Source organism: Argiope bruennichi, chromosome 8 (assembly GCF_947563725.1).
Source record: "Argiope bruennichi chromosome 8, qqArgBrue1.1, whole genome shotgun sequence".
NCBI classification, from domain to species: Eukaryota; Metazoa; Arthropoda; class Arachnida; order Araneae; family Araneidae; genus Argiope; species Argiope bruennichi.
Genome location: NC_079158.1, coordinates 3,949,214 through 4,021,302, shown reverse-complemented (window position 1 = coordinate 4,021,302; position 72,089 = coordinate 3,949,214). Strand labels below are relative to the sequence as shown.

Here is a 72,089-nt window from a genome sequence, read left to right as displayed (position 1 = left end):
TGCCTGTACGGTACCGGACCGTTATCCTATACCCCATATCCAGGATTTTTCTAATGCACTCCACGGGAAAAATATTTTTTCAAAACTTGATATAGTCCGTGCTTATTTTCACATACCAGTCCATCCGGATCATATACAAAAAACCGCAGTTTGTACACCATTTGGACTGTTTGAATTCCCATTCTTAAATTTTGGACTATGTGGGGCAGCACAAACTTTTCAGCGATTCATGAATGAAATCCTGGGAGATATTAAATTTTGCTATGTTTATTTGGATGATATTTTAATATTTAGTTCCAGCCAAGAAGAGCATAAAGCTCATTTACGAATCGTACTAGAGAGATTAAATACATATGGACTAACCATAAATGCTTCAAAATGCATATTTGGCGTCTCAGAAATTCCTTTCTTAGGTCATTTAATTACTAGTTCGGGAACTAAACCTTTACCCCATAAAGTTGAACCGATTCTCAAATATCCACAACCAAAAACAGTTAAAGATCTTCAAAGATTTTTAGGCTTTTTAAATTTCTTCCGTAGATTTTTACCGAACATAGCAAAACATCAGGTATATTTAACTTCATATTTAAAAGGCGCGAAAAAGAATGATAAAACGAAATTGGACTGGTCAGATAAAGCGGAAGAAGAATTCCAAAATTGTAAACAATTAATTGCAAATGCTGTTTTATTGGCACATCCAAAACCAGATGCCACATTAATTTTACAAGTCGACGCTTCAGACTTTGCAATCGGTGGGTCATTGTCTCAATTAGTTGATGAAGAATTGCAACCACTCGCATTCTTTTCTCGGAAACTCTCCCCAGCAGAAAGAAACTATAGCGCTTACGACAGAGAGTTATTAGCAGCTTATGCTGCCATCAAACACTTTAGGCATATGCTTGAAGCTAGAAATTTCTCTTTGTTTACTGATCATAAGCCGTTAACTTACGCTTTCCAACAACGCTTGGACAAATGCTCTCCGAGACAGGCTAGACAATTAGATTTTATATCTCAGTTTACCACCGATATTCACCACATAAAAGGCTCTGAGAATATATTAGCAGATGCACTTTCGAGGATAAACGCAATAAACATGCCAAATCCCATAGATTATAACGAAATTGCACAAGCGCAACAAATTGATTCTGAATTAAAAAATCTAATCGATAATTCTGAAACATTACAATTTAAAAGAATTGCTTTACCAAATTGCGAAACTCCCATTTATTGTGATGTATCAACAGGTACAGCTCGACCTTATATTCCTGAATCATTTCGTCAACAAATTTTTGCATCACTGCATAATTTATCTCATCCTAGCATTCGCAGCACTTCAAAATTAATTCGATCGTGTTTTATTTGGCCTTCCATTCGAAAAGACTGCAACAATTGGGCTAAACATTGCATCCCGTGTCAAAAATCGAAGGTAATTCGCCATACTAAAACCCCAGTAGGAAAATTTGTAGACCAATCACAGAGGTTCGAACATGTGCACCTGGACCTTGTTGGCCCTCTACCTCCTTCTCAAGGAAACTATTACTGCTTAACAATGATAGATAGGTTCACGAGATGGCCAGAAGCCGTACCAATTCCAGACATGACAGCACAGACAGTAGCACAAAATTTTTTTAAGCACTGGATATCCAGATTTGGTTGTCCTGTAAGAATCACTACTGACCAAGGCAGACAGTTTGAGAGTGATTTGTTCCGTGCTCTCTCTCAGCTACTAGGAATTAAAAGGATCAGATCTTCTCCTTATCATCCTCAGGCCAATGGCCTGATCGAAGAGTTCCACCGCCCATTAAAGGCAGCTTTGAAAGCCTACAACACAGATCAGTGGTCTGAAGCACTGCCCACCTTGTTACTAGGATTCCGGTCTGTCTTCAAAGAGGATCTACAAGCAACGACAGCTGAGCTGGTATATGGCAAGTCTCTGCGACTACCAGGAGAATTTTTCGATCCAACACCTGGAGAAGCATCACCCAAGCAACTCGTGGAGGACTTAAAACGTCATTTTGCAACGATGAGACCAGTTCCAACGTCCTGTCATGGCCAAAGAACAATCTTTGTGCATCCTCACCTCAACGTGTGTTCACATGTATTTGTGAGACATGACGGTGTACGCAAACCCCTACAAGCACCATATGATGGACCGTACAAAGTTCTAGTCAGGCGACAGAAAACTTTCGATCTCGAGATCAAGGGAGCTTCCCATACCATCTCTATAGACCGTCTGAAACCTGCTTTTATAATTCCTCCTGAGTGTTCCAGTGTACCACCAGCCAAGCAAGAAGCAAGTTCTACTACTGAGTGTACCAAGACACTTCCAGCTAAGGCATCCATCGTCGTTCCAGCAAGACAAACAACTCGCACAGGGCGACAAGTTCGACTCCCACGTCGTTATGTCCATTTCCAATGAGACTGCGGAGGGAGTGTGCAGCGGCCAAACAGGCGATAAATGACTGTTTGTTTCGCCAGTTGGCGATAAGCGTCAATGATACCTTTGGAGATGAACTTTGCTCTCCAACGGATACGGAGTGACTCACTTCCTGCCTTCACCAGATGGCTTAGAACTGCTGCCTCGTGCTGGTAGATGGAATTACGGCTAATGTAGCATAATATATATTTGTTAATTTAATTTCTAATTAAAATTTATTTTTGTTATTTAAATGGCTGGCAGTTTTTATTAAGTAAAAATGTTTAAAACTTTAATTTAAAGTAAATTTGGCAATGCGTGTTAAACCACGCACCAAAGGCTCTAGCCATGTCATACATGGAATACCTGCTTAGTTATGCACCGACTCCTCTTAAAATCCAAAATTAATATTTATTGGCTGATTCTCTATTTAGCATTTATGTTCAGCTGCCGGGTATGCTCCTATATTGTTATATTAATGTTGAATGTGTAGCATGGACCTTTAATTGTTCTATAAATTTCTACATATATTTTCTAATCAACTACTATTCTTTGAATAATCTACATTTATTCTCTGAAAATGTAATGAACTTGTTTGTAGATTATTTGATGAAAATAAGCTGGAATGTATAAACCCCTTCAAACCCATAATGGGGTTTATGATATTTGATTTTATCAAGTAAATTCTTCCAATCAGATTTCAAATCTTAAGAAATAAAAAATTCAATTAAATTTGCATCAAAAACTATTGTTATGACTTTTTCAAATGCTATCAATAGAAGGATATTGGAAAACCTATCAGGAAAAATGATAGAAAAAAAACCATGAAGGAGCCCGAAGTGGAGCAGTTCTCTTAGTTTTCGGAAAGGGGATAGATATCCTACAATGGCAAATTTTCAGGCACTGTTTTTTAATTTTGTTCAATTAAATCCTATTACTTCTTCCAATGATTAATACATTAATCTTATCCGGTATCAATGACATCATGTAATTGATTTTGACCACTTGTTATCTGCTAGGAGAGAACAGATTAAGGAAAAAAATGTCTTTGACGGCAGATCAAAAAGATCCTTATATTTTCTATAGACTCTACTTATATTCTCTTCTCAAATTTATCACAGAAATTATATAAAAAATTAATAGTAAGCTGATTCGAACCTTTAATTCGAAATATCGTAGTATAATAATATTTTAGGTTTCATTTTAATCTATCTTTATATTATTCTTTTCCCTTAATTACAACAGCAATAAAGTAAATAAAAATGGTGTTTAATATCGACAATATCAAACACATTCTTGAGTATAAGACCAAGAATTAAGCAGGATCGGTCTTTAGTCGATTGATTCTAACTGGGCGACGTTCATAAGGTCTCTTTCTTATTTCCTGCATACAGGGTTAATTTTTCTTCCGCCTTGCCGTGGACCTTAACAAACATAAAAGAATTCTAGTAGTCTTTTTACGAAGGGTATTGTATGTTCGTAACATAAAATTTACAGCTACTTTGTCTATTTAGTAGGGAAAAAAAGGGGGGCACGAGAAGGGTATTGGGACCAGACATTTCCGTACGAGTTAAACGTCCAATAAATCATTCTTAGCTCATTAAAAAAAGGGGCTAGGGAATGGTTAGTATTTGCTAAAAACACATAAGCCTGCTGGCAAGAATGTTTGGTGAGAAAATGTATTGGTATTTTAACTAAATTTTGATACTTAAACATAAGGAAAAAGCTTCTGACTGTTTGTACATGTGCTGACTTTACAAACCAGTCTTTTTGACATGTATCAATCAAATTTGGCAAATATTTAGTTTGGTGGGTAAAAATGTGCTTTTCAGAGTGATTAAAAATTTTTTTAGTTAATTAAAAATTAAGCGAAATATTGGTTTTTATTCGGGATAACTTTTTAAAAGTTTACAGTAGAAAAATAATTTTTATAGCATTATAAAATTAAAATATATATATATATCCTTTTAATGATACCAAATTTGTTTATCATACAATTTTTCTTACAATATTTAATAAATTTTTTGAAATATATTTTAAACGTATATAATATATATACGTAACAGTGAAATATATATTGTTATACGTTTAAACGTATAACAATATATATTTCACTGTTGAAAAAAAAAAAAAGCTCAAAGCCGTTTTCAATGTTACTACTAATTTTGTATCAGTTTTTTTTTTTTTTTTTTTTTCTCTCTCTCTCTGTTTCCATCATTGTTACCAGTTTTTTTGTCTATCATTGTTTCTATCTTTTTTTAGAATTTACAATTTAGAAGAATTCGGAAAGTTAAAACTCTTCAGCAACGGAAATTATTAACTTCTTGTCCACTTAACATGCTATTTACTAATGGATCCGTGGCGAAGCTTTTGATAAGCAGAAAATAAAAATTTCAAGGCATTTCTTCTTTAAAAAATAATTAGCATTTTATGCATTGGATTCTGGTTCATTATAAAAGTGGTGTTTTCTATAAAATTTGAATAAAGTAATTTTTAAATAAAAGCCTTTTAACTAGGAAATGTGAATTTATGAAATTATTATTCTGCACTGAATTTAATCAAAAAAAAGATATTTGTTCTTAATTCGAATTCTCCTGTAATCCTGAAGGGTTATTTTTAAGAATTTTATTTTAACTTTTGTGAGCTCAAATGCTCACAAAAATAAGTATTTTTTTTTAATTTTTAAAACTTTTTTCCATTATGGTAGATATGGATATTCTATCCACATTTTTCTTTATTAATCACCATTTTAACAAGACGCATTTATCCATATGTCATTAATGGGAACATTTGGAATAATATAGTTTTTTTTCGTGAAATAATTTGCAGAAGGGGAAAAAAATCCCATTCCGATTTCTTTTTTGAATGAAAATATGATAATTGAATGCTTTGTGAGGAAATTGAAGAATGCCTTTGGAAATAAAATAAAATTAAAAATAAAAAAAAAAAAACCATGAAAATTTTGAATTTCTGGCTTGTGATAACAGATAAGACGCATTTCAAATTTATATATTCATCTACGAATTCTCTTGACAATTTCAGTTTCTTTAGCATTTGTAGAAAGAAAGTTTTCCAACTAAAAATTAATTACGATCATTAAATCATTAATTATATAACATACTTACGATCATTAAATCATTAATTATAAAACAAACTTACGATCATTAATTCAGCCAGGACGCTTAAATTGTTGGGCAGTTATAACGATTGGATCTGAAATCAGCTGGATTTCGGATTTATATAAAAAGTTCGCAAAAGGAAATAAAAACAAGAAAAATTGCTCCCTAATAATAAACGACAATAATGATCTATGAATTTTCAATTATTTTTTATGTAAGTCCTAAAAATTATTTATTTCTGACAATGTTCTTGCATTTCATTTTTTTTTTGTACCAAATAAAGAATTTTTATAAATCTTTGTTAAGTCACTGAAATAAATAGTATAGTGACCTATTTACTTATTACAAATAGTATACAAATTTTTGTTCATTTGTTGGCTAGCTTATGTGCATTCATAAATTAAAAAATTAAAGCATATGTTTTATAGTATATATAAATTTACGAGTATGTTTGGTTTATTAATCAGTGTAAAAAACACGTTTTAATCATGTTTTATTTAGCGTTAATTTCTATTTGTGATTTCCATTCTATTGCTGAGTTATATCTATAGCAACATTTTATTTAATACTAGTCACCGACCAACTGGCTAGCCAAAGTTAATGGCCGCTAAAATTTTCAATTAAATACTTTACGTAACTGGGTCTTAATAGCTTCTTAAGCAAATTATTTATAAGCTTCAAATTTTGATAGATAGTCTATAATAAATATAATATTAGAAGACATCTATGATTCTATTCATTTTACTATGCATTTCCCTTATTTTCTGCCAACGCCACTAACCATCGTGGATGCACTTTGATATTTAGTCTTTTAACAATACAATCTAATTTCTAACCTAAAGCAAAACAAAAATTGGCATTTTTCTTCATATTAAAAATATTTTAAATGTAAATTTTTCAGATTTTTTTTTTTTTTTTTTTTGCAGAATTAGATAATTATATTGCTTATTTTCCTGAAATCAGCTTTGCCAGTCATAATTTTTGTAAAGGACAGAATAATAATTCGCACAGTAAAATGAAAACTGAACATTTTTTTTTGCAAATTTAATAACTTTGGTGTTCATCAAGAATTCTTATGCTTTTGTATAATTAATCTTGAGAAGCTTAATATTTGCTCAGAATTCTTAAGATTTTTGCTGGAAAATGTGCCTAAAATATTTTTAGAAAATTGATTAAATATGAAAAAAATATTTATACAGCAAAAATATTTATATTGACAAAAAAATTTCTCAATATATAAAAATAACATTTATACTGTAATATTTTCGAAAGTTATCGAGAGAAAAAACATCAAGAACTTGCTTAATTTTGAATTAATTAAAATTCTAAATGAAATTTTTAAAACATTGCTCCGAAGTGCACATTTTATCCGTCCAACATAGTTGCGTACTTGGTAGCTATAGGTCTTACGGTTTGATTAATAGAGCGTCAACACCCAGATATACAGACGCACAAACACATACTCATCTTTATTATTAGTAAATATCGCTCCGGGTGATCAGCTGGTAAGACAAAAATATTGATTATATTTAATTCCAAATAAGTTATTTAGATATAAACTATATACCCGTGATACAGCGAAATTTCCAGACATCAAAGATGTGTTACTTTTATTGTCTTACGCAAATACTCACATACGCACGAAGACACATACATTCATCTTTATAATTAGCATAGATAATGCATTTCCTGTTTGTAAAAATGAAGTTTTGTAATGGAATTTTTATTCACTCTCTCGGGAGACAGAGTTTCAAAATTGCACGGCACGTTTGTATTCTCTATGACTATACATAATTTTACTGAAAATTAACTTGTCAATTTACTTAATTTTTAATTTCACATGAGTAGTGCCATCCGGTACTGAAAATGAAAAAAAAAAAAAAAAAAAACAATTTATTTTTAAATTACATAATGCATATAATCTACACTAATTATAAAGATAAATTTGTGTGTGTTTGTATTGGTACTGTACAGGGCAAATCGTTTGATCTATAACAACCAGATTTTGCACATATATGCAGTGCGGAAATTTGAAATTTCGGTGCGATTTTTTGAATTTTCAGTTTATTAAAATTTGTAAAATTTTGGCGTTTTTGCAATAATTTCTGAAAATATAGCAGAAAAACAATTTGTACAGCATCTTAAAATTCAAAACATTATCTTTTTAATGATGCCAAAATTTTTGCCATATAATTTTTTATTTTTTTAAAGTTTTTAAGTTTATTTTACAACACTGTATTTAATTATTGAAGAGAAACTGAAACCATTTACATTGTTGCTCCTAATACCTCATCTTGGCCTTCTCCCACTGATATGACCAAGATATGAAGGTTCGGATTATTTTCCCATGTTGAGTTGGCTTAAATATGAAGCATGCTTTTAATAATTTTTCTACATATATTTTTCTGCTTTAAATAAAAAAAGTTCGCCCTTTTGTGACCAAAACTGAGTGAGTTATGACAATTTGAATGTCACTGTTTTATAAAAATGCGGAATTCCATTGACCATCTCGAAGATATTCAATCAATGCCCTGAGTTTCTCCAAGATTGATCGACCTAAAATAATTACAGTTTTGATTGTCCTAAAATAAGGATATTCAAGGACTTATAACACAAAAGATGGAAACGATAGATGATCAAGATTATTTTATTCAATAGGATTCGTAGGCCTGAAGGACAAAATAAAATTTAGACTTCATAATCGTTAACAGAAGTACTTTTTTTTATTGAAATAAAATAAAATATTACGACATTTAAATCCTTCAGAAAGCAAAATTGAAAATAAAATTTTATGATGATACCAAAGAAAATATTATTGAATAATGTTTTTATATAATTCATAAATTATTAAAATATTCTGTAATACAAATTAGAATTCAATTCTGAACTCATATTTTTTTTAAAAGACGGGTTTGGTTTTTAAAAAATGTATTTATTGAAGTTTTATCAATTCCAGCTTAAATTTCAAGTTCACATTTTACGGGAACTGATAGAAAATTAGAGAAAGGCATCGAAGAACGAAGGGAATAAGGTAAAGCTTTTATAATAGTATCGGTGATACGTTTACAAAAATTTGAAGCTTAAAAACATTTTGCTTGAGAATCTATTAAGGAGCAAGTTACATAAAAAATTTAATTGAAAAGCAAATGTTTATTCTGGCAAACCAGCTAGTTGCCAAAGGGAAATAGTAACAATGATTTAAAAATTTAAAAAAAATCAATTAAAATTTTTAAAAATCTACTTTTAATTCCCTAATTAAACTATCTTTTAAAAACTTTTTTTTTACAAAAGTTATTTTATATTACTGGTAAAAATTGTCTAGAAATAAGTATTATAGAAAATAGTTTCAAATTGGGACTCGCGTCTTCTAAGACCGCCCCTGTAACAAAGGCACTAGAAAGTATTATTATAAAATATTCTTTCAAATATTTTTAAATATTTATTTAAAATATGAAAAGAAATTGCACAGAAATAAAATTAATATCACTGAATAATTAATATTTTGAATTTTAAAATGGTGTAAGAATGCCTTCTATGCAACAATACTCTCGGAAGTTATTGAGACAAATGGTTAAAACACCAATAAATTTTTAAAGAAAAAACTTATTTACAATTTTGAAATTCTTTCTTGTTGAACATCTACTATTCAAATCAAGAACTAACTTTCGGTCGAACGGTCTAGCTTTCAGAAATCTCGAATATGTTTTTGCATTATAAATGTTCTCCTAACTTAATTCGGAGACAACATCTAGTCCATAAATTTAATCATGTTAAAATTTTTGTAAATAATGTGACATTCTTTTCAGAAAAATGAGACATATCAACCGAATGAAAAATTGAGCCCAATATAAAAAAATATAATTAAAAACTAAAAGAATAAATAAAAATCGGTATTTTAGCTTGAATTTATTTTTGGAAACAGCTGCCTTTATTTGAGAAGCTACTTTTAAGCAAGAAGCTACTTTCTTTGATGAATACAATACCAAACAAGAAAGGGGAAAATATAAAACTCATGTTATTAAAATTTATTTGATTAAAAATCTTCATCACTAAGCAGATGAATAAAAATTTTGATATATGCTGCATTCCAAATAGCTAATATCGGTCTTTTTTAAGGAGTATTAAATCAAAAGAATAACGTTAGAGTAAAATGCTGCATTTACTCTAACTAAAGTTACTGAAGTTCGTGATTTCAGTCTTACTGAAAAATAATATAATTGTTAATGTGTTTATCTATACGTTAACATGAGTTGCAAGACAAAAGCCCCCAAATTTAGCAAACGTGATTTAGAGGTTAAAAATGTGTACTTTTAGGCAATTTATCAAAATTTACAACTATAATTTTAATTAATCTCTCTCTCTCTCTCTATATATATATATACTATATATTAAAATAAAACTCATTCGACATGGTTGTATAAAAAATGGTTTTGTCGATTCTTGCTATCAAAACATTAACTATATTAAAATGCAACTCAAAACTGACTAATAATCGATAAAAAAGTATTAAATAAGAAATAAATCGTAATAATAATTCCAATATTCTTTTTCAAGTATTTGTAATATTTATATGCTACAAGGGAAAAATAGATTCAGTTTAATCAACTTTACTTAAAAAACATCCGTTCAAAATGGATATTCACAGACCAATGCGAATGTCAAATACTTTGTTATATAATTTGTGTAAACAAATAACTGTCTCTTTAATTTTTCCTTAATTTGTCTTTTTTTTTAATTTTATAGAAAATTATTCATTTGCCTTTATAAAATGAAGGCATTTATTTGAAGGAAATTAGACCATGAGTTCATTGAATTTTCCCATCCCCAGGCATGGGTTAAAGTGTAATTATCAAGTTTCGCATGGGAAAAATGTTGATTATCCCATAAAAAAGAATCTTTATCCATCAATCACTCTCATTACAAGAATGAGAAATATGCATTCCCTACAGCTTCTCTAACTGTTTACCAAGTATTCTCTAAAAGGTAATTAAATTCCATTTATCCTACAACTTTAGCACATATGATACTAGTTAAGAGCGCATCTGCCATACAACCGCCCGCTGGTTTTGTTGCCGTAGGCAAATTGGGGTAGCTTTTCAAAAGCAGCAGAGATAGGTAAGTAGATGGAAGTGGAGGAATCAATTACAGAACTGTCATACGTATCTATTTTTCTTCATTGATGCTCATAAAAGCATCAGTTACTGCCATATCTAAGAAATACTTCTCTCCAAATAAGCTTTCTTTGAGAAACTACATTTAAGCAATTTTATTTTGATAATTAAAATGCTAAAGAAAAAAGAGAAAAATATCAAAATAATGTTAATTAAAATTAATTGATAAAAAAAACCCTTCACTTTTAAATAGAATAGTAGATGAATAAAAATTTTACAAGATGCTGCATTCCGGTGGATATCAAATCAAAGAATAACATTAGGTCAATATTCAGATATGCAATTGTAATTTCAATTTTACTGAAGAAATATATAGTTGTTCATATATTTATCTATACTTTAACATGAGTTATAAAACAGACTGCCAACTCCAGAAACTGAAAATCTGTCAAACATGCTTTAAAAGATGAAAGCGTGTGCTTTGATGCAATGCATCAAAATTTCCAGTTATAATTTTAACTAAACAAAATGTTGATGTTTTCCTCTTATAATTCCCAAATATATTATTGCACAAAAATGATACTAACACCATTTTTCAAACTTAATATCAAAATCCTTTTATCGATATCAATTTCATTATCATACAATTGTCTTTTTAATATAAATAAACTAAAAAAAATATTTTAGAATGTATTTCTACAATAATTTTTATTATTGTAATAAAATTCATTTCATTCCCAAGACTATCAAAATTTAACTAATCAAGTAAAGATGAATTTATTCTTTTGTCATTAATTTAAACTTGTTTTTTCTGTCACTCAACATTACACGTTTATTTGTATGCAATATAGTGATTACAAAATAAAAAAAAAGTATGACAGCAATAATATTATTTGATAACAATAATCTTTGAAAAAAAAATGGAATATTATGTTTGCAGTAGTAGGTGAAAAATCCACAAACGCGGATAACAATTCCTTGACATCTTGACACAACACAATTTCTCGTACCCTTCAAGATATTTTATTTGTTCAATAAAAATGCTTAGGTAAATTAACACAGCCATATTCAAAATGTTGTTAAAATACCATTTTATCATTCAGATTTAGTATTTAAAACTTCAAAAAATACATTTGGAAATTATGAAATTTTCTTCTGAAGCATTAACCAAGGTTTCTTTCATTCGTAAAATAATTATTTTTCTTCAAAAGTAAAATTTTCTTTTAAAAAAATGCTGTAAAGAAATTTAAGTACGAGTTGATTAGTGATGGCATTCAGGTATCTAATTCTAAGGATAAATATACACAATGGTTATTTATTTTTCAATTAATTGTATTCATATAAAAAAAACTGTATGATATTATATGCTAATGTTATAAAGAGGCAGAAAAAGTATAAAGATAAAAGAGAGAAAGGGAGGGAAGCATATCATTTTTTTTATTTCATAAAATTTTTAAAAAATTAATAAAAAAACAAAGAATAACACATCATACATTTAACATACTTGATTTAAATTCTTTTTAGGTACAATGAACAATAATGAGGTAGACCATTTTTTAAAAAGTAATTTTAATCAAATAAAAAAGAAAGATTTTTTTTTCTTTTACTTAAAATGATATTGGAAACAAAAGTGAAAGATACTGTTTACAGCTTTTTTTCCTTCCAATTTTCAGACTGTGGTTTAAGCATTAATAAGAATCATGTTTTAGAGGTAGAATTTGAATTTTGAGAGGAGTTGCATAGATTATCAACTTTGATACATCTTGAGAATATATTATATTATATATTCCACTTGTAAATGATTGTGCTTTCTCTTTGTTCATTAAGTTTATTATTTTTTTTTTTTTTCCTGTCAAGTTCTCTTTATCTCTTTAGAAGTTCCCAATTACATGATACATATCCTTCAACTGCTATTTCATATGCTAAAAGATTTCTTTTTTCTTCTTTTGTGAATACAATAGCCTAGGAAGTTCTTTCAGATGCATTTAAAATGCACAAAACTACTTTGATTTTTACAATACTGGTTTCATACAAACTCCTTCATCAAAACAATGATCAGAACATATTTTGTGATCCTTCTGATATTATTCATTCTCTGTCCATCCTTTTTTCTGTAATGAATAAAATCTGTCTTCAGTTGATTGCCATCTATTTTCTTTTATTGATCCAATTGATATATGTAAGTTAAACCACTCAAACAGTTTTAACCTACTTGCAGGGGTGTTTGTGGGACCCCAAAAAATCCCCTGAAACTTTTACGGACTTACTACCGACATTTTGGAGTTTCGAGAGGGGGGGGGGAGAAATGAAAAATTACGATTATGAAGTATTGAATGACCTAATTATAAAAGTTCAATGAATTGCTTTTTTTTGCAAAATTAATAACCATTAATTTTGCAAAATTAAGACCTTTGAACTCAGGTCACGTGATCGTACATCTGGTCGAACGAAGTCTCTCCCTTTTTTTTCTGCCGCGCCTACTTGCCGAAAAGAATCCAGAAGAGAATGTCCGAGAACCGGGGGAATGAGTCATAACTCGCAATAAGGAAAGAACAAAAAAGAAGTTTTTTTCACGCATTATCACTGCCTTTGGAGAAAGAAAGGAAAAGTTTTCACCACACACACTGACCTTGCGTTTTCTGCTTTCAAAGCAAACAAAATTACCCAGATCAAAATAAATAATTCATTATTATTCCTACTTCCTTTCGAACGACGATCCCCGGAATTTCCGGGTATCGAAGTTCAAAATCCCCGGAATTCCGGGGTTTCCCCGGAGCACAAACACCCCTGTACTTGTGTCAGTAGTTAAAAATTTTTACTGAAGGTGAATTGAATCAATACTAAATTATTTTTGGAAATTAGTCTTTCTTCACGTTTTTGTAATGGGGACAATGGAAGTTGATTTAAAGTCTCCAAGTGACTAAAGTCATATTCTCCAAGTTATTAAATTCCTATTGAACAAATGAATTTGCAGATAATTTGATTCAGAGATTATGATCATTTTTATTATTGATTCTAAATTGTAAATATTTTTTTTTCAATTTAACATAAACAGTGTTATAATTCATTATTCTATTGTAATAAAAATTATTTTCCCATTTTATTTTTCTAAAACATTTTTTTTTTCTATATCCTCATTGAAATTGTCTTTTTTAATAATTTAGTTAAAACCTTAATTTTAAAAGATAAAGTAGGTATATAAACTATATAAGTTTCCTAGGTTTTAAGGATTTTCATCATCCTTTATAATTTTATTTACACAATATCTCAGAACTATTCATCACTCGGTATTTATCCACTCATTTGAATCAGTTAAAACAATATTAGTATAGCATTTTTTAAGGTGGAGTAAATGTTTCTTATTTTGTTAATGGTTTGGTTAACTAATATACATTTGTATATTACAATAATGAATGCTTGTGAAGCAAATTATTTTTATTTCATGAATTATTATTGAAAATCAAAATGAGAAGAAATTAAGCTTCAAAAAACTAAGAAAAAGAAAAATTTCTTGAGAAAATGTAAGTGTTGAATAAAATATGACTTAAATATTATGCAAAAATTAACAAATGATATTTTACAATTTAATTGAAAATTCTATTGACTAACTTAGAATATACTAATATTTTAAAATTAAATTAAAAAATAATTTTTATTTTTTGAAATTAAAAATTACATTCTAAATTTTTTTTTAAAAAGTTTTAACTTTTGTGCATTATTATAAAAGTAGAAAATTCAACATTTAGAACAAATTTATCCAAGATCAGGGGTGTTTGTGGGACCCCAAAAAATCCCCGGAAACTTTTACGGACTTACTACCGACATTTTGGAGTTTCGAGAAGGGGGGGGGGGAGAAATGAAAAATTACGATTATGAAGTATTGAATGACCTAATTATAAAAGTTCAATGAATTACTTTTTTTGCAAAATTAATAACCATTAATTTTGCAAAATTAAGACCTTTGAACCCAGGTCACGTGATCGCACATCTGGTCGAACGAAGTCTCTCCCTTTTTTTTCTGCCGCGCCTACTTGCCGAAAAGAATCCAGAAGAGAATGTCCGAGAACCGGGGGAATGAGTCATAACTCGCAATAAGGAAAGAACAAAAAAGAAGTTTTTTCTCCCTTTTCACGCATTATCACTGCCTTTGGAGAAAGAAAGGAAAAGTTTTCACCACACACACTGACCTTGCGTTTTCTGCTTTCAAAGCAAACAAAATTACCCAGATCAAAATAAATAATTCATTATTATTCCTACTTCCTTTTGAACGACGATCCCCGGAATTTCCGGGTATCGAAGTTCAAAATCCCCGGAATTCCGGGGTTTCCCCGGAGCACAAACACCCCTGCAAGATATTAGAATTTTTAATGCAATTTTTCTTTAAAAATATTATTACACCAATCGTATAATTAGAAATAATTGATTCTATTACCTTTTCAAATTTAGTTTGGCTACTTTCAATCAAAATTCTGATTTTTAGCATTAAAAGAAGAATTAAATTGCTGTATGCATAAATAAATGTATTAAGCATTTATGAAAAAAAATTAATAAATTAGAATAAGAAATATATGTATTGAAAAAGTACTTTTTAAAATCATGTAATAGTAATCAGCTAATGCATATAATTTTTAATTCAATATAAATCTTATTTTAACAAAAAAAATTATTAAATAGAAAATATTGAATATTTTCTATTTGAAAATATTCAAAAGTTTCAATAGTTTTTATTAAATAGAAAATATTGAATATTTTGATGATTCCTTTGAGGATTTTTGGTTATCATACTTTCGTAACAGAGAATAAGCCATATTTTATCAAAAACTTAGCCAAAATTATATATATATATCTTTACAATGCATATTTTTACAAGTATGAATTATTCAATTAGAAAACAAATCTTAAAGAGTTCATCATGCACATTATCAACATTAAAAAAAAAAGAATGGACAAAACTGCAAGAAAGAGATTACAGATTTTTATTATTGCAATTTTTAGACCACAAAATATAAATGCTTTATTGCTACTATAAATACTAGCAAATAACAAAATCAAAGCATGCCTGCAGTTATAAAAAATGTTTTAAATGTTCTATAACACTAATTTATTACTTAATTAGGTAAATATATATATATAATTTTTTAAAAGCATTTAAAAAATTTTTTAGCTAATTTTTAAAAAAACATTTAGCTTTGTACAACAACAAACAAACAAAAAAAGAGTATTAAAATTAATAGTTTAAAAAAACTAAAATACTTTCCAATGAATACAGCCAAACTGCAAGAAATAAAATTAAAACTACATCGAATTTGTATTCCGAATAAAGCCTCATTTTTAGCTTCCATTAAGAATTTAAATGAAACTTGTAAATTCATTCCATTACTTTGTGAAAACTTTAAATTTCCTTTAACAAACCAATAGAAGTTAGAATTTAATTATAAGTTAACATATTTGTTTCTTGCCATTTAATTAATAGAAGGCGCCTGTAGAAAATTCAGCTTCCCCACTGTTCTCAGCCACAGTCAACATTAATTTCTAGTCAAAAATTAGATTCATAAAACGTAATTATGAGCAAAAATAAATATATTATAACACGGTATTATTCTTTTATTAAAAAAGATCGTGCATAAATAAGGTCTGCCTTCATCATAGATCCAACCGACATTCGTCCACACTCCACCCTATACATTCCAAAAATGCGTATACCATATGGGGGAACCATACATGGATTCCCCATTTCCATCACTACCGGAATGAAATCCGTCCTTCAGTGCTGCTTGCCACCTTCCAACTTCAAATGGGGGGTTCAAGCGTCCTCCGGTTAACGAGTCTCGATAAACGTTGGCTTTTAAATGTTGAGTTGTAGCTCAACGCTTATCCCGGTTCAGTTGAATCGTTTTTCGTTGATCACGAGGGAATACGTTGTCATTACTTTAGCATGTGAATGTGGATATAGTTTTCCCCTCTATTAATGTCTATTTTTAAATCACTATTTCTTATCTTTGAAAATGTTGTTTTGCAGTTTACAAATTTGTTCTTGTGTTGCATTTCATAAACGGATCATATATAATTTTTAGACATGTATAAAATTACTTTGTGAATGAAGAGGTAATGTGATATTGATATTTAAGTTTCATAGTATGTAATATGGAAATAAAACAAATCATTAACCATTTCATTTTCATATTTGATTTTTTTTTTGTCATTATATTACTCTTGTGCTTTGTAGTTTTAAGTAAATGCATGTTAAATTCTTGTAAAGGTAATAAACTAACAGGAATAAAATAACATTTGTTTCCTGTTTTTGATCGGTTGAATTCCAGTATGAAAATATGATTAAATGTATTCTGGACGCAGTTGTCAACTTGTGGGGATTTTAAGATAGAGAATAGGGTTTACCGCCTTTTTCATTTATTGCTTTTCTTTGCTCACAGTCCAATTGTTTCGTTGCTAATTTCAATTTCAGTCCACATTTTTTTTTTTTTTTTTACATCCACATCTCTTTTATTTCTCCCAAGCAAGAGTTAGAGATATTCAATTTAAATACTGTTTTGTATTTTGAAATTTCCTCAAAGTTCATTCAAATTATTAAATCCTAAAATTTAATATTAAACTTATTAAATATCATAATCGAAAAAAAAAAAAGTTGACAGTTCTTCAGTCCATTTGCAAATGCAAGTAAAGAAACTGAATGAAGTGAAATGCTGAAATCATATGTTTGTTTGAAAACAATGGTTTATCAGTGGTGAATTGAGCTGATTTCAACATCAATGAAAATGCGAAGATAATCATTTCAAAATAGGGATTTAAGGCATTCTATTTTAGATGCTGTGGTTGTAAATCGGAAACTAATATAGTACTGATAAATTAAATCTATTTCTGTTTAGATATGTATGCGAGTATAGTAATTGTCACAGTTGGTGTTTTATGTTTTGTTATAACGGCCAAGTCTTATGCCGAAGTAACTATTGGAAATTACGATGTTACATCGAAAAATCCATTGCCGATTATTTTATGGCATGGAATGGGTGATAGTTGTTGCAATCCCATAAGCATTGGCGGTGTGCAAAAATTTCTTGAAGAAAGCATTCCTAATGTTTATGTTCATTCTCTTGAAATCGGAAAAAACGAACTTATTGATTTCGAAAACAGTTATTTAATGAATGTAAATGAGCAAGTTTCTATAGCTTGTACGAAAATTGCTGCAGATCCTGCTCTGCGAAATGGATATAATGCAATTGGTTTCTCCCAAGGTGGCCAGTTCCTTCGAGCAGTTGCGCAGCGGTGTCCTAATCCACCCATGAAGAATCTTATAAGTTTTGGTGGCCAACATCAAGGTGTGTATGGTTTTCCACGCTGCCCGGGTGAGTCGGAGAAATTTTGTGATTATATCCGAAGATTACTTAATGAGGGAGCTTATGTCAGTTGGGTGCAGAATCATTTAGTTCAAGCGGAATATTGGCATGATCCTTTGCATGAAGATGAATATAAAGCTAAAAGTATCTTCCTAGCTGAAATAAATAATGAAAATGTCAAAAATGAAACTTATAAAAACAACTTGAAGAAATTAGAAAATTTTGTTATGGTTATGTTTACTGAAGACAAAATGGTGGATCCTAAAGAATCAGAATGGTTTGGATTTTACAAGCCAGGCCAAGCAAAGGAAACTGTGAAATTGCAAGATACTCCTCTTTATCAAGAAGATTGGCTTGGTTTGAAAGAAATGGATAAAAATAAGAAATTGCATTTCTTGCAGGCTATAGGAGACCATCTCCAGATAGACCTTAATTGGTTTAAGCAGGAAATTATAAACAATTTTTTAAATCCAAAATGATGAAATAACTGTTCAGATTTATTATGTGCATATATATATTAATTATATTTATTTTAATTTAGCTGTGAATATTGTATATGAATTATAATTTTTATATAATATATTAATTTTATTGTATGAATCATATGTTTTTTAAAAATATATATACATTGCTTTCATATTGTTTCAGTCTGAAACAAATGATTTTAAATACTTTTTACATAATTGAATGTCAGAAAAAGAAATAACCAGAGATTTATTGCTTCTTACAATGTATTTTATTTCTATGCAATAAATATTTTAACACATTTCTTTGCATTATATAATAAATCATATACGTATTTTTAGAAAAAGTATTATTTTATTTATTTCTAAGTAGCTAATAAAAAATATCATCTTCAACACATTCATTAAATTTTGAAGTATCTTCAGTTTAAAGTTTATAGTTTTTAAACCTAATTTTTTAATGATTTTTTTATCATAAAAGATAAGTAATATCGAAAAGAAAAAGATTAAAGCTTAATATTTTTTTTGAATACTTGCTGAAATATTTCAAAAGATAATAATAATGTCTAATATTCTTCCATTTTCTGTATATGAGACTCGTGGTAAAAGGGAATCATTTGAGAAATTAATTGTTTACTTAATATGAGTTGAGAAATCAGTAATTTCATTTTTTAAAAAAGATATCCATTGAAATTATTTAACCATTCAAAATAGAGGTTTTAATATTTTACTTCCCTTGAATCTGTTTTGTGGCTTATCCCACCTGGTCGACAGTAACATCAAGCCAGGTCCATGAGCCCAAACGCCTTCAAACAATGTAGCACAGCCTCAATTCAGTGTGCTCATTGTCCCCTAATCGATGAATCATGATAAAAGGGCTTAAAATGCAGCTTCAAGAGGTCAAGGACCTAGAGTCTGACCAAAGGTTGCAGTCTGACTTTGCCTCATGCCTGCATTGCATTTTGCTGAGCAAAATGGAATGGCCTTCACGCCTTGGGTGACCTTACCAGGAGAATATTCTCTCGACGTACTTCACCCGTTTCACCCAGGAACACTCCTTTGCCGTGATGAGGCAGCAATGCAGGACTTTAGGGGAGCCTTGAATCTGAAACACTAATTAAGATGTAGGAGAATACATTTATAAATCAGAAAGTTAAAAAATATATTTACAGTAAAAATTTATGATACTTAGCTATGTAATCTCTTAAATATGCAAGTTGCCGCAATAACAATAAATATTCTATTTAATTACTAAAAATTTTATATAACAAGTATCAGTATTGTGATATAGATGAACACGAATTTCTTTTTTTTTTTCATAATACTTTTTATTAAAAATAGTAATTTTATATAACTTTATACACATGTTGTAAATCCATCTGTTTAATACTTGCATTATGCTCATTTTAATTTCAATCTTGATCATTAATTTTAAGTAAACATTAACTAGAATGGTTATATTAAATCTTAATGACTGCAGATCTTTTTTTTTTTTCCCCTCAGATGAAATTTATTTGGCCTTACTTGGATGTTTCTTTCACTTTGTTATTGATTCTCACTTTCTTTTTATAATAAGATTTAGTGGACATTTTCTTAGCAACAATGTATGGTATTTATTTCATATTAATGTTTTCATGCCCTTTTATTGTACTTAGCTCGAAGAGTGGAATAAATGCACTAGGAAAGACTTTTTCTTCTAGCAAGTCACTCCTATTTACTTGTCCATATGCCATTATTGTTTGGGCAAGAATTTTATTTGTATTTTCCCTCAATATTTTTTGTATTTCTGTGCTGAATAATGGATTCAAATCATTAACTGAATTACAAAAACTGCTAATCGAGAACTAAAAAAAATAAAAATTTTATTGGAATTCTGGATTTATCCTTCTTAAAGGATACTTATGTGTATATAGGCAGAGGGTATTCTATTTTAATTATATATATATATATATATATATATATATATATATATATATTATAATATTACATTTTGAAGCTTATTCTTCTCACCCAATAATCCTAAAGATTTTCCTTTAATCTTTTAAAAGATATATTACTGTTGTAGCAAATAAATTAATGTCACTTCTGCAATTAGTCGATTTTGAAAAAATTGGAGTATTTTATGTACAGAGAAAGTAAACAATAACAATTTTTATTTATTAAGTATTGCAGAAGTTATATTTTGAAATAAATTTGAATTGTTATAAATCCATTATTTGGAAGTTGTAATATTTGAGAAACACTAATAAATCAGTTGTTTTATTAAAATGAAAGAACAAACTGAAGAAAGAAATTTTTACAAATTCTTCAAAATTTTGGATGACATTTTTGTAATTTTAAGGAAGGTTTCTTAATTATTTTAACTAATTGTTTAAATTTCTGAAACTCTGATGACGATTTATGGGAGGCTGAATGTCAAGATGCTGTATTTCATTTAATTTATAGGTTTTGAAAAATTACTTGCTAGAGATTAGCGTCTTACACATTTGCTTCTTATTCCTTGATGCTTAAGATTTATGGGCAGCATAGCTTGAAGGAATTCTTTTTCATTATCTTATTGCAATTACATCTAATTTTTCCATTGAAGAAAAGAAGAAGGGGGAAAAAAAATGGAGAATGTGAGAGCTGAAATTAAAAAACAACAACAACGAAACTACAACAAAAAAATAATAAGGATCATTCTAATATATGCTTATCCATATCGATTCAATATTACATTCCATTTATAGGGCTCTCTTTTTATTTCATTTTTCTGCGATAGACTTCAAGTGCCACTCTATCCAATTATATTATTGGTGAATATTGTCATATAAAGTGGAAATTTCTGATTAATTTGCCAACTGGAAATAAATAGTAGTTGATTCAGAATGTTAGATTCTTCTTCAACATAGAAAATCATCTCGTGTGTGTACATACAGATAGTCTGTTCTAATCGTGATTCAGTGACTAACATTCTAGATGTTCAGAGATAAGCACCTACTTTCAGGTGGAAAAATGCTTTAAATGTCATAAGGAATCATATGTATTGAGTCAATAAATGTACCGCTAAAAAATTATGAAATCTAAATTTTTATACCTATATTTAAATAAAATATTTTAATGTTAAAAAGATGTTCCATTCTTTTACGACCAAACTGACCAAAGAATATTTTCAAAGACCGACTTTCAGCATTTCACGTTGGCCAGCTGACCTAGAAAAATCAGGTACAGTAAAATTTGTTAAATTAACAATTGAAGCTATCTACGGAAAGAAGGATTAACCACCATATCTAGTTAATTGTGTGTATGTATATATTCCCCTTTCCACTGTTTGTTTACTTTTTTCAGAACATCCAAGTTTTTGATATAATTAGCTAAAAGGGTTTGCGTGCTGTGGGAAAAGACAGCCTAACTAAAACTGAACGCCTATTACTGTTATGATTTTAAGCTTTAATGGGCCTCTTTTATTTAAAAGAATATATATATAATATGGGGCTATTTTTCCCTTCGAACGTCAAATCTATCATACTGCATGTTATGAATTTTGAGTATTCATTTTCAGAACTATTTAAACTAGATGTAAAATAGTGACCCATTATTATAATTCAGAAACAGTTTATTTTAATTCATTAGTATTTTACAATAATTACTTTTTTTCACTTCTCGGATATCTTTTTGTTGAGTTATGAAGTATCGGACATAATTGCTACTATTTCCTTAAAACATTTTTTTTGTTTATTTTTAAACATTATGAATGCAGATTTACTAAATTCTTCGTATGGACGGATGTTATAGACGTAACTGCTAAAATGTTCACTTTAGCACTTTTTGCGTGTGTTCGTTTGAAATTTTCCATAGGTACAAAATGTATGCTCGATAATAATAAATGCAGGAAATGAATTTGTTTACAAGAAAGGATTTAATACAAGAAATAATTTTCTCAATTTTTCTTATGCTTTTTGATGCACATGAAATTGTTTGCCACAAAAATTTACAAAATTCACTCATGCTGTCTTTTTTTTTTTTTTTTTTTTTGGAAATTTATATCTCTAAAACACTTTTCTTTTTATGTAATAAAGAAAACAAAAATGATGATTAAGGCCAATTTTCCACTTTTTTCTCTATTTTACGAGTTAAGCATTCAGCCAGCATTCAGGTGATTTCTTTTTTATAATGAATGGACTAAAAGTCAATGAAATTTTGTGATCATTAAAGAATTTTTCTTATTTTGAAGCAGATATTTCCTTTTGTATTTGCAAATTGTTATTTTTTTTTTCGTAATTCGAAAAATGATTATTCAGTTCTAATTTATGTGTTGGCAAACAGCGTAGAGAGGGGAAAAAACCCGCTGGTAGGAAGCAAATCGTTTAATTTTTAAACACTCTGCCAATGTGCATATGTTTTTGTATTGTATTTTACATGAGAAAATTTGATAAACATTTCTAAGATATGACTGGTTGCCAAAAAAAAATCAATCTAGGTCTAGATGGGCATTATTTTCTAGTGTTGATTATTGTATTTGCAAAAAAGGGGAAGGGTTTCACATAATTTAAATATATCTGATCACTTACAAAATAATTTTTTACTAAAGAATATACCGTTGAGGATTTTTTTAAATCGAAATTTATGAAACATGTATGAAAAAAAAAATAGAAGAAAACTAATTTAAAAACATTCATAAAAAAATCAGCTTAACAGAATTACACTTGGTAAAGAATAAAAAAAGTTGTATTCAAAATAGGATCATTATTATCGATGCAAATAACAAAATCAAATAAACCAAGAACACTTTTCTTTTGAAACAGTTTTATTGAAAGAATATAAATTCAATTATAAATAATGATACAAAATATGTACAACAATGGTACAAATGTAACACAGCATTTTCCCAAAATTTTTGTGATAAAAAAAAAAGACTAGTTATATAATGCGTGAATATAGTTCCCCCCCCCCATTTTTTACAAAACTGCCCATCTAGTTTTTGATGAGGATTAATTAATATCACTAAGGTCGATGAAATGCAGGACTTTTTCCTGAATTGAAATTATTGAAAATGCCGTGAAACATTCTTGTAATTGATTGATCTCACATAATTCTTAGTTTTAATTTGTAAAAACTTATTTCTAAAAAACTTTCTTGCCGCAGATGCTGTTATGAACCCTATCTATTTCTGCAACAGGACTTCTGAAGAAAAAAGTTTTCACAAATTTCAAAATTTTGCTATGTATCATTTTTTTTTTTTTATCATTTTAATGAAGCGTTTCTTCTAGGCTTCCTTTTCATTTTCTAACTAATTTGTTTTTTTCCCAAGCGGATAACAAAATGTCCATATCGGCAACACTATGGTCCCAGCTAATAATCATGAATCTGCCCTTTCAATGCAGAGCTTCTCGGGAAAAAAGCTGTATACATGGTAGATTCAGCATTAGCGGCAAAAAGTGCTGATGGACATTCAAAGATGTCTCATTTCCGAATACCAAAAGGATCAACTTACCTGAATTGTATTTCTTTTCTCAGAGTTTAGTATTCGTTGAAACCTCCTTCAAAAGTATTTATAGTGTTAGGATTTTTCATTTTTCGAGCGATTCAATGCCTCTCTGCACTGAACCCATAATAAGTTGCATAATTTTTACCAACTAACAGACCTATCCTAACATATGCATGCCCGGTTTGGGCTGCCACCGCCAAAACAAACCTAAACAAAATCATAGTACTGGAAAACAAAACCATCAGAATGATTACTGCAGCCAGATGGTTCCACAGAAATGTAGACATTTCTAATGCAATAGGAATTCCCCCAATCAAAGAATTCATAGTGAAACTTGCCAAAAAATTTTACGATAACATACCTGAAATTGAAAACCTGACCCTACAAGAACTCCCAATATACAACATAGAGGACAAACAAAACAAGAAAAGGCCCCGCTGCTCTCTTAAAATCCTATAATAGCTACTACTACCTTAGTATGCTCCTTATCTTGCTATTTTATTCTATTTTATTTATTTACCGTATTTCTCTTTTTTTTTTTCCCACAAAGCAATGAACATATACAAATCCCCCAATAATTAAATAAATGGTGCACACATTAACCTAACAAGTTAGTTCCATTTGCGCTAAGTTTTAATATTACCAGATTTGCAGATGGTGGGGCCTGCGGCCCCAATGAGCTGCAACTCCCATACAACAACAACTAACTTCGTTTCTGAATCTAACTAAGAGAATAAAGGGACAATTTAAAATTTAGCCCTAATTTTTTTAGCTGTAGATTTACCAACTCCAACAGCTCGGCATCTACCTATTAGAGTGGATAATGTGTATATGAATAAATTGAATTCGTATGACACAGTTGTTAGGTTCCTGACCAATTTCGTGTGTGTGACAATTTGGTTACGTAAATGAAGAATTGTGTAACAGAAAAAACAGTAAACACGACTCTACGAATAATAATTGACACAATTTATTTTATATTTAGTGCCCCAATCAACACTAGATTTCTGAAGGGGGGGGGAAATCGGTTTTACGAAGTCATGTAATATGAAAACATACACAAAAACATAACATAAACAAACACAAAACTTATCCCAAAGATTAAAATAATAACAATAATGAAAATTTCGAAGGTCTAACCCGACGCATCGTAACTTGACAATGGTTTAGGCTTGAAATGTCTATTTTTATTTTATTTTTAAATTTTGCTTTTAATTACGGAAGGCGTGTACACGTTTTTAGAAAAACAAAGAATTTTAATAAGCAAATATTCTGGAATACAAATATCTAGTAACTGTTCATTATTTAACATAAGAAATATCACCTGTTACTTTTAAATTTATTATTTTTTCAAAATATCGTATATAAACAAATCTTATTAAAAATATTTTTTGTTCTTGCCGAAGAGAGATATTCTTAATTCATTATTCAAAAACTTTGTTGAATTAAAATTTGTAAATGTGCAGCTATCTTGTAATACTAGATATAACTGATGATGATGATGTCAGACACAGCACCGTCTGAAGTCTTGTGGCGCCATGACTCAGTTCAGGTTAAGCGACGGCATGTATTTCTTGCTTTGATCCATGCTCTTATATATATTTCTTAAAAATTATTTCTAAAATTTGTATGTAAATTGTCTGCGTGTAACATAACCTGTAAATAAATGTTATACTAATTCGGACTTTTTTCTGAACCCCTTAACGACCCCATAAGTGAAAAATAAGCGACTTCAATAGTCTGAAAGGGGGAAAAAACCCACCAATTATTATTTTTAAGTGGAAAAAAAAATCCAAACAAATACCTGATAAAGTTACGTACTGTTTCAAATGTTCTTAAAGTGAATTATCTGGTAAAAAAAAGAAGTCTACTGAATCTACCGCCGGCGTAGAAATCTACAGCAGAGATTTTAAATATATTGTTACGAATCTGTGATGCTGCTTCCCAGCATAGTTGGTTCCATCATCAGAAAGACTGTTTTACAGTCATCGGTATTGGACGGAGTACGGGTGTCGCGTCGGAGGTCCCAGAGCTTGGCGACAAACTTGGCGATTATCATGGCGACGAATTTGGTGACTTTGGCGCCAAAATAGATTATACCCGAAACATCGAGAATTTTCCCGATCCGTCCATTAGGAACCGAGATACGCCTCGAAAGTTCCTGATTGAATGAGAGGCTTCTAGCCCCACCTCCTGAGACCTATAAAAGGAGGCAGTCTGCAGCTGCCGAGGGGTAGTCGGAATCGACGGAAAAGAACGAATCTTCCAGAAATTATCAGAGCGACGACGGAGTCAAGCTAGTGCTGAACTAAGCTGTGCGCTACTGTCTGCACTAGTTTTGTTGTATGTTGCTGTGTGCACGTCTTGGCTGAAGATAATTGCCTTCTCTAGGCTGTAAATAGTTGTCCTCTTTGTGCTGTCTTGTCCTGTCTTCGTGTAAATAAACGTCGTTGTTTTTTTTCTACTGCCGCCGCTGATTGAGCGTTCTCCACACCATATAACTTCCACTATCCAAACAAACACGGAAATTTCGTAACATTTGGTGGCAGCGGTGAGATAGTGGTCAACAATGTATGGTGAAAACGAGATCTCAGGCTACGATGGCTGATAGCGACAATGGTGAGTTACTGGCTCTGTTGGCTGAGATGAAGAAATCTATGGAAGCTGGACAAGACGAGATGAAGAAATCTATGGAAGCTGGGCAAAAGAAACTTTTGGGAGAAATGAAAGCCAGGAGGAGTGAATTACATAAAGACCTTTCGTCGATGAAAGAAGCTTTAAAATATCAAGTTAATAAAATCGAAGACGTCTAAGTTATCACAGAAGAAATTGAAGGAAGCAGCGAGAGCCAAGTGGAAGAAGAAAAGTCTGAAGATCGAATGGAGACCGGTGTCACCGAAAAGGAGCTTAGCCATCCGGAGGATGAACCGAAGTTTAATAAAGAGAGGCACGAACAGGGAGAATGTCAAATAATTGCGGAACTGAAACAGTCTTCTCCGAGTGAGTCCCCTGAAGTGGAACCGAAAGTGCAGGCGCTTGGGGGTGGAGAGGATGGACTTTCTTCGGACGGGTCTGTTGGTGGCGACCCGTGCTTGATGCCTATGGATGCGAGTTAATGCGACCCTGTTTGGATTGGATTCGTCCCAAAGATTAAAGGGGCTACCTCTTTGCAAGCCTCTTGGTATCTCCTTGCATAGTGACACGGAAGAAGACTACGTGGCTGGAATCGCTGATCCCTGTAGTCACGGTCTCAATTTTCTTCAATAATTCATCTTTGCTGTGGATCTGCATAGAAGTGTGATGCAAATAGGAGCCGAGGAATCTCCTGTGCATCCGGACATGTTACGTCGTCGCAGAAGGACCCTTCCAGCAAAAACGGATGCGCTGTTCAGATCCTGTGTGGAGGGCGTCGGACAATTCTCGGGTGTCGAGAATAGACCGGGAAGAGGTGGACGTATTCCCGTGAAAGCTTTGGAGACGAAGGTGAATACCTGGCATTCGAGTGGACTTCAGAAGGCACTGTTGGATCATCCTGATATACGGCTGGTTCGATGGAAGAAGTTCAAAGTGACCAACCGACCAGCCTGGCAAGAATTCATTCCGGAGGACTCTACTACAATCCAGCGTTTCGCTCCATGGGACACATTGCATTTTAAGAAGAGAAATCAAGTCTGGGTGTACAATCCGAAACGACGAAGAGGTCCGAGTCAAAATCATTGAGAAAGTTCGGATGGATCTTTAGTCGCCGCCAAATTAGTAAACGATGTCATCTTCGAAAGACTGGAAGTCGCCTAAAGCATCATCATCACAACATTCGGAAGCCTACGCCAGCTGTTGGATTGAAGTAGGACTGCCCGGGACGTGCAGTCCTTAGGAAGAGGACAATGTTACGAATTTTTGATGCTGCTTCCCAGCATAGTTGGTTCCATCATCAGAAAGACTGTTTTACAGTCATCAATATTGGACGGAGTCCGGGTGTCACGTCGGAGGTCCCAGAGCTTGGCGACAAACTTGGCGACTTTGGCGCCAAAATAGATTATACCCGAAACATCGAGAATTTTCCTGATCCGTCCATTAGGAACCGAGAAACGCCTCGAAAGTTTCTGATTGGTTGAGAGGCTTCTAGCCCCGCCTCCTGAGACCTATAAAAGGAGGCAGTCTGTAGCTGCCGAGGGGTAGTAGTCGGAATCGACGGACAAGAACGAGTCTTCCAGAGATTAGCAGAGCAGCGACGGAGTCAAGCTAGTGTTGAACTAAGCTGTGCGCTACTGTCTGCAGTAGAGTCTTGTTGTATGCTGCTGTGTGCACGTCTCGGCTGAAGATAATTGCCTTCTCTAGGCTGTAAATAGTTGTCGTCTTTGTGCTGCCCTGTCCTTACTTTGTGTAAATAAACGTCGTTGTTTTTTTTTTCTACTGCCGCCTGCTGATTGAGCGTTCTCCACACCATATAACTTCCACTATCCAAACGAACCCGGAAATTTCGTAACAGTATCTATAGCAATAATGAATAAAATGATGAACCAGATTTACAATTAAAAAAGGCTAAAACTCTTGTATCATCTTTTGCCGAGGCAACACAGGACAGTTAGTAAAACTCTACAAGAAAACTACTAAACAGGAGATAAATATTGGGGGAGCATGGGTTTACCTGTATGATTGAAATAAAAGTGAATTTATTAGCTGATGGAAAAGAAAAGGCGAGGGGGGGATGAACTTGGTTCCGTCAATGCAAAAGAAAGTTTCAATAAAGGGTTTATGATTGTCTCAGAGTTTCCCTGTATTGGGAAATTATACATCAAAAGAGTAAAAAAATTTATTAAAAACTAGCTTAATGTATTATCAAAAGAAAGTGTTACATTCTATGTTTGCAGAATTATCTCAATGACTTTTAAAGGATGAAATTTCATCAAGACAAAGTTATAAGTCAGGCTTCGAAAAGTATCGCTGCATTCCTTGAAAAAAGGAAGGCTATTACAGGATTACCCATATACCTTTCCAACATATTCATCCGAAGTCTTCAATATTTCACTTATGGATAATTGTGCTTTTGGTCTGTTTAAAAGAGCTTTTTCTAAGCACAAACACACTACGATTGATGCACTCTGGAAAGTAATGGAAGAGTAATAGAAATCAGTTCTCCTTTGAAAATTTTCACATGTCTCTCTATCATGAAAATCTCAATGCAGAGTTATAGTCGCACACACACAAAAAAAAGACTATCATATCGAGCATTTAAAAAAATAATCTTTGCATGTTAAACATTAATTAAACGGTCCTAAGATCTCCTAAAAATGTGTAAACACCTATTGTAAATAAAGGCGATAATGTGTATTTAATATCGTCTCAAGCGTTTAATAGGGTTGTCACGCCATCGGAAAAACACAGGGAATTTGAAAATCGCCTAATGGAAATTCTTCATAAAAATCTGGAAAATACTGGAAATTTTAAGTTCTTTAGTTACTTTTTTTTCCAATCTAAAAAATCTCTAAACATTGTAAAAAAAAAAAAAAAAAAAAAAATCGTAATCATAGCTTCCAAAAACGCAACAATGTCATTCGTGATTCTGTAATGCGGAAACTCGCCATTTTTCTACTAAGTTCCCTTTCTTTCTGTGTAGATCAGTCCAGTTTCGATTTGCTATATAGTTGTTCTTTTCCATAAGATTCCCGAAATGCAACTAATGACATGCACGTGACTTCTGTAATTGCGTCAAAGAACAGAATATATTTGTCTGGCAAGAATAACAACAGCGCGATGGTCTACTATACTTGAGTTTTTTTAATGGTTTGTTTATTATTTGATAAACTGTGAGCTTATTTAAAATGCATTAGAGATTTTTTTTTTAAACAATGAACTATTCTAAATCCGTATTTAATACGAATAAGATGGATAAAAAAATCAATCCTGATTTTGCTACAGGATTCGAGAAGTTCCGCAAAATCCATTTATTTCGTACTGCTCGCTGTGTAAGAAGATAATAAGCTTTAGTAATATGGGGAAACATACATGACTGCTTGCCAATTGAAACTAGTTATCATTGATGTTGGACATAGCATCTAAAGCCCCGTTTTGATGGCCAATGCATGCCTTGAGTCCGGCGCGTTTTGCCCTCTTTCCCCTCACTTGCGGTTTTCAGGGGTTCTTTGTTCATTTTACTGACAGTTTGCGGAATCTCCCAATCGACGGCCATAGGGGAGAGTGGTTCCTTCAGTGGATCAGATGGCAGATTTACGAACATATAGTAAAGGCAACGGGCCATCGGAACGGGGCTTAAGAAGAATACAGGAAAGGATGATAAGTCAAATTTAATATCCGAAAATAAACGGATTTCGTTGAATTTTTATGGGCATTAAAACTTGTTGCGTCACATTCGTCCTTTATTGCATTGAATGATATATCGGAAATATTTTCACATATGTTCACTGAAAGTGAAATATCTAAAATAATATGCATTGCACCATAGAAGTATGTCTTATTTTATATGCTACCTATTAACTCCATGGAACTGATGGTTGAAAAATTTGTAAAAGTTGCAGAAATGGATGCTCAAATACACGAATTGTCAAAAATGAATAAATTAAGAAAAAGCAATCTTGCTCTGTAACGTTTTTTGTTAAATAATCATTAAAGGATTTGTATCATGATAACAGAAATGTTTCGTGTTTTATTTCGCCCAAGTCCTTCATTTTTTGTGATTTACAATGGAAGAGGTAATATAGCCACGCCCTTAATATATAAAATTTGTTCTGCTCAATTTTAGATAATAAATAAAGATACATTCACTTCTTCTGTTTGTAAATATATAAACTTTCTTTCAATATGCTATTATTTCAAATAATGTTAAATTGTTGCTCTCATTCCTGGTTTTTTTTTTTTTCACTTCTTAAAATCATGCTGTATTATAACTAGTACATGAATGCTGTGTTTGCATTTCCTCATATCTTAAATGTACATACAGGAAAAAAAACAGCGATTTTTTTTTCCAGATTCGAGTGGCAATCCTGGTTTAAATTTTGTTTCTAAAATAATGAAAAGTATTGTTGTAAAATATGTTTAAAAACATTTATTGAAATTAGGAAAAAAAAAAAAAAAAGGAAATAAATTTATATATTTCTGAAAAGGTAATTTTGGAGTGATGTAAAAATATAGTTTTTGTGCAATAATGTGTTTTAAAATGATCGTACAAAAAAGTTAAAATTTTGATTCGTTTTGAATTAAAAATCTAATTAAAACTTTGGACATTTTTTTACTTTCTCTTACATAAAGTGTCATCATCAAAAAAATTCGAACTCAAGATTTTGACGAATATCCTAGTTTTAGTCTTCAATGAATTCGAAAATCAAATTACTTTTGGTATTATTTCTAATTGTGGCAAAGTTGATTCTCGCAGATGGATGACATTTGATGTAGGGTCCTTACGCGAAATGTGTAGATCTCTATCCACTTCTGAACACTACTGACAGGTAATCTGTCTGTGTGCTTGTTCGAATATGAGCTAACAGGATAATTATAAAATGAAGAGAGCTAGATGGATAAAATTCAGTACAAAAATTTAACATCTATAGTGTAGATACCAGTCAAATTTTGTGTCATATCCAACAAGGGTGAATGTGTGTCGGTTTGTATTTTCAGAAGCATGTAAACGCGACAGTTCAAAACCGCATTCACTTAAATATACCAAATTTTGTATATTATTTTGTGACTTTAATTATAGTTTTGTATCAAATTATGGTTTCAATCGGTTGGTGAAAAGTGCGTCTCAAACACAAATTCACCTTTAATAGAAAGTAGCGAGAATGTTTTGGAAAGACGACTCCCACTCAACCTCTTCTCCTCTGTGAACACTGCAGCTTAAACCCGATGCTCTGATCTGTAGAGCATTTTGAAGGATTTTTTGCATCATGCATCTTGTAGTTTTGCAGATAATGTTACATTCTATAAACATTTTCATGTTAAAGGAAATGAAGATGAATATCTTTATCAAAACAATTTTCGCGAAAAATGTTTTGTATTGTCATGTGTTTTTTCTTTCTTTTTATTATCGATATTTTAAGCGCCATTTGCCACGTGGAAATTGTTGTGGATAAGCTATCGGCATTTTTTTTTTCTCCTTGACATACTACAGCACAAGTTTGACCTTTGTTGTCTCGCTTTATTTTTGATTGTTTGTTCTTAGATTATATATATATATATATATTTAACTTATTGTGTAATTCTAAAGACAGTAGCATCCCTAATCTGTTTTTCAGAAATTTCCTAATTTCGAAGGTTTTTTTTTTTTTTTCTCTTTTGAAATCTTTTATTTTATTACATGTAACTTAGACTTTTCCCTCATGAAATTTTAATCGCGACCTCTCCATCCGGTTCGCCAATCTTAATGCACGTTAAAATTTTAATAATTAAATATTTTATGTAACTTGTCTTTTAATAACTTCTTCATCAAAATATTTTTAAACTTCAAATTTTGATAGTCATATAATTTACTCATATTATTATAAAGGCCATAAACCATAATGCATTTCTCTAATTTTCTATCAGCTCCTATAAAATTTCAACTTAAAGTGAAAATGATCAAACTGCAATGACTTTAAAAAACTTTTTTAAAAACTGAAACCAAGCATTTTTTTTTTAAATATGAATCCTGAGAACAGAGTCGTGCAGCATTTAAGTTTTATGGTTACTATAGAATAATTTTCATAATTTATGTAATATCTCAAGAATTATTCCACAAAAATTTCTCAGTTTCATTATAACATTCAAATTTTAGTTTCAGTTTCAAAGGATTTAAATGACTTGAATAACAATATTTTATTTTGTCTCGGTCTATAAATATATTTCAAAAAGTTATAAAGTTTAAATTTTATATAAAAATTTAAACTTATATAAAGTTTATTTATTATTTTTTCACTTTATTATAAAGTTTAAATTAATTTTTTTCCTTTGATTCTAAGGAATCATATTTGCGAAATATTCTTGACACTTTAACTTTTAAATAAGTGAATGAACGCTTCTATCTACTGCTATCTAATCTGATCTATTTATGAAATTTTGAATCGAATAGTTCAAAACAATCAATATTTTCATACTCTTAGGCTAATCTTCAGAACCCTTGGCGTTGATTGTAGTTCATCTTTGAGATAATCGATGAAATGGTCTAAAATTGTCAGTTTTTATTGAATAGTGATATTCAAATATTCCCAAATCAATCGGATTTAGTTGATTGGAATGCAACTTTTTGTGTTTAAAATATTAGCATCTCAAGAATATTTTGTGAAATATGATTCACTGAGCAGCGGATCTAGATAAGAGCTAAACATTCATCATTTATTATGGTATTTATAGACTCAAGTTACCTATAATATAATTATTTACTTCATTTAAATACATGTATTTCTATTCATTAAGATTTACAAATTAGCCGTTGGGCCTTGAATTGAAAGGACATATATTAAAACCATGCTTACCTTAAATAAAGCTGATTTATCGAATTAATAGTATATATATTGTAAAAGATCATAAAATCCTTTTTTTTTATTTATTTTTTAGAAAATATCTTATTTTATTTCATTTTATGCAGATATGGGCTGAGTATTACACTTTTGTAGATTTAATTTCCATCAACAGTTCACTTAATTTTTAATTTGAGCTTTCATCAATGTGATAAAAACTACTTTTTTCTCACGCACGTGTAGCCTGCTCGTGCAAGTTAAATTTTATTTTTATTTTGTGTAAATAAGTTGTTGAAAATATGGTTAAATTATTTTTAAAAAAATCATTAAAAATATAAACTTAATTTATAGGTTAAAAAATTCATATCATTAAAAAGATTATTTTTTGAACTTTAACTTGTACGATGATATTTTTGTAAACTATCCCCCCCCAAAAAAAAGCCGAAATTTCGTTTAATTTTTAATTAATTAAAATTCTAATTAAAAATTCAAAAAAATCGCTTCGAACTGGACATTCACGACCTCCAAGGTATACAGGGTGCCAACTCTGGCAGCTGCAGCTCGAACGGTCTGGCCTGCAGAGCGCCACTCACACATTCAGCATTATTTTGAGTGTAGATTATTCTGGAATTTCTTTAGTTTTATATGTTTAATGCATTATTTTGTTGTATATGTTTGTATTTATTTAAGAATGACTCAGGAAAGTGGCAATAACGTATTCAGGCAAAGAATCCGCAATACAATTAATTCCATGCTTCAAAACAGAAATCTTTTTCAACATTTCTATTCTTTTTATTTCAATTGATTTAAACATTAATTTTCATTAAAAGAAAATTTACTTTTTGTAACTAACAGTGTCAGTAGATCAAACAAATAAACATTTCGACCAGTCCAATGTATATATATATACAGGGTGCTGGCGAATTCGGCCGACAAATTCAGAGGAGAAAGTAGGCATCAAGTGGGTAAAGAATCGCCATACTACAACATAGGGTTCCAAACGACATTTAGTAGGTGAAAATCGCAAAAATATAGGGAGTCCGAGAAATGTTGGAAAATAAAAAATTAATAAAAAAATAACAAATGGTGTTTTAACTATGATTTTTTTTAAAAAAAGCACATACTTAAAAGTTTTTTTTTTTTTTTTTTTTTTTTTTTTCATTTTAGTAACATGCGGTTTGGATGATCTAGCGGGTTGAAAATTATTGAAAACAAAAAAGTTGCTTAGAACCCATATTAGCAAAATTATTAAAACTTGAGGAAAAATAAAAACTTGAAAATGTAAGGAATTTTATATTCTATAATTTGATACAAGCGTGTAATGTGAGAACTGGGGTGTTTTAAAGATATTCAAGCAAAACTAAAATGGGAATCAGAAAACATCGCTGCAATATCAGTATCGATGTTCTCAGAGAGCATTGTCAAATTTGAAAGATAAATTCTGAGCAAGTATAATAGGCACTAAGCAGATGAAAAGTTACTAGAAAACATAGAGTCGCAGGTAACGTTTTATCAATGAAATTATAGAATATAAAATTCCTTACATTTTCAAGTTTTTTACGACTCCCTAGATCATCCAAACCGCATGTTACTAACATGGAAATTTTTTTTTTTTTAAGTATGTGCTTTCCTTAAAAAAATTCATAGTTAAAACACCATTGGATATTTTTTTATTAATTTTTTACAGTTTCAAGCAGTTTTTGGACTCTCAATATTTTTCTGATTTTCAACTCCTGAACGTCGTTTGTGATCCTGTGCTTATCCTCTTGATGCCTATTACCACCCTTCTGAATTTTTCGGTCGAATATTCGGCAACACACACAGGGTGTTGCTGAATTCGACCGACAAATTCAAAGAGGTGAGAATAGGTGTCGCGAGGATAAAAAATCACCATACAACATAGGGTTCCAAACGACGTTTAGTAGGTAAAAATCGCAAAAATATAAGGTGTCCGAGAATTGTTGAAAATTTTAAAAAATTTTAAACATCAAATCATTATTAAAATGAAAATGAAACATTAACATGCAAATCGGCATGTTATAAAAAATAATATTTCAACTACGAATGTTTTTAAAGAGAAAGCACATTCTTAAAGCTTTTTTTTTTCATGTTGATAACATTCCGATTAGCTAATCCATGGGTCGTAAATTACGGAAAATGAAAAAGTAGTTTGGTATTTTTATCTGTAAAAATATTAAAGAAAAATAAAAGCATGAAAATGTAAGGAATTTTATACTTTTTTCTTTAATACAAGCATGTAGTGTGAAAACAGAAGAGGTTTTGAGATATTTAAGAAAAACTAAAATGGGCACCAGAAAACACACTTGGCATCTGTTGTTACATTGGCTACCGATGTTTGCAGAGGGTGTTGATTCTACGAAAAATTCAGAGGAGTGATAGTAAGCACCAAGAAAGAAGAATTTCCAAGGAGTATAAGGTCGCAAGCGATGTTTATTTGTTGAAAATCGCGGTATAGATACAACATATAATTACAGCAGAGACATTTTAACGTCAGAAAGAAGACGATGTGAAACTTTTATAAGAAAATTGCTCGATGTTGCGGCCACGAAGGTCACTGTACAGCTGAACTGACGCTTAAAGGATCGCCGGATGCGTTGCGATATCTCCAGCAGCGATAATGATCCGTGCCATGAGATCTTTCACTATATCCAATGATGTCTGATAAACAAGAGATTTCGTCTGGCCCCAAAAGAAGAAATCCAAGAGATTGGGGTCGGGTGAAGGTCACTGCAACCAATATGCCTCCCGGGATATGTAACATCAAGCAAGTTACGCACTGTAATTGAAAATGTACTGGTACACCAACATGCATTAATCACATGTGTCTGGCTAACAGTGGTTGGTATTCCCTTCAGTAAATCCGCAAGGACGTGATGAAAGAAAACAAGGTAATTTGCGCCACTGAGGTGTTCAGGTAGAACAAGATACTGTCCCAACAGATGATCTCCGAGAATCCCTGCCCAGAAGTTAATATTAAACTTGTGCTGCGCGTTCGACTAGATAGTGATGTGGGGGTTTTCGGATGACCAAATATGTGTGTGTTGAATATGTCTTCTCTCGCAAACCAGATTTCATCTGAGAATAAGACTCTTACCGGAAATTGTGCATTTTTCTGTGTGGCTTCACATAGAAGCCAGCGTGCGAGTTCCACCCCACAAAGGTGATCAGCATCGCATAAGGGTTGGACTCTCTGCAAGTGGGGAAGGGATGCATGTTTTCAACACGCATGACCTTCCATGCCGTTTCGTGCTGTTTACTCACTTCTGCTGCCCTTATCGCGTGCTTGTCGACCGAGTATCGGCAAAGCGAGCAAATGCCTGTTTTCAGGAGAGCACATACTGCGTTCTTTCCCTGTATTTGGCCTCGTTATTTTGACGATTCCTATTTCCTGCTGTCGTCGATCGATGGTTGCAAACGTGGTATGGTGCGGCCAACGCCTCCTCGGATATTGCACTTAGTACATTCTTTGTGCTAGGCGTCCATTGCCATCCGTTCGGCCATAAGTTCACAGAATAAACGTCACCTATGTTTTCTAATAATTTTTCATCTCCTAAATGTTTACTATCACTCCTCTGAATTTATTTTTCGAATTTGGCAACAACCTCTGCAAACATCGGTAGGGATGTTGCTACCGATCAGCAGGCGCCAATTCGTGTTTAAGACGTGTTAAAACGCTTGAATATCTTAAAACCTCTTCAGTTTTCACACTATATGCTTATATCAAATTAAAAAGGGTGATATTCCTTACATTTTCATGCTTCTATTTTTCATGAAGTTTTAATATTTTTGCTTTTTTGTTTTCAGTAATTTACTACCCCTTGGATCATCACATACGCATCTTATGTACATAAAAATAAACTTTTAAGAATGCACTTTCATTTTTTTTTTAAATTTTGTACTTGAAAGATCATTTGTTATTTTTAAAATTTTTTTTTACAGTTTCCAACAATTCTTGGGCACCTTATATTTTTGCAATTTTTACTTACTAAACGTCGTTTGGAACCCTATGTTGTATCGCAATTTTTTATCCTCTTGATGCCTACTGCCACCTCTTTGAATTTATCGAGGTGACAGTAGGCAATATCGGCAATATTTGTGTATATATATAAATTGCAATGATCGACAATACCCTGTATATGTATAAAACCGTAAACATTCTAATGTTTTTTAATTGGTATTTGCTTCTGTATTTGTGTTGCTTTTTTCATTTTCTTATTAGCACAAAATGCCCAAAAATATTATTGCGATACCTTCAAAACATTGGCCGATATTCAGAATATTGGGCAACTTCATGAAGATATCGCACAATATCTCGTGCTAATAGAGTTGTAATTTCTTAAAACTGTAATAAGCAAATCTGCAATTTTTTGTGAACCTTAATAAAGGTGATGTTCCCATGTCTTTTCAATCGTTCAGTAGCCGTAATGATTATAAATATGTGGGTATAAAACAGTGTTCTAAACTAGAATTAATTGCATGTGAAACATTTGGTATTTAAATAGAGTTGTTGTTCCATCCTACAACAAATACAAACGTGACATTTTTCTCACTGTGAATGTCATAGCAAAGATAAGAAATGCTCAGCATGGGACAGTATGATATTTTTCGCTCTTATTTGTCCTCATTAGCTTATCAAGTGCAAACAACGCCTGAGACATGATAATATTGGAAGTGACATTACTGCACTAACGCTTTGTCCACCCCCCCCCCCCCCCTACGACAACCATACTATCCTGATCGCAACTGCATTGTACACAAAGTGGCCTTGATTGTTTCGCAAACAAATAGACGATGGAATTGGCAATTTCCCCAAATCTTAAAATGTTGATTTCATCTCTTTCCATCTTCAAATAAGGACTGAATCAAATTTGACTCAAAGTAAGCAATTCCATACGGGTCTCGCAACTTTCGAAAACATCGCGATTTCTTCTCCCTTATTTTTATGATAATTTAATTTTGTGCTTTCATTCGATTTACTAGAACTTGCTTGCTCAAATTAAAATTACAAATTAAAATCAAATTACAAAATTACAATTCGGAACATAATTCCTAGAATTTTTTCAAGTTTCCAAATTTATTTGTAGATTAATGTAATCCCATTTGTTTTGTAATTGATTAATTGGCTCTCAAACCCACAGACCTGACAAAGTTTGTGTTAAAATATTTGTGCTTTAAAAAAAATTATGATTTTTTTTTATCATCGTGTTTAAAATGCTTTCAAATGTTATTCTTGTTAAAAGACTTTTTAGTCATAAAATACAGAAAGCAACCCTCTTGAAGGTGACCTGTATATATATATATATATATATATATATATATATATATATATATATATATATATATATATATATATATATATATATATATATATATATATATATATATATATATATATATATATATATATATATATATATATATATATATATATATATATGCATACATACAGTGGTGGCCAAAATTGTGGACACTTCTGAAAATTTTTATGCTTTCTAACTTTGCGTACTTATGGAAAATGTAAAGCTTCATAAAATGCAAACTTTTATATATCATTTCAAAGAGAATTTAATGCTGATTTCAATACAAAAAGCAAAATTCAAATATTTACAATAGAAAAAAAGTTGAGTGGCAATATTTATAGAGATACATTAGATGTTGATGACTACAGTGAGTTATCATTACTTAGTAGGGTAGCCTTTATTTTTTACCAGCCGCCTTTGGCGACCAGCCGTTCGCTAATCTTAATGCTCGTTAAAATTTTAATAATTAAATATTTTATGTAATTCCTATTTTAATAGCTTCTTCATTAAAATATTTTAAAACTTCAAATTTCAATTCACTCTTAATATTATAAAGACCTTCAGTCATAGCGTAATCTGTATCTCTCTAATTTTCTGTTAACTCCGGTAGAATTTATGCTTTAAATTAAAGTGGAAATGATTAATCTGCAATTAATTGAATAATATTTTTTACTGAAACAAAGCATTTTTTTTGTAATATGATTATTGAGTCACTGAGCATTTAAACCTTACGGGCACTAAAGAATATCTTTCTTAATTTATGTAATATCTCAAGAATTTGTCAACAAAATTTTTTCAGATTCATTATGTGCAGGTCTATTAATTAACGTTTAATTTTAAATGCATCAAACACTAAGAAAATAAACAGAGTCATTTAAAATAATCGGTCGAAAACAGGTTAAAAAAATACTTAAGAAACGATGAACTTAAACTAGCATAAATACAATTTAATTACAAAAGCATATAGCTAACCTAAAAATAATTTAAATCAAGTCTGCTTCCGTTGAAAATAGATGTAAAAAATCAGAACACAATGCGCATGCATGAATTTTCAACGCCAGTTATGGTAACGCAAATGCGTGAATTTTTTTACGCCAGTTGGGGTAACGCTACGCAGATTAGAAATTTTTAATTTTCTTTATTCTGTTTTATTTTAATTCAAAAGTACTTCCGAATAAATCTGAAAGATCGATTAATTAACAACGTTTAATTTTAATTGCATCAAACATTAAGAAAATAAACAGAATCGTTTGAAATAATCGGCCGAAAAATGTTAAGCCTAAGCCTCATTAGCGTGGGAAAAAAAGGCTGAAGCCTTACTCATTTGGCGGTGGGGAAATGAAGATTTTTTTTGACTGAAAAGTTAGTTTTTAATTAATAATTAAAATTCTAATTAAAATTTCAAAAAAAGGACCCCAGGTGCACATACCCGACCTCCAAGGTATACACGTACCAAATTTGGTAGCTGTAGGTCAAATGGTCTTTTCTGTAGAGCACCAACACACACACACACATTGAGCTTTATATAAGTATAGATTACAGCTTCACACTGATGTTTCATTGAGCTGACTAGAGTTTTAAGCTCTTCCTTCGTTACTGCACGATGCCAGGAAACAATTATAGCTTCAATTAATTCTCTTTTACTTGAGGAACGCTTCATATGTACAAGAGTTTTCAAACGCTGCCATAAGTACTCAATAATTTTGAGGTCAGGACTGTTTCCTCGCCATGATAACAATTCAATGTTCTTTGTACTTAGCCACGCTTTCGATATTTTTGTTGTGTGGCATGAAGCTGAATCCTGATGAAAAATAAATAATGTGTTGTTGGGAAAGAGATCACTGATGGAAGGATGTAAGTTTTAGCTCTAGAATAGTGTCAATGAATTTTCTTGCGTTTATTGTCTCATCGATAACATGAAGGAGACCATGTTATCGATGACATGCATGCATGACCAAATCATAACGCTAACTGAGTTCTTCATAGTTGCCTGAATGCAGTCAGGGTGTAGCTCTTAGCCTATTCTATGTCTTACACATTTTCGCCAGCACTACCGAATAACAATATCTTTGTTTCATCACTCCGTATAACTTGTTACCACTGAACATTTGTCCAATTAATGCGCTCCTTTGCCCACTATAATCTTTTTATACGCTGCTGTAAATTGAGATAAGGATTTTTCGTTGAATTCTACCTCTTAATCCAACATCTAATAATCCTCTCCTAATTGTTCTTGAACTGACATAGATACCACCATCATTCAATTGACTTTTGATGGCAGCTGATTACATTATTCTATCTTGGAGACATAGTCTTTTTTATTCTTCTGTCATGAACAGATGTAGTAACCATTTTCAGCCATTTCCTGCTTTGTTTTTATTGAATTCGTCTCCTGATACTGTAAAAAAAACTTTCTGACTCTATATGTGATCACTGAATCACCCATCTGTCTTGAAATTTCAGCAAAGGAAAGACCACATTCTTATAACACAATAATCTTAGTTCTCTTTCTAGGTGTCCAATCTATTCTTTTATTTGATGCCTTTGCTTCTTGATTAAATATTAGAAATATTTATAAAAATTCCAACTATATATTAAAAAGCTTAATAAAATTTCTAACCTGCATTTTGATTATATAAAAAACAGTCTTCCTTCTACAGAAAAAAGCACAATAATGACTTGTTCCAACTTTAAACATGATGTCACCATCTGCTGCTAGTTATTAACATCTACAGTTCTTTGAAATAGTAATTTAAATCGTTGCCTTCTTTATTTATAGTAACTTAATTTGTTTTATCAATAGTCGAACATTAATTTAGTCATTTTAGTAATTATTTTCAATCTATAAATGAATTAAAGTGATAAATAAAACGTTTATGATCTTGAATTACATTTGACAACTATGTATTCTTCAGTATTTATAGCCAACTATAGATCATGCAGATTTTTCATTTCTTTTTCTACTGAAAACTAGTATACAACAAAAACAAAATACCGAGTTTTGCGCTTTTGACTATATTATTCAGATGCTAGGCGGGTTTCATCATTTGGCCTTTTTCTGAAAGCAGAAGAAAACTGCCTTCTGATCTACCTTCAGCATTCTTCGCAAAACCTCCTTTGTGTTGTACAGGTCCGATTTTAACGCAACATTCTAAACTTATCAGTTATAATACTTGACCATAAATCTTGATGACATATATTCATTCGATCATATTTGTTATTGTTATTTTCGTCATTATTTTCTGATTCGATCATATTTCTATAAACATAGGATTCTTTAACAAATTTCACAGTTTCTAAATTTTACTACAAGATTGTGTAGTTTGTGCGGAATTTTCTTGTCCGGTTGAAGCTTAAAGTAGAACTTCTGAAGTCGAAGAAATTTCTTTGCCAAAATAATTTCATAGAAAGAAAACATATATAGGTACTTGTGATACTCTTGGAAATTTAGCTTCTTTTTTTTCCAGTTTTGATACTCAGAGGGATATTTCCTTGCCATGAGCATGGTTAGGTCTAACAACATTAAACGTTTTACAGTATGAATTTTCAAAATTTTATATGTAATCTAAGCAGGTAAGGTAACTTTAAATCTTTTTATTTTAGGTTTATAATACGTTTCACATTTGCAGTAGACTTCATATATTTTCATATATCGGTAAACTTCATATATTTTCAAATCGTTAGTTTTTCTAATTAAATTTTTCTCGATTTTTTCCATTCCGCTATTATTGTTCAGAATATTATTTTAGTTGTCACGTTGAGGCCCACTCAATCCAGCTGCAGAGCATCATCCGCACCCCACTTCCCAAATGGCCGACCTTGTTGATACATATGTTATCCTTGTTATACATAAAGTATAGTCAAATACTTTTAGATGATCAATTTATGGTGTCTTATCTGTCTAAACATTGTTAAGTATGTTACTATTCAATGCTGTAGTTAAAAATGTGTTTTGAATATAGTTGACGATATTTATTGCGTTAGCCTAGAGATAATTTGGCACTTCTGATTGCATCAGCAAACAGCATGTTATATTGAAGAGTATTTCTGATATTATTAATTGGCAGGAAATCCCATTCCCAGTAGCACCCCAATATATTTTAAATATTTAGGAAATATTAAACAATATCATGAACACTGTAGGAGGAGTATTGTGGTGGTAGCTTTATAAGCTAGATAACAACCTCAGTACAGGAATGATCACTTTTGTAAAGTGGTTATGTTACGTGGCTATAAACCATAACGTTACGAGTTCGGTCCTCCCTATCTCCAATAGCTACAAATGCCGTACAAACAATATTGTTGAATAAGTAACAGTATTCAATAGATACTACGCTTTTTAAAATCATTAATAACAATAAAATTCTACCATAAAAATATTAGTAATTGCTTAATAATTCATTTAATTTGAGATTTTATTCCAAGATATTAACTAGAATAATTTTTCATTAAAATACGAATATTGTATGACATAGAATATATATCGTAATTGAGCAAAATTGATCAAGATTGTGAATTCTGCATTTATGTTATTGCTACATGTTATCGTTTTCGATATGATTCCTTGGTTCAGTGGATTAGACGTCGCTCGAAGACCAAAACGACCCCAGTTTCGAATCTGGAAGTAAGTGAAAAACAGAAACTTGGCAAATTTAAGTTAAATAATGATCAGAAGTTGTACTATAAAGGGAAAAGTGTTTTTTTTTCATAGTCGAATCGGTAATTAAAATTAATTTTAGGAATGTTCATAGCATTGGGAATATAGAACATTGGAATCCGATATTGATCAATTTAACAAAAGTCTTGCACTTTACACTATTTCAGTATTGTAAAACAACAATACATTATATTGTTTTTCCAAATTTTACAATATCATATACTATTATGTGTTACTTAAGTATTGTTTTACGGTGTGACGTTTTCGAATTTTTTACAGGAGGGGAATAAGGTAGAGACTAGGGATGACGAATATTTTTAAAGCGGTTATTACGTAACCAATATCAAAAAGTCACAAATACAAGTGATCAATACTTTTCAAAGAGGGGTGTGATTCAAATCCTTGATACGATCTTACTGATGATATTTCGATTACAGGTTTTGGATCACGATAGAAAGTAACAATCGATAAGATATCACTGAAATTTGCCAGAGCAGTGACTTCACTGGTAAGTAACAATCGATACGATCTGTCCATTGGAAGCTCTCGAAAGAAATCTGTGATTGGATTGAAAAGTGAACGGACCGGTTATTGGAATTATCATATCGTATCATTGAATTGCATATCACTGAAATTTATCGGAGCGGTGATTTCACCGGAAAGTGCGAGGCTTCACTGGAAAGTGCGAAGTCACCGCTCCACTTTACGGGAGTGACCGATATTCGTATTTGATGATGCACTATTCCATACAGACCATTTTTAATTGCTGGTGACATGATTGACTTTGATTACATCTACTCTGTTTCCTGCTGGCGACATCTATTGGTAGAATATAGGACTAAAGTAAACATTTTAAAGAAATGACATATATTTTTAACTCATCTTTTCCAGAAAATGGTTCACTGTAATAAATAAATTAAATAAATAGTTTTGAGAAAAAAAAATAAAATTTAAGAAGTAAGCTGAAACAGATAAATTAATTCAATCACACGTTAATGAAATTAGTAAATTAAGTATTAATTACAATTAATAAATTTTATATTTAATATTAAGTAATAATTTTTAATTAATAATATGATTGAAATAACAGATATTTGGAACGCAGATTTAAAAATAACAATAGCAATATTATTTGTTATTCAAAAAATCGTGGATTATGCATCTCTAGTAGGGACAGAAACTTTACGGTTCCTATTTCATAATGGTCAATATATATATATATATATATATATATACTTGAGTTGGAGTATAATAAGGTATAATATTTATTTTAAAATTAATTTTAATCAAGAAATAATAACTACATTCCAAACTGAAATGCAATTTGCAAATTAAAATAATTTCCAGAGAATAAAGATTATAAATTTATGCTGCTTTTATAAATTATTATTAATATCTTCTACATCTGGTTAGCGCTGACTGTATCTGTAATTTCAATGTATGTTTTGATTTTCGGAATGTCGTCATTTCAAGTATTTAGATAAACAAGCTGGTGATATGGAAATGTTGCAATATAGATTTCGTGGAATATTAAAATTTAATTTATAATTACTTTCCTAAATTTTCAATCTGTTGCTGCAAATATTATTAAACCATGTATAACGACGGTATGTATGCTCATAAACGAAATCTGAAATGCTGCGAATCGAGATTTTTAAATATAGATTTATTTTTATTGCGAATTGGCTAATATTAATTTGGTTCAGTTTCATATTATTATTTCAGGTAAGGAGATTAAATAAAATGAAAAGAAGATCCATGTGCTTAGAATTAGGTGGGAGTGTAATAAATATGAAGTTATTCTTTAAATAGCAGTTCAGAAAGTGAAATTTTTGTGTACAATTTCATTTATAAGTAGTAATATGATATTTTTGATCTTTGAAAAAAGATTCTTGGACAAAATGTCCAAAGAAACGTTTCAAGTATATTTATATGTTTACAGAAAGTATAAAAAGATGCCTTTATTTTTCATGGATTTTTTTTTAAAACTCTCCAAGTTTTAACAAAAATTATAATTTTTCTAAGGTTTGAATATATGGGAACTGCTGCATACTTTTAAAGGGTGTAATCAATATACTTTATGAAGTATTTATATTTAATAGTAATTGGAAGTTACTTTTTTATTTTAATTTTTCAACCATTTTGTATATTTATTTTTTTAATGAACTTCTGAGTTATATAAAAAATGTCAAATTAAAGAAGAAATAATTCTTATAGATGTTTTTATTTAATTGTATTCTTATTATCCGATCATGCTTTTCAGCCTCTTTGAAAAACAAGAATTCCTTAGTAAATAATTTTGTTTCTATGTTTTTAACTAGTTTTTAGTTTGCAGTGAAATTTTTAAGAATGACTTATTTACCAGTTGAATGATTAATGGATTTTTATTTTGTTGATAACTCACTGATTAGTTTGATAGAAAAAGTTTTCAGTTGTAGTTTTAAGAAAATGAACACATAATATATTGAAGAGTAAATAATTTTCCATAGAAAGCTCAGAAAATAACCATGAATTAAGATTTTTTTGATCAACAAAAGTTTTTCTGTTTTGCAATTGGTGAGAATTAAATTTGAAATTTTGATCTGTAAAACTTTCTAAGGAAACATTACAAAATGTTAAGTTTTATAACTAATAGGGGGGGGAAAAAGAAACAAGATCCATGTTTCTGAATCAGTCATATTATTTAAAATGTTTGCATTCTGGCCTCCTTTTTTAATACAATAATAGAACTTCAGAATTTTTAAAATATTTGTGAAAAGCAAATTTGTATGATGAGATTTTTATGTTATTTTTTTGTCCCAATATTGAGAAGTTAAATAAAACTGCTAAAGTGCTTAATTCTTTTAAAGTAGAAATAAAATTTTTTAAAAATCTATTCAGTTCAGAAATATTGCATATTATTTGCAGTAACAGGTTGTAATGTATTTTTTATGTCTTGTTTTGTTTTAGACAATCCTTGCTCTGCCAGGTGTGCAAAGTATTTATGCATGAAAGCACTTAAATGTCATGATTGACCACTCTCAATGAGAAACAAGTTCTGTCCAGGACTTGTTTTTTATAGCTAAATGTCAGTATTTTGCCTTAAATAAGAAATGGGAAAATCACGACATATGAATTATTGCAGCTTAAATATTACATTCAGTCAGTTTTTGCAACAAGAAATATCAGGTTTTGTTTCTGTAGTCTTTGTTATTGTATTGTATCAAAATGAAACATATTTACCTGTATATTTCTTTTTACTGAATTTTAATCTTGAATTTATTAAACCTGTTGCTTATTCATTAAATAAGTCAAATTTTCTTCTATTTACAAAATTTCTTTTATGTATTTATTTTTTGGTATTTAAAAAAATTGCAAACATTTTTAATTTGAAATATATTTATTTAGAAAAATGAGTGAAGACTTTACAGTAAGTAGAATTACAATTAATGCACATTATTTTCTTACATTATTTGGTACTTTTCCGTTAGCTGGGCGCAAGCGAAAAATTGCCAAATAATGTAGAATTCTGCCAATTATCTTACGGCCACATACTCTATAAATAATGCCAAATAACGTAGAATTCTACCAAATGAGCCCGGCTAACAGAATAGTACCCATTATTTTTAGTGACATAGTTTTTTACACAATAATTTTTAAATAAGTCCTTTTTTTTTAATATGTTGCTCTGATGTATATAATGATATTTTAAAATCTAATTTAAATCCAAATTAATGAATTCCCAAAGTTTTATCTTAAGTTTGCCCATATTAACGTCATTCTAAAATGTTCTCTTATTTCCTGATCCAATTCCAACTTTTTTATTTAATAATTGAAATAGGAGCTCTGTAAAAAGTTTAAGTCAGTGGTTCCCATACTCCATGTGATAAAAATTTGTCGATCTAATACATTCTTCTAAAAGATACCTAAATTTACACATGTAACAAAATCCCTATCAGAATCTCATGATATATAAGGACCAGAGATAAATATTTCTGTCCTTTTTTTGCATTTCCTCTTTTCACTCTTGTGTTGATTATGCCTCCAAGGATGGAATAAAAGCGAAATTTAAAAATTCGAAAGTGTGTTCTCTCTTTTTTGCCTCTGGTTAAAAAAAATTTATGTGTTTACATATATATATATATATATATATATATATATATATATATATATATATATATATATATATATATATATATATATATATATATATATATATATTCACTTCTGTTTTTTCTGTCCTTGAAATTTGTGCTTATGGCAGTGGTCTCATTGGTTATATGCTAGTTTCGGTTCCAAGGTAATTATTCTCCTGAAAATTAGAGAATGAAAGTTGATAAGATATTTATTTTCAGTTTTGGAATTAGATATTTCAATTCATGTAGGAGACCAGTTTTTATATATTTCATGTGAAAGAAATCTCATGGATGAATTGAAGAATTTTAAAGTTTTTTATTACCTTAGTTTATACAGAACTATAACATAGCATTATAATCAAGAAAGTTCTAATTTTCCCTGTGCCAGTTACTTTCTCCTCAACTTTTTTTTTTTTTTTTTTAGAAACAATAACATTGTTACTGAAATTTTTTTAAATAACTTTTAAAGTTCTTTTCTTTGATCTTGCTTTGAATGATCTAATAATTTTTATTGTAAATTAAACTTGTAGTTTGAATATCGAATAATTTCATCTTTGTTAGAGCATAGTTATTATGATTTAGGTCAGAGAGGTCTATGAGCAATGTTCTTTTAGGATGAAATCTGCCTAATCTTTGTTAATCTTAATCTTCTCTGCCTAATCTTGTTCCTCTAATTACTTTCCCTTGTTAGAAATTTTCACTTCATTATTGATGCTTTTGGAAATTTGCCTTCATAGGAATTGTCAGCTAATTCAAATCTCATGTCTTTTGTCAGTCATAGAGCTTATCAATGATCAGATATCCTTCTATACATCTGACTTCATTATTGTTGGATGTCTCTACTACTTCTGTGACTGCTATTCTCTCCTCATTGAATCCTCTAACTTTGTCTTGTATCTGAGATTCATCTAATTTTTCTTAGTCTTTTTCTGTAAATTGGTTTCATTTAATTATTGCCTGCTTATCTTCCAAACAATAATGTAACACCTACTTTGCCATTATATTGATGTGTGGAAGCAAACATACGAGTTAATCCCTGTTAATCATCTGAATTGATAGATTTCCTTTGTTTATATATGTACTCTTATATATCTTCTATGTAGCAAGTTTTATCTGAATATGTATATCATTTTGATTTGCTTTTTGGTGGCAAATCATGATGTCTGCAATTTGATTAAATTGAGAATAAAACTAATAAAAAGGGAGGAATGAAATAATATTATATATTGTTTTTTCAAATATTTAAATATAGTTTTTTTTTGTGTTATTAATAAAATTTTATGCAAATATTATCAATTTACTTCCTTTTTTCTTTCTAGAACAAATTGTAATGACTCCTACCAAGCGGAGTCAAAATCATACCACAGTTATGATGGAGAGATTAAAAGTATCGGAACTGGACCAGAATAATGTTATTCATAGTGGGGGAGGGGATCATAAAGGCATTGTTATATTTAAAGAGCCAAGGGCAGGTAATGAAAATATTCTTAGATATTTACAATTTTGAATTAATTTTTGTGTATTTAAAAATATATAAAAAAATTATTAGTATATCTGTGTTTACTTAGTTCTTTAAAATTCATGGTAATTATGATAGGAAGTGAGCACAATTATACAAGCGTAATTTACCTTACAGTATCTGCTTGGAATTCAAATTATGAAGTCTTAAAATACACTCCAGCATTCTGCCTCAAGTTATCTGATAATAACTTGTGCAATTTTGATTTGAGTTATGTAGAGAGGTGAAAATCTCTCTACAAAAAATCATTTTCTAATCTTTTTCAATTGGATGATCCACTGTTGAACTTAGCCTTAATGATTTTGACCCATCGTACAACATATTACTCATCAATTTAAATTGAATTACTTTGTTATAATGTTCGAAAGATAACTTGGGACTCATTACTAAAAACAATCCTCCAACATTTCTTAGTGGTATTTTGATGTATATTGTATGGTAATTTGTGCTTACTTAGTTTCCTACTAAATAACTGTTGCAAGTTTTGAAATATCCTCTATAAAACTAATTTCACATTTTCTGAAAAAAAAAATTTATTTTAAAATGAAAAAAAATTTATTTTTAATGATAATTTAATTTTGGTAAATGTTTCTCCTAATTTTAGAAAGATTTTAATTCTTTACTGCACTTTGCACTATTTTGATAAAAATCAAAATGTTCTTTTTTTTTCATGAAATTATCTAATTATAACTTTTTCTTTTTAACCATTTTTTAAAAAATAAATTACTTACATTATCTCTAAAATAAATTTCCTGTTATTCTCAGTATCATATTATACACATTTTAAAATATTATCTTAATTAAGATAATTGAATAAAAGGATTTTATTTCATTTAATAAATTTTGTTTTATAAAATATTTCCTTGCACAAAGTTCAGATTGAAAATTTGTATAAAGCGTTAATAGACATTTGATTTCTAATTACAGATTTTAAGCTTAATTTTAATTTCACTGTGGTTGTAAATCAGGTTTATTTTTATAGACATTTAAAGTAAGAAAAAAGTGAAATAAAATTTATTATTTGAGAAATTCTGATAATTGATTCTTTTTAAATTTATTTTTTAATATTTTTCTTGACATTATTTTTTGAAATTAAATTTATTTCATTTTTCAAAGTGTCGTATTTTTCTTCCATCTAATATGTATAAGAAGGTATATTTTACAACCTTCCTTACCTGTACTTTTATTGTGCCAAATTTGATTATGCACAAAAACTTATTTCAAGAAACAGCACTTAGTATTTAACTTAAGATCCTTTATTTTGATGGTAGCTGAAGAAAAATTAACAGTTTTTGCATAAATTTCAACTTTTATGAAATTCATGTTTTTTTATCAAATAAAAAAAATAAGTAAAATGAATATTGATACATATTTTATGTTTTTAGTTTAATATCCAGGAAAACCAGTTTTCTGTATAAGCATTTTGATTGTCAAAGACAACTATTCCATCAATGAAATATCATTATTCAATACTCTGCTTTTATATACCACATTTCCATTTCCAGCATTATATATATGAACTGCTTTCTAATATAATTATAAAAAAGTTTGTTCCTCTGGACCTTTGGATAATATGATGAAAAATGAAATGACCTTTCATCATTTATTGTATTTCTGTTTTAAGCACATATCCTTAATTCAAAAATATTATATCATTTATATATCTTAATGATAAGATTCAACTAAGAAATATGATTAATGAAAATTATTTGTATTTGGAATATGAAAGGCATTATAATAATGTAGGGATGAACACAGATTTCCTTTTTAAGTGTTAATTTAATGAATTGAAATAAAATAATTAATATCTTTTTATGAATGTAACTTGGTCTAGCTTTCATATTTATTCAGTTTTTATTCTTTACTCTTGTAAGCTAATTATTTTCTTTTGGGTTATTTGTATTTAATCTGAAAATATAAGACTTTTTTATATTTTATTTCAGTTGTTTCCAATATAGCAGCAGAATAATTGCTTCATTTTCAAAATAAGTATGCTGAACTAATCAATAAACTTTTATATAATATTTGTGAATGCTGTAATTGATATGCAATTTTTCTTGATAACATTCTTAACTTTTGGTTTTGAAAAAGATACTTTTTTTTTTCATTAAAAAATTCACTAAATTATTAACTTGGAAATCCTTTTGTTATTGTACTATTCAACTATAATTAAAACTTTTTTTTTGTAAGGTAAAAGTACTACTAAACCTCCAGAATTGGTTTTGGGATTTAAAGTAATGTTGAGAAGTTCCTCTAGTAACAGACATGAACAGGTATGATTTATATTATTCCTTATCCATTTTTTTGCCCCCCTTTTTTTATGTATGTATAACTAAAAATTTCTGAACATTGATTTTTAGGAAAATTGGCAGTTAAAATTTTGGTTTAAAAATGTTCAAGATCAGGAAAAAATTGAGAATGCAGAATCTTTTTTAACAGAACTTATTTCTTGTGGAGATCGCCCAAGAGGTAAAATTATTGTTTTTTTATTTATGGAAAGTTTTGTAAATTGTTTACTTTATTTATGTACATACTTAAGAAATTCTTTTTTAATAGAGCTTATAATATTTTGTTGTCATTGCATTATCAAAACTAGGCAGATATATTTACTGAAAAGTTTGTTAGAATGTAATTTTGCACTCTTAATTCAGAATTGTGTATTTGGTTGAAAATCAATGCCCAGTTTATACCTTTATTCATGTTTAAGAGAATGTTTGTTTATTTCATGATTAAAATTTTTTTTAACATATAATTATAGATTCTGTTGCATTTATAAAGAAAATTCTGAAACTTATGCAATTAAATTATCCTGTAATACAAAAAGTTGAAGTCGAAATGAAGAAACAGGAAGAAATCAAGATTACACCACCCTCTCCAGGTATGAAGAGTGTTCTTAAATTTGTGTGTTGAATTTAAAATTAAGCTTGAGATTATGCATATTCGTTAAAAATAATTATTCATATGAAAAGAATATAATTTTCTTTCATACTGAAGGACTATATACTATTCACTTATTAATAAAACTCAGCCATATTAGAAATTCATAAATATTTTGCTAGTTTCTAATATATATATATATATATATATAGGGAATTGTAAATTTATGAAATAAAAGTGAAGATTATGATAGGTTATTGGGGATTAATTGAAAAATCACCAAAATTCTTTGATTGTCTCTGCAGATGCAGTAATTATTTAAAATTTTCAGTATTTTGAAATCTTGCTTTAATACTGGCATAATGAAAAAATGAAAAATTTCTAGTATATTATTTGAAAAAAATATTATAAATGCATTTCAGTTATTAGATTAGTCCTTGATTTTATTTTCTGAAAGAAATATCGGTTGATTTAAAAAATTTCTTCAAATCTAATGCTGTATTAAAGCTTGATTTCATTTTGTTTTTTGCTAATATTTATGCATTTTTGATATGAAATTTATTGTACATTTTTAGGAATATTGCAAAAGATTTGAGGCATATTTTTAAGAATTTTTATATAAAAAATAGTAACACACATGGCACAGAAATCACATTTATTATTTACTAGCCACCTTTGGCGACCAGCCGGTTCGCCAATCTTAATGCACGTTAAAATTTTAATAATTAAATATTTTAATTGCTTCTTCATTAAAATATTTTAATAGTCATATAATTTGCTCATAAGATTATAAAGGCTTTCAGCCATAACATAATTCAGCCATAATTTTTTATTAGTTGCCGTAGAATTTATGCTTTTAATTGAATTGGAAACGATTAAACTGCAATAAATATAATTTTTTTTTTTTTTTTTATTTTTTTTACTGAAACGAAGCATTTTTTAAAAATATCGGTACTGAAAATGGAGTCACTGAATATTTAAACCTTATGGGCACTAAAGAATATTTTTCTTAATTTATATAATATCTCAAGAAGTTTCCAACAAAATTTTCTCAGATTCATCATGAACAGATCGATTAATTAATAATGTTTAGTTTTAAATGCATCAAACACTAAAAAAAATAAACATAATCGTTTGAAATAAACTGTCGAAAACATATTAAGCCTTCAAAACCAAGTCCGTATCCATTGTCAACAATCAGAACACAATGCGCATGTGTGAATTTTCAATGCCAATTATGGTAATGCAAATGCATGAATTTTCTACGCCAGTTGGGGTAACGCTATGCAGATTAGAAATTTTTAATTTCCTTTATTCTGTTTTATTTTAATTCAAAAGTACTTCAGAATGAATCTGAAAGATCGATTAATTAACAATGTTTAACTTTAAATGCATCAAACCTTAAGAAAATAAACAGAATCCTTTGAAATAATCTGCTGAAAATTTCTTAAGCCTATCCTCTTTAGCGTGGGAAAAAAATCTGAAGCCTTACTCATTTGGCGGTGGGGAAATGAAATGATTTTTTTGGCGGGAAAGTTAGTTTTTAATTAATAATTAAAATTCTAATTAAAAATTCAAAAAAAAAAAAAAAAAAAGGACCCCAGGTGCACATTCCCGACCTCCAAGGTATGCATGTGCCAAATTTGGTAGCAGTAGGTCGAATGGTCTGGCCTGTAGAGCGCCAACTTACACACATTGATCTTTATATAAGTATAGATTATCAAATGTTGACAGCCAAATGTAAATAGATATGTTTTTATGCTGTACTTAATCAACACTTCAGTAATAACTGAAAAACAATTCTTCATTTGCAGCTGGTTGCCATAATGATTACAGAGCTCACTGTGTCACCAAAAACTCCATTCAGTCAATGGAAAGAAAATGTAAAAGAAATCAAGAATACTATTAACTGAATCAAACAGAAAGATTAATTCAGAATGAAAATAGTCTTGACTATCACCAGATGGGTAATCATTATGATTTACCCATGGAAATTGATGATGAACCTTCCAAAACTATTTATTATTATTATTCACACACACACACACACATGTACATGCAGGCACACATGTGCATGTACCCATACACTCAAACCCTTTTTATTGATGTCAACTTCACTTCTGGACAATTTATTTCATTATTTTTGATACAAAATTTTAATGCAATACATAATTTTATAGTATGATAAATTAAAATGAAATTTTACTAGTTTATGCTGCTTATAAAACAAGGATTTACTACTGATTCTTTAAACAAAGTAGAAAATCAAGTTTTTGGTTTAATAACCCATAAGTATGCCATTTGAACAAAACTCTAAGTCAAGAGATGGTCAAGAGCTCCTGGAAATATGCTTTTAATATTATGAGAAAATTCAAATTCATCCATCATAGCATTCCTTTATGAGCTTTAGTCACTGTTAAAATTAAGATTAAAAATATTTTTTTTCTTAGATATTAACTCTAAAATAGGATTTGCATTTCTGTTTTTATTTTTTACTATATACACTTTTTAATTTGCACCCACAGCAATTAGTAGAATAATGATTTAATAAAATTTATTTTTCCTGTCATATCAAATTACATTATATATGTACAAAAAGATACATGATTTAGCAGCTTTTAAAGTGAGCAATCTAGTTGAAAAGCTGGTTGCCAAAGGCAACTAATATTATAAAAGATTAAAGTGTTACTTTTAATATTACAAAATATTAGAGACATTAGAAATTCTACAATGATTTTAAAATATTATGAATTGGTTTATGCTTATGAAATTGAATAGAAATAGAATTATTAATTATTAGAATAGACATTGTCTAAAGTTGCACAATTTAAGTAAATAATGTGCTCGTATATTATCTTTCTGCTCTACCCATATCATGCTTGAAAAGTGAAGTCAACACAAATTTAATTTTCTCATTCGTAAAACTGAGGTGATCCTGAATCTTGCATCTCCTATCATTAGACCACTTATTATCCAATTCATATTTGCCAAAATTATATTCAGATGAAATATCTCTTAAAAGAACTTAATTAATATTATAAAATAAATTGCAAAGTGTTAATAAAATTTTTAAGTCCTTGTTTAATTGAATTATTGAATGTATTTTCTTTACAATCATTATGTGAACTCTTTTGAGTTAATTAAGAATTTAATGTAAAATCGTTGATTAATTGCTGATTCTTATAAGTAAGGAAATTATAAAGATGTTCCTGTTTTGCCCTACAATGACCTTTTAAATAGTGATTTAATGTAATGGATGAGTATAAATTATGACTTGTCAAATTGTCTACTAACCAGGAATTCGTTTAAAATATGTTAAATTTATTTATATGTATCATACCATATTTTAATTCCATTGAACATTTATGTATATGTGTATATTAAGTGATATGTTGCATTCATTTTGATATGCTTTAATTAAGTATGATAGTAATGTTTATTTTCAAATTCAAGCAACATCTGTTGAAGCAAAAATCACTAGTTCTAAACTAACAGCTGATCAAGAAAAAGTATTAGACATCATTGAAGCTGTGTATCCTAATTCTATGTCAGTTGCAAATATTGCAAAGTAGGTATTACCTTAAAATTTTTTGATTTTATTTCTTTTCTCCGATTTATAATTTTGTTCCTTTTTTTTTCTGTAATTCATTTAAATAGTTGTATAAATTTAAATAAAGTTTAGTAATGAATAACATGTACATGGGCAACTGTTTTGCTTTTTGTAATAATTACAAAAACATGATGGAATGTTCTTTGTTGCTTTTCACGCTTCATTTTCTTACCACTTTGTGAATACTCTGAAATATTCCTATTTCTACACATTTTATATCTAAAAAAGAAGACCAATTTAGGTTAAAGTTGCTGAAAATCAAGCAGGTTAATTGTAAAATACTGTATCTCTAGCTTTGCATTTTATTAACTTTTTGTTAAAAAATGATAACACAATTCTTCATTTTTTTATCGTAATTAATTTTTTTTATTCAAATCCAGGTATTTCTTATTTTGTTTCTTATGTCATGTTAATTATTTATTTTAAAAATAGATTAATATTTTTCCTAGTAATATTTCTGAATTAAAATGAATTTTCTATTAATATGTCTGAAGAATAATAATTTTTAAAGGGAGTTTGAATGACGCATTCTAGGAAAGATTAATTTAACCATTAGTGCCTGATGTTGATTTCTTATATAAATATTGCATTTAAAACATTTTTTTTATTTACAAGATCTTCCAATGTAACTGAAGAAGCAACTCAAGAGCATCTCATGGCATTACAATCAAGAGGACTAGTTAAATGTTTGAGTAATGGAAATTATATGAGAACCACAAAGAATGATACTGGCAAGTGCTTAATTTCTTTATTTGTTCTCCTAATTCTTTTTTTCTTCTTAATTTGGTGCATATAAATATTTAGAAAAAAATATGGAATACATTATAAGATATGGAAATTTTTTGCTATTTTAAATATTTAAAAAAATAAATGCATTTTATATTATTGATTTTTGTTGTAATATTGTGAAAAATTAATAAATGCTAATAATTTATGTATAAACTGACATTTTTTTCAGTAATTATATTATTTTTCCAAATTTTCCATCAAAATAAAGATGTAAAAATTTATATTACTTTAAGTTTCTACCTGCTTTCAGTTTTTTCTATACAAAAATGAATGTTTACTAATTTAAGGAGTAATAAATATTCAAAATAGATGTATTGACTAAAATCAAAATAGCATATGACTTTGGTTCTTTTTTGTTTTAAGAAATGGAACATTACTTATCAATCATTCACATAAGAAAATCTTAAATTTTTTTAAAAACAGTAAAGTGGAAATATATGTGTATTTGTGAAGTTTTTAAATTGTAAAAGTGTAAAGTATTTTCCTTATCAAAAATCACTAATTAAGTTAAAAGATATTAAATTGAAGGGGGGGGGGATCGATTATTCAAGATTCTGTTTTTAAAAAACTTTTTTCTCACCTAGTATTTCATTTCATGTTTTTCTTAATGAGACAGTGCAAAATCGAAAGAATGCTTTAATAGATCAGATATCTAAATCATTTAAGGACTTAGTTTGATATTCATCTATACTAACATAAAAAAATTATCTTGCCTTCAAGTATTTGAACCCATTTATTTTTAATCAAAAAAGATTTTCATTAGGGTTTTATTATATGTATATTATTTTTCATTAGTTATTTATTTTTTTATCATTTTACATACATTATCTAGATTTTTAAAATGCCTCCCTTTTTTAAATAATTTTAGCTGTTACAAAATTTTGAATTTTAATATTTAGTAAGGTAAAATCAGATAATAGCAAAAATTTTGTATTAAATTAACATTAAATGTTGGGAATATTTGTGTATGTAAAAGTAAAATTTTTATTGGTTATGGAAAAATGTATGCATTTTGTGTAAGAACAGTAATAAAACTATCCAATTACTGCTTATTTCATAGAAAATAATTATCCTGCACTGCTGAGAAATATTCGAGAACAGTTGAGAGATATATCTCAGTATGCAAATGAAGGTAAAATAAAATGTGAGGCATGTAGCATGTTTTCAGTGTATCATTTTGCCTCATGAACTAATGATTGAAAGATTTTGTTTTGTTTTAATATCTAAAGTGTAGCCTGTGGCAGCATTAGTATTAATTTTTCTAACAGCTGTGGATTCTTGTCTATAATATGCTTATCAAGAAGAATGTTCAGAAAGTTTTTAAATTTATACTGGAACATTCACTAAATAATGAACTTCTCATATAATTCTATACTTTTACTTTCATAAGTTAATAATGGATGCTTTACTGTTTAATAATCTCAGCTTAGGATTAAAAGAAACTGAAATTTGTTGATTTATCTGTTATCATGATAGGCATGTAGTCTATCCCTCTCTCTCCCTCTATAGATATATAAAGGCTTTGCATATTTTTTTTTTTTTTTTTTTGCTGTGAGAATATGCTTTGATTAATTAAAGGTTTCTAAACTCATTATCGCTTGTCCTTAAATATTGACATAAGAATGGAGACTAAAGTTTAAAAAAATTTAGAAATGGAATTCAAGAATTTTCTATTTGGCCAGCACAAAATTTTACCTATTTATATTAAAGTGAAAAAAATGAAAAAGTAATTTATAGTTATGTCATTCTAGAATCTAGAAATTTTCTTTAAATTCTTTTTCTATGGAAAGAAGGAAGGGGGGGGGGAGAATTCTTACTTTAGAGTGAATTTTGTCAATAAAAATCTTTACTAGTTAATCAGAAAAAGCCTTCTTCACAAAATACATTTCAGAAGTATTTAAATAAGGCATTGTAAAAGTTTTTAAGTTATCATCATTACAAAAAAAATGTATGTAATTAATTTTTAATTATTTCATGATGTACAAATTTTCTACTGATGAACAATTGGAACAACAAGAAACTTTAGAAAGATGAATTATTTCTCTTTTATTAAACTAAACTTTACTCATCTAACATTTCACATACTGCTTGTTGCATGTTTTAGAATAGTAGTTTTAGAACATATCACTATATTAAGAGTAGAAGAATTGAACAGATAATTGCACTTGGAAATTCTTCTTTAATCTTGTTTCAAGGAAAAAAATTGCAGTATTCAGTACTAAAGATGCCTTGATCAAGAGATCATAGAAGTTATTAGCATTCTTAACAAGAAAAATGTAAGTTTTTTGGCACTTAAGAAACAACAACAAAATCTTTTGCATGCATGCATGCACTCTTCTTATTTACATTGTTTATCCTCAAAATGTGTGATAATACATCCTGATCTCTGACTTTAAAATATGGATTATGTTTCGGGAATGATTCTGAGTTTCTCAAATTAAAAAAAAAAAAAATGGAGGCTCTTTGTGTAAAGGAAGTTTAGAATTTTAAAGATTGGTTTAAGGAGACGATTAATGTACAAAAATTGGTTGAAATTTATTTGAAAACCTTTTATAAACTATTTGAATGAAAGTCTAAACATTTTTTGAAACATTTAAATTATGAAGTGCATGTACAGAATTACTAACTTTTTTGGTGTTTCTATAGAATGACTATTTTTAAATAAATTGTATCATCTTGTCAAATTTTTTAACGGAATTATTATAGAGGTTATTTGAATGAAGTGCATGCAATGCAGTCATAGAATTTCAGACATTTTAAAGCTTGATTATTGTGATGAAAAATTATATATTTATTATATTACTTATATAATACTTTTACTGATTTAACATATGTGCTTAAATGATATATTGTTATGAATTGTAACAATGTTTAAGGATAAAGAAAAGCTTTTTATAAATACATCTAATTATTAATATAAAATTTCTACATCTTTCATGTTATAATATGTACTTTGTTTACAAATTGCTATGATTAAAATCTTTATTACTCTTGATATTTTACTTGCAACATTCTTCTAGGAACAACTATAAAATGATATAATAAAAATATCAATTTAACTGCAAAATATTGTGACATACTACCCATAGTTTTTTGAAAGAATTGTGAAGGCTCTTTCTTGCAAAAGCTTGATATTTATATTTAATTTTTTTTTTTTTTTTTTTTTTACTGCTTATAGATTCAAGATGTTACCTAATTGTATATTTCTTATTTATGCATTTTTTACATGAAAACACATTATTACTATTGTATATCAAGAGATTTCATTATTTTTTTTTAATATTGAAAAATAATTGGAAGAATAATTAGAAAAAAAAATGTTCTGTTTGCAGATGTGAAAATGGTAAAGCAAATGCCCATGGTTGCTCAATCCAAACAACCTGTAATTGCCATTATTACAGCTCAGTATTCTGAAAAATTAGCTGTGGATGCAATGATTGACAATAAAGAAACCTTTGTGAAATTTAAAACTGAAGGTATACTTTTTTCATTATTGGTTTAATTCTCTGTTAGTTAAACCTTGGTTAGAGTTAGGATTACCGTACAGCTTCATCCCAAAGCATGCAAAATTTTCATTGATAAAATGTTTGAATAATATAAAATTTTGTTTTGTAAGATTACATTTGAAATTTTGTATTTTGTAATTTTGTTTATCGTATCTAATAGATACTGTGACTAATGGATTGTTAATGAATGTTACAATTGTATAGCTTTGTAAAATCTCTAAATAAAAGGTTTTATTCCAGGAGAATCAAATGTATATACCTTGGGTAATATAGGTCCTCACAGAGTTGTTTCAACAAAACTTCCTGCTACAGGTATGGCCAGAGGTGCCATGATTGCTGCTGGAAGTACAACAACACGTCTTCTAGGTAGGTGTAGTATAAACCTTATAACTATAGGCAGTGGCATGCCTGCATGAAATTTAATTACTAAGACTTCCATAAAATTATACCCCTTCATGTTTTTTAAATGTGAACCTCATTTTCTTTTTACCTTTATAATGAAAAATACAATTAAACTTAAATAATTATGTATAAAGTATTTTTGAATCGATTTGATTTAATGTAGTATATAATTTTACAATGATCAATATATATGGACAATCCTTATATAAATATAAAATATACCATATGAAAACTTCAAACAAATTTTTTAAAACTAGTATGAACATTTTATTTATTTTAATTTTAATTATTTAAATAAAGTGCAAGTAGAAGAAACCAAATAATTGTTTGTATGGAGCTTTTAAAATGTAAAAGAAATACAACTGAAGAATGATTTCTATTTAAGCTTATTTGAAAATATATATAATGTGTACTTTCCTTTTAACCCACCAATAAAAAATACATTCACAAGTAATAATGAAAATGTCATATATATTATGCTTTAGCCCTTGGGTGTTATATAGGAACTTTGATTATTGAAATAAATTTTTTTTAACACATAAAATCATTCAAAAATCTTAGTAATTAAATTATTAAATATAATATTATGTATAATTATTTAACATATATTATTAAATTTATCCATCAAAATTTCTGATTAATAACTAATGTTTATTATTATGTCTAGCACCTGTAATAAAGATACAGTACACACACACAAAAAAAAAAAAAAAAAAAAAATTGAAACTGAGATATGAAAATATAAACTTAAGTTATCTAAAAAATCTTTTGCACCTTATTATTGATGTTGCTATTTTCAAAAGTATGTACTGTGATATTCGTATGTTTCGTATGTATAAATTCGTATGTATAAATTTTCATGTCTATTGCTGACAATCAATTGAAGATGTCTTTTAGGTGTTTTTTTTCTGGCAACAGACGATAATGAAATTTTGTAATCAAGAATTCTGCCATTAACACCCAGGCCATTAAACTCATAATTGCAAAATTCACCAAAATTTTTTATGGTTTTCTTGCAGTATATTGTAGTTGATGCCATAGCATACTTTTCTATATTCAAAAGTAATCTAATTTTGTAATCTATTTGATTCAACAAGAGAAAAAAAAATCCCTATGTGAATCCAATCATGAATACTTTTCATGATCTTCCCCCCCCCCTGATAATTCAGCTTCTTAGGAATTGTCATTAATCATTTTTTTTCTTCACTTTTGTTCAAACTGAACATCAAATTCTTAGCATGATTTATCCTCCTTTTATTGCTTCAGATTTAAGTTGGTGCAAATCACCCCCACCCCCCAGTTAAAAAAAGTCATAATTCAGCATTCTTTGCTTAAGCATTTTGCATCGAATCTAGTTTTGGGTACTTTTTTTAAATCTGTTTCAGTGCTTTTATCCTCAAACTCCATCTTGTCTTTCAATCTGATTTAATATTAATTGGTGCAGAGCTAACATATTTCTCCAGCAAGAAGTATAGCAAGATTGAAACACAAAGAAACCTTCTGGAAATATTTGGCTAAATGAACACCAGCTAGGTTAAGAAAATGATTGTCATGATAAATAAAATTGCTAGATTGGTTTTTTTTAATCAGTTCTTTTCATCTCTATTATGTCTATCTTATCATAGCACTTAATTTCTTAATTGTTTTAAAATGCTTTCTACCAAATTTATTTCTTCTTTCATGCTTATTAGAAAGAAACCTGAGAAATTTCTCAAATACTGTTTTTTTCTTCAAAGTTAATGTCTACTTGCAACCTCTGACATTTGTTTCACGATGATCATGGTGTGGAATCAAACAGAAGTCCTTTATATTTAGCCTTACGGATACTTTTCAATAATTTATTATATATAACTAAAGTCCATGCATAAATTCAGTTTTTACTCTTTTAGAGATAAGATGTGCAATTTGGATGATTTTTTGCTTTGAAAAATGTTCTGTCATGATAGGTTAAAAAATTAATAGTTTTATTAAGTTATTAAAAATTTTTTCATTTTATTGCTTAACTGACATGATTATCTTTGCCCTAATTAGCTAAATTGTAGATAAAAAAGCACCTAACATTGTGAAGTATTCTTAATGAAATAATTACACCATTTTTTACATTCTCTTTCAATTTGAAGTTGTAGTTCAAGATTGATTATTTTTTCATTTAAATTTCTCTCATTTCTTTCCATTGTATAAAACAGTCATATTATTTATTTATTTATTTATTATAATTATTTTTTAAATTTCATACAGAAATTTGATTGGGAGCTTTCTAGTTACTAAATCTACTTTGTTATTCCAGTGTTATTTTATTGTCTGGCATAGAAAAGAATGGAAACAAAATGCAGAATTTTTTGAGAGAAAGTATTACTAGCTATACTTTGAAACTTCTTCATCACAGCAATTTCCTAATTTTCTTTTAAACTATTTTTTGTTCATTGTAAATTAGCAAACATTTGCAAAAAAAAAAAAAAAAAAAAAAAAAATCAATTTAGCTAAAAAGGGTCTTTACTCTTCTTGAAGTTTTGAATCTTAATGAGTTGAAAATTATTAGATTTCTTAACTTGTATCAATTTCAGAAAGTCCAATATCATGCTTCTTAATAGATATTGGCAGTATAGGAAAGAAGTCTTTCAATTTTATAAAATTCGTCTCCTCATCTGTCAACAAATGTTTTTCTTTCTAGCTAACTTCCACCTCTTTAAAAACATATATATATTTAATTTCAATATTATCACAATAATACAGCTTTTTAGTCTTGTATGAGATTTCTTCTTTGCTTTGTATTTCTTTTTTTGATTCTATAAATTTCCTGCAAAATTATCGCATCAAGAGAGTGTAAAAAAAAAAAAAAAAAAAAAAAAAAAAATCTGGTAAATTGTGGTAGGAAAATTTTTTATGAAAGTGCTGACTTTTTCGATTTTCTCTAGCTCATTTTTCTATTATTTTAAAGCATACCCTTCAATCTCAATTTCTTTCTTTTTTACCGATGAATATTTTATGAATATAAACTAAGCTAAGAAAACAGAATTGAGAATGTTATTGGAAGAATTTGCTTTATTGTCGATCTCATTAATTCTTTTTATCACTGAGGCTAATGTTGGCAATAATGAGTTACAATTTCATGTTGAAGATATTTGAAAGGTTCTAAATATTGCCTTTCAGAAATGAATATAAGATATAAGACGTGTGAAAGATGCTTGCAATAAAGTTTCTAATAGAACTGTAAAAGTGCAATATCATAAATTTGCAGTTGACCAACAAGATCAGGGGGTGTCTATAAATCTCTTGCATATTACATCACAACATATTATATGAATACATGACATAATTAATAAGTAAAGAAATAAATTTTTGAATGTAACTGTCTGATAAAACTATCCAATTGCTGTTAGGTTATTGCATATACTTCATCTTAAACAATGCATAGATTTTCATTTTTACCATTATAATTTTTATGGTAGGTCCTTTTTATTTACCATTAATTGTTTTACAGTGAGATATATATCTCAACTATATCTATCAAGAATATACTTTCTAATATTTATGATTTGATTTTCAAAAACCTAGTTCTTAATATTCTGCTTTATTGTTCAGATATTTGAAAAATTTGAGACTTTAATGACAATCTTATTGAAATATTTAAAATTTATACAATATCTCTAGATATGCTGTTGCCAAGCATTTGTAGCCTTTGCAAAAATCAAAAAGCAATGCTATTTCTTTTTCATATAAATCCTAGATTTAGAATCTACTTGTTTGTCATGGAAAAACAAACAAACCTGGCTATTCAATGTGAATTTTGTTATAAATTAAACTCGTAAAATAACCAGCTGAGAACCCCATTGCTTTTGTTTTCTCTCTTTTTCTTGAAACCATTTTAATTTAATCTAGAGATGATGAGCTTATAAGAAATTCATTTTTCGTTTAAATACAGTAAGTTGGTTCCTTAGTTTTGTACCTAGGGCATGTACTCTATCTGTCCCCCCCTTGTTACATCACTGGCTGTAAGTAATTGAATTCAAGTATGCATGTAATTTTGTGCATTATGACTGATCTCTCTATGCATAGTCTAACTATGTCTATGACTCAAAGATTCATAATAAAGAAAAAGTAAATATCTCATCATGTGTTAATTAACACATCTTAGGTGAGGGCAGACTGGTTCAAATTTTATAAATAAATTTGATCCAGTACGGTACAATTATGACAGAAAGCAGCAAACTTGTTGCTAGCAAATTGTTCATTTCTAAAGACATGTCAGTCTAGCAGTTTTATATAATGCTGATTATGGGTAAGGCCTGTAAAAAGAAATTGCTATTTCTTCCCATTGATGTTATTTGAGTTAGGATGCCTCTAACCAGTAAACTCACAAATGGATTTGTTTGTCTCTATTATATAGAAATAGAAATTTGGAATACCTGGTCTTAGCAATTTTTTAAGAGATTGTTAAATTTTTCTGATGTTTATAATTTTTTCTTAAAATTTCTAATATCTTCTTAAAAGAATAAATGAGAGTTGGTTTGACTTGGTGCAATTTTCACTTCTATTGAGGATGCAGAAATGGTTGTGAAAGTTAATATCAATGACAGGACATATTTCCATAATGAGAGATTGGAGTATGGGTATATTTTATAACTGACCATAGTATTAGTGTTACTGTCCAAGGCTTCAGTCATTCAGATTCACAGAACAATTCAAGCCAGGACTGGGTGATCATTTAATGTTTACTGTGCATTCTAAATGTTATGAAATTTAATTTATATCTTGTTTGATGCAATATTTTCATGAATGTTTATTTCAGATCTTTCTCTTTGCATGTTATTCAAAAAGTACATTTTCTTTCAGGATCTTTTCCAAGAGTGGATTATGTTTTTCTTGTTGGAGTTGGTGGGGGTGTTCCTCATTGCTATGATTACACCAAGCATGTCAGGCTAGGTGATGTTGTCATTTCTACTCCACCAGATAATCAACATTCATATGTATATCTGTACTGTGAGGCTCTCAAGAATGCTTTTGATTCTGAAGAAAATGATTTCTTATCCCCAGAACATATTTCCATCAAGACATGGTGCCCCACTAGTTTGAAATTGCAAAACATTGCTTGCAATTTGTGGCGTAAAGGAATACTAGACATGAGTGATAGACCCTGGGAAAACTTTATTGAGGAAGGTCTTCGACAATTGAATGATAAGGAAGCCGCTTTTTGTCGTCCTCCACCTGATACAGATAAAATTTACTGTATGTCAGTGGAAGGTGGTGATTTAGTAGATGTTGGTCATCCTCAGCCGATGGAGGGTGCATTTGATCCCCGTAAACCTGGAATGCCTGTTCTTCACTTTGGAGCTGTTGGATCTGGCAAGATTCTTATGCAAGATGATACAAAACGACTGGCTTTTGCCGATCATCATGGCATCATGTCATTTGACACAGGTTTTGGATCTGTTGTAGAATCCATATTTGGTAACCGGAAGGATGATTATGTGTTCATTCGAGGAATTTCAGATTATAAAGATGGAACAAAAAAGAAAGATTGGCAACCATATGCTGCCTTAGCAGCAGCTAGTGTTATGAAATCCATTATTTGCAATTTAGATGTGTGATCTTTTATTGCCCTGTTGATGTAAGATGCAAAGCATTTGTTCTATTTTAGAAATGTGCGATTTGACGACAATTTATGGTTTGATATTGTGAAGTTAAAGAAACTAAAATTCTGTTGTAACATAATTTTTTGTCTATTAATTTTATGGCAGTATAGTCAAGCCATTTAAAGATTTCTTGACAAAATCTAATCAAAAAGTTAGATTGAATGATTTTAACCTTTGATTTTATTTCAAAGTAATCTGCTGATTAATTTCAGCTTTATATTAAACAAAGTTAGCTAATTTTTGCTAATATTGAATCTAATCTTAATATATTATTTTCAGTTTCAAATTCCAGTTTCTAGATTATTTTTCTGAATTCTGGGATATTTTTTAAATGTTTTATACCAAAGTATATTGTTCTAGTGAAAACACTTTACTTACAAGAATATATTACATATAAAAAAAAGTTTTGATCTCATTTTGTTCTAGTCATGAATTATTTAGCTTGCAATGTTTCTAATACTGTCTTAACCTTAATTAAATCTTTAACATTTACTTTATCTTGCAAAATTAAACTATTCTTAAGGTTTTATTCACAGATGTTAATGGATCATGTTCCTTTAAATTTAATTCCGACTTTGCAGTATCAAATCAACTTTTAAATCTAAGTCATAGCTCCCTGAGAACGATATTGACATTCATTTGAGTGTAGGGTAATGTGCTAATACAATGAAACTACAGAATCATGAATGGAGAGTATGTGAACAAGCAAATAAATTTAGTAATAACCTGTGATATTGTTATTCTACTCAAAACATGTGATTCTTTGATACTTAATTTTATTGGTGCCATAAAAAAATTAGTGTTTGGGTATGAAAAAGATACCTTAAAACCTGAACAACGAAACATCTTATTCTACATTTGTTATGTCTGTTTGTATTTCCTTGTCACACTATTATTCACTAGTTTATATGCTTCCTTTAATCATCTTGTATGTACATGTGAGGTTTTCTTATTCATATCCAAATGCTGAATGTACATTAAAAACATTTTAAAAAAAGAATGCCAAATATCTGTGTTCATTTTCCTGATAAAAATTATCTGTACAAATTTGAGTGCTTTCATAAACTATATGCTAAAAATGTATTTGTTTTGAGAGGAAATAGAATATTTAAATTTTTTTAAAAATAAAATGTTGCAGTGTTATTGAAAGAGTTTATATCACACATTTATCTTTGTTAATTAAATGTGAATTTGACCAATTTAAAATGAAATATTGATGCAATGCCAATTTTATTGATTTACTTCATTTAATTAACAAGCATATGTATTGAAAAAATATTATGTAGATAAGACTTGTCTTTAAATTACTGAAGATAATAGTTACTTCTGCAGAATCTATATATATTGTTTACTGAATGTATATAATTAAAATATTTAAAATTAAATTAATTGTTGTATCGTTAATGTTAAAGATTTTTGAAGTTAAATGCATACTTTAAAACTGTTAATATAAATTTACTTCAAATGCATTAATTTAACACTGTTAAGTAAAAAAAAATCCTGTTGCATTGATTGCAACTAAATTATTATATTATTGATTACCTTTGTTAATGCATTTATAAGAGAAGTGAAAAGAGAATATAATCAACATGTAGTTATCTCTTAATATTAATTCATATATAATGCATACTAATAAAATTATTTAAATAAAAACATATATATAAATTTTGAGTTACATTATATACAATTATTGATAAATTAAAATTAATTAAATAGCTTTCTGTATTTGTGTTTTTATTAAAAAGTTTAACTAATTTTGCAAATTTAAACTATGGTTCTCATTTTAAAACATAAAAGTAAGAAAATATCATCTGTAAATTTTTCTTCTCTTATTCAAACTATAGATTAGATAGTAAAATTTTACAATTGGTGAATATTTTTCAATTACAAACACATACATTAATTTCTTCAAAACAAGTTCAGGCTCTTTAAAATAATAAAGCCTTGAATCCTATATTTGTATATGCAGGTAATGTAATTTTCATTGTTAATGAAATATGTGTGTTGTTTGCAATAAATCTACTATCTGATCATTGATTAATGTGGGATTTTGGGAGAGAGTTAAAGTTTGGTATAATTATTTTAATGTATTTAAATGTAGTATTGCATTGAAACTATTCTAGTAATCTGTATATCTAGTTCTATATTCTATGATGTTTTCTTTTAACTGCTTTATTATTTAAATTGTATTTGTTGTTTCTGTATAATTTTCCTAGGTTTTGGATTTTTTTGTATGTGTTCTAAGAATATTTAAGAAAGCTAAGAGTACATAAATATGATATTGTATCAAACTGTTTTGGCTAGCTTATTTACAAATGTTTATTTGAGTTTTTTTTTGCTATATTTCTTGTTATCAGTTGTTCCTATATCGGTTTGTGCAATGTACCTTTCTGTGCGATGTATATGTCTTCATTTTTATGAGATTTATTCTTTTAATTATTTCTATTAAAAAATTAATTGTAAAAAACTATTTTTATTTAAAACATGATGGTTCTAGTCGATTGCTTGCATATGAATGCTGTTCTTACCTATGCTTTTTGTTTTAGGTTACTCCATTATTATAATAATTATAAAATGAATTATTTAGGTACCACTTTTCATACATATACAGTAACTTGATTGTTTTATTTTTAGAGGTATGCTCAGTTTGTGTGTTCTTGTAAATTAGGCAAAATCATTCATTAATATCTTCTGAAGAATGCAAGTACAAATCAAAACTTGCTTATTATATTACTATTTCAATTTTTTAAACTGCCATATAATTTTAAAAGTGCATTTTAGTTTTCTGTTAGTAATGCTTTATAGTAATCTGCAAAACTTTGGCAATATAAACTATATTTTTTCGTATTTAAAATACAATTTATAATATATTTACTTTTTACATTATATTATACAATAAATGTAAAGAGTACATTTATTTTAAATACAATTATTTAAAATAATTTAATACAATTTAAATACAGTTTTGAATATATCTACTTGTATTTTATAAGAAAAAATGCAATTCTAAGAATTTGCAAGGATTTAATATAAAATACTTTGAAACGTAAATTTATATTACAGAAATTTGATATCCAAATTTAGATGTCTGTTTTGTTTTTTTTTATTGGAGGGGGATATGAATTTTATTTTATATTACAGAGGCTTTTTTAAAGGCAAGCATTTTGATAGCATTACAAAGACAATGATGGTATTCATAAATAATTTTAGTGAAAAATATGATAGACCTGAATAAAATTATCACCAGATATTACACATTTCTATAAAAATGTGAATTTCATCATTTTCAGAGAATTTTGTCATTTTTGAGATCAGTTTTTTTATTTTAAGTAAATTCTAATATTTATACTATTTCAAGCATTTTTAATATAAAATTATTCATTTTATTGCTCAATTAATCATTCTTATTTTACTTATTCCAATTAATAATAATTTACTTATCTAAGAAATTAATGAATTTTGTTAGTTAACTTTTTTATGAAGTTCAGCTTTTTTGTTCCAAGCATGTGTCCTGTCTGAATCATTATCATTTGTTTTTTCACATTTGCTAAAATAACTTTCCTAAAAAAAATATTAAAACATTTTTTTTTTTAATTTTTTTTTACTGGAAATATTGCATTTACTATAAATATTTGGATAGTGTCTGTTTTAAGACTTAAGTAATAATGCAAATATATTTTGATTATTATCCTTTTATGATTTGTGGCAGTGATTTATTATTTATCTATGTTTATGATAGCTTTATTAATTGGAATCGCGTATTGATTCCAATTATCTTTGTTTATGATGGCTTTATTTCAAAATATAAAATAATTATCATTATGACGTTATTATTTAATTGAATGATGTTGAATTCTACATTTTTTCCCTCATGTCTTTTTCACAACTAAGTGTGCACTGATTATTTTGATAGCCATTATTCATATGCAGATTTTTTAAAAACAATTTTATTGTCTAGAATGGTGTTAGACCACATCATTGTAAAATACTGAAGAAAGAAAAATATTGAAATGTTATTGTTACCAATATTGCCCTTTGTTCAAGGAGTGTAATAAATAATTTGGAAGTGCAATTAAAAAGAAAAGGGGGAAGGGGCCGACGTGTTTTATCCGAGATCAACTGTTTTTCCATGAGTAAATCTGTTTATGAATTGTGTTTCCTATCGGCTTTAGTTTCTGTCTCTCTCTTCCCCATTTTATTGTTTATTTGATGTTGATTGTATTTAGATAGATTCAGATGATTTGTTGAATTATAAAGAAAACAAAGTATCTGAATCTTAAATGTCATTTTCCCTCTTCCTTTATAACTTATTTTTAAAATCTTTTCTTTTAATTTATGTGAATAAAGGGGAAGTGAAATAATACACATTGTATGCATGTGTCATATACTTTTGTAACTTTTAGTATTTATTTAATTTAATCAAAAAGCCATGCTTTCTTTCTTGAGCTACAATTTAAGAAAAGTTATATGGCATATATAGACCTCATTAGAATATATGTGGGTTGTTTTGTTAGAGTATATGTTTTGTTACAAATGGATTTGAGACAGTGTTGTGATATGTACAAATAGGTAACTTTTACAATATTAAACTTGCATGTGTGTATATATATATACATAAATAACATGAAATAATTTATGCACTAAAATGTGTGTTAAAACACATTGTACAGTTGTGTTTTTAGCTATTTTGTTAGCACTGAGTGGATGTTGCTTTGTTATTACAGATATAGAAATTTTAATAGCTGGTAGCATAATTAATGTAATTCAAAGGAAGTTTAAATTGCCATATTGATCCTGGCTTTGCATTTATGAACATAAAAATTATGTATGACTATTTAAAAGCATGTGTCATTCTTCTGTGCTTGTATCATCTAGATCATAATGTTAAAGTATTTTATTATTTTTGAAACTATGGTTTATAAACTTAATTGATTGTACAAATATATGTGCTTGAATATCCATTAATGGATATTTATGCATATTTTCATTGAACAAATTTTCAAAAGTGCAGTTGCTCGAAGTACTTATTATCAAAGTACTTCAAGTAACTGCATTTTCTGAATTCTCTCAAATTTTAAATTTCAAAATATTTGTATATTTTTTGGATAATTTTAGATTTACAAAAAAATAAGCAGACATAGAAGAACATTTGAAATTTCTTAAATAAGCTAGATTAATGAAATCTATTTATTAATATAACCATTCATTAATTCTGAAATAAGGTAGAAAAAATCAAGATTCATTTTAACAGTGATAAGTTTTTTTTTTTAATTTTCTTGTTGTATTTTTTTTCTTCTCAAGATAGGTTGATACATAATAATTTTATTCTAAAAAGACACATTTAGTTCTGCTTAAATCTGGTAGACATTATCCAATTAACCTGCCTCCAGAATTTTGTAATGCTTTTGCAATACTTTGTGAGGTGAGCAGTTTGCTGTGTTTATGTACAATATGTACACGTATGACACCTTACTATATTGCACACTTTCTTTATGCTGATGGAGTTCATCACAAATAATATGATGGTTGGTTAGTTTTTTTAGCCCTGCAAATCAATGACCTGTGGACAAAGGTAAGTATAAACCAGTTTTGTGAGCACTGCAGAAAAAAAAATAATGAATTTATTTTATTTTATTATGCCAAATATGAAGAGTTACGAACATAAAAATTACAGTTATGCTGTCATCATCATTTTGTTTTGACATACCTCTGAAGACAGTCTTTAAAATGTTTTTTTTTTTCTTCATTCCTTAGACTTTAAATTATTTTTAAATGATCGCACATTTAATAGTTTGATTAATTTCATTTAAGGACGAAAAATTTAAAATTTATCATTGAATAGCTGAAAAGAAATGAATATTTTTGCAGTTGTTGCTTGCATTTTAAATTGTTAACAACTGCATAATACATAACTTCACTTTAAGTAGCCCGATAGATCTACGGCATCGTAACGTTGAGGGGACGTTTGTGAACCAAGAACTTTGCATCATTTTAGAAGAATGCTAGTATTCTAGTTTGGAAAAGGAAGTCATAAAAATTTTGTGATTAAATAATGATGTATTTTATAAAATTAAATTTCCGTCTTATTAATATTTGATTGCCGTGCTTTGTCTATGGATGGACTGACAATTCAAAGAAACATGACATTTTAGTATTATATTTAAAGAAAAAGTATTTGGGAAGACATCTATTTATCCTTTTAAGTTCACAGTTTTAAAGATGAATGCTCTTTCAAGAAAGTGTTCTCACAGTTTGTTACAGGATTAAAGTGCAAAAATAATG

At 29.0% G+C, this 72,089-nt stretch overlaps 2 protein-coding genes across 4 annotated transcripts; both read left to right on the top strand.

The window, feature by feature from the left end:
- The first annotated feature begins 17,352 nt into the window (after nt 1-17,352).
- On the top strand, nt 17,353-18,728 carry LOC129981956 (palmitoyl-protein thioesterase 1-like). The gene has a single exon (XM_056093027.1). The coding sequence runs from the start codon at nt 17,533-17,535 to the stop codon at nt 18,475-18,477; it is 945 nt and encodes a 314-aa protein (XP_055949002.1). The 5' UTR covers nt 17,353-17,532; the 3' UTR covers nt 18,478-18,728.
- A 1,972-nt stretch (nt 18,729-20,700) lies between these two features.
- On the top strand, nt 20,701-65,769 carry LOC129981370 (uncharacterized). 3 transcript variants are annotated; one of them, XM_056092195.1, is made up of 11 exons: nt 20,701-21,666; nt 48,791-48,943; nt 51,181-51,263; nt 51,351-51,459; nt 51,749-51,868; nt 55,321-55,435; nt 56,093-56,208; nt 57,327-57,398; nt 59,599-59,742; nt 60,013-60,138; nt 65,008-65,769. In XM_056092195.1, the coding sequence occupies exons 1-11, from the start codon at nt 21,573-21,575 to the stop codon at nt 65,760-65,762; spliced, it is 1,887 nt and encodes a 628-aa protein (XP_055948170.1). In that variant the 5' UTR covers nt 20,701-21,572; the 3' UTR covers nt 65,763-65,769. The 3 variants fall into 3 exon arrangements, with proteins under 3 accessions (XP_055948170.1, XP_055948171.1, XP_055948172.1); XM_056092197.1 differs by lacking the exon at nt 20,701-21,666 and adding an exon at nt 44,790-44,963; XM_056092196.1 differs by lacking the exon at nt 57,327-57,398 and having other exon boundaries at nt 20,703-21,666.
- The last annotated feature ends 6,320 nt before the right edge of the window (nt 65,770-72,089 follow it).

Excerpts from the sequence above, each read along its gene's own strand:
- LOC129981956 (XM_056093027.1), top strand. The coding sequence starts at position 17,533 with ATGTATGCGAGTATAGTAATTGTCACAGTTGGTGTTTTATGTTTTGTT.
- LOC129981370 (XM_056092195.1), top strand. The coding sequence starts at position 21,573 with ATGTTCCATTCTTTTACGACCAAACTGACCAAAGAATATTTTCAAAGA. Across the intron at positions 21,667-48,790 it reads AGCTGACCTAGAAAAATCAG|AACAAATTGTAATGACTCCT; the intron begins GTACAGTAAAAT and ends TTTTCTTTCTAG. Across the intron at positions 59,743-60,012 it reads TGTGAAATTTAAAACTGAAG|GAGAATCAAATGTATATACC; the intron begins GTATACTTTTTT and ends GTTTTATTCCAG.